Below are 72,089 nucleotides of genomic sequence, written 5' to 3'. Positions count from 1 at the left end.
TCAAGACAGTTCTTCCCTTCAGGGCAACATGAACAACTAACAATGACATTGATCCAGTAGAGATGTCTTCCAATTACTTTTCATAAACAATTGCACCTAGACAAGGAAGTCCACCCAGAGAAAACTCGATGAGTATAATGATAATCAGTGTCACTACCTCATTTTCTATATACACATAAATGATGCATCTCCAACATAACCAACCATATGCAGTACGTGTAATCTATGCTTCATCTTTTTATTCAAACTAGAAATGTCTGGTAAGTGTGAATTCATTATTATGCCCAATGTTGACCTGTGAAATAAGCAAGAAGCAGTTTTCAATTCAATGTAAATACTAAATATCAATGAGAATGGAAAAAATAAAATTTATCATCACAAAGACCTTGATGATCATCGTTTCCCAAAACCAACAGTGACCTTTCTCCTCCTGCGGTTTTCTATCTTTTCAGGGCTTAGGAGTCTAGTCATTCCCTTATACTTTGTTTCTCGGGCCTGTAATAATTTTACCAAAACATTTATTAACATTCTTTCTCCAGAATTCAATTCCTGTGTACTCAATGTAGACATGATAGATCTCCATTTTGTCCGACAGATGAAATAAACAATTAGAAATGTGATAAATCGTTTTGAATGATTAGTTTGTGTCACTCTTACAACAATATAAGTTTTGAGTAAACACCAATTTTTGTTCTCCAAAAATAAAGTATCATCTGTTTGATCCAACAATTGAGCTCAGAATCAGATCCTAGTCTATTCAGGTAAATATTTATTCGAACAATGCTTTTGTTGGAATTTTCAGAGAGTGTTGTGTTTGCCATATGTATTATATTTGGATTAGTTTTTGGTTGTGTTGCTCTACTGGTTTTGGTTGAAGGAATGAAGCCAACTTTTTGTTGTTATGTGTGCAATTCAGCCATACTTTGGTGCATCTGGCTGGAGTATAATTCCTGCATCATTAAGGAAATTTCTTTGGATGAGCAAGTTCTTTAGGATAAGTCATACGATTACATATTTTGCTCTTGATTGGTGAAAACTCGTGAACTTTAGAGTTTTCTCTTTCAAATATGTTGAGGCATTGAGTAGCTATGCTTCATGGATGTTATACACATGGGTTAATTTTTGAAAAAAATAATAATACTTTTTTAAAAAAAAGTAATGAAAGATTTTGTATATAAATTAAAATATAAATTACTAATGAAAAAATATATTTAATTAAAAAATAACAAAGGATGTGTTTATTTAAACGTAATAAAAATACCTACTCAATAACTTCTTATCACATGAGTCCTTATTCATTGGCTTGGTTGTGAAGCTTTACCAAAAATAAGCTAAAAAGAGTTTATTTTGTACACTTTTCCGATAAGTTTATTGAAATAAACTCAAAGTAATTTATAGAAAGGTATAAGTCACTTCCATGAACCCAAATAAGCTCTTCCCAATTTAGAAAGGATAATTAAAAGGCAATGAATGCAAAGGAGTGAAAATAAAAGATTAAGTTAAGCTAAATTATTTTCTTTATCCCTTGTCTTTATTTAAATTCCTAGTCTACTCCTATATCCTTTTCTCTCACTAGTTCTTTATCTCTTTTTATTTATTCAATTTGGTCCTTGATGTCGATACAGCTTTTTATCATTGAAAATGAGGTAATTTTGGTCAACTTTGACAATTTTTTTTAATTGTGGAAATTTTTTATTTCACTAAAACCAAAGGACCAAATAGAAACTAAAAGAAGAGATAAAGGAACAAATTGAGAAAAGATAAAAATAAAGGACTAAACTTAGATAGAAGTTGAAAAATACACTTAACAAAAGTGCGAGAAATGTTAAAAATTTGCCTATGCAATTGTTGAAATGGCAATTTCAAAACTCACTAAGGAAATTGCAAACATGAAAAAGTAAGCAAACACTGTTCTTCCAAGTTCCAAGTGGAGTATTTATTCCTAATTTATGACAATAAACTTTTGTAACCAACAAGAATTTGCCACAATGCTTTCCGAAAAAAGATAAGCCTAGCACATGAGCCTCCCACCTAGCGGGTGTAGAAGCAAAGCTTCATGATGAATCAAGATTGATTCAAAGATGTTTTGATGATAACAAAGATGATAACAAAAGGTGATGACAAAAATCTCAAAGGTCAATCCAAGAATGAGTTCAAGATGTTCAAGATAGAATCAAGAACACTTCAAGATTCAAGAGGAAAGTTGAAGAACACTTCAAGATTCAAGAGGAAAGTTGAATTCAAGAATCAAGAATCAAGATTCAAGGATCAAGCTTCAAGAATCAAAATCAAGATTCAAGAATCAAGAGAAGACTTAATCAAGATAAGTATGAAAAGGTTTTTTCAAAAACTTAGTAGCACATGGATTTTTCTCAAAACATGTTTACCAAAGAGTTTTTACCCTCTGGTAATTGATAACCAAATTGTTGTAATCGATTACCAATAGCAAAATGAATTTGAAAAAGTTTTCAAATGAATTTACAACGTTCCAATTGATTTCAAAAAAACTGTAATCGATTACAATGTTTTGGTAATCGATTACGAGTGCCTTTGAACGTTGAAATTCAAATTCAAATGTGATGCAATCCTACCCCGCAAGGGCATTGGATAGAAAACTCCAAGTAGATTGGGCCAGAGATGCAAGAGAAGGCCCTAGGGTTCTTATGAGCCTTAGGGTAGATTTCGGGCCCATGGGCTAAGTACGAGCCCACTTATCTTTGTAAATATTAGATTAAGGTTTCATTATTTTTGGGCCTTGTATTTAGGGCTCCATAATGTAGGTAGGGTACCTTAGAAATATAGGATTTTTCAGCCCTTGTATTTTAGGGCACCTAGACTAGTTTTTGTATTAGGGGTAGTTTTGTAATTTCACATGCACTAAGTGGATATTTGATGTGTGTGGTTGGAAATAAATTTAATTGAATTGGTAGAAGCCCAATCCAATTAAATTTTAGAGGGGGAGGTGAGCATTTGCATACTACACCCCATTGCCACATCCTATAGTCACACTTTGTGCATGTCCTTCATGCTTTTCATGCCTCATGACACCTAAGCATACTTAGTGGAGAATCTTGGAATTGATCTTGGATTAGTGGGCTGAACCATAACTAAAATTCACTAATCATAATTAGTGAAATTTTGGCTCCAAAGTTTGGCTCCACAAATTCAATTTCAAATTCAAGTGAAATTTAAATTTCCATCCAATTTTGTATGACACTTAGGCTATAAATAGAGGTCATGTGTGTGCATTTTTTTGAACTTTGATCATTTGAATATTAAACTTCAGATTTCAAAGCTCATTTGGAGCACAAAATTTCGTGCTCTTCTCTCCCTCTCCCTTCATTCATCCCCTTCTTCCTCCAAGCTCTTATCCATGGCCTCCTATGGTGGTGAGCTTCTTCTAGACTCATCTTCTCCTTGAAGTGGCGTCTCCTCTCTCTCTTCCTTCTCCATTCCGCTGCCATTCATCTTCCAAGGAGCAAAGGAATCCATTGATGAAGAAGATCCTAGGCCTACAAGCTCCAATGGAGCTTGCATCAAAATGTGAAGAGTCACATCCTTTCACATAGAAGCTTTGTGTAATCGATTACACTGATTTGGTAATCGATTACCAGTGATTGTTTCTGAATAAATCAAAAGATGTAACTCTTCAAATGGTTTTTGACTTTTTCAAATTGATTTTAAGTTTTTCTAAAAAGTTATAACTCTTCTAAATGGTCTTCTTGACCAGACATGAAGAGTCTATAAAAGCAAGGCTTTGTTTTGCATTTTAAATCTATATTTTCCTATTCATTCTTTACACAAGCAATTTTTTCCACATTGATTTCTGAGTCTCTTTGAACTTCTTCTTCTTCTTCCTTTTGCCAAAAGCTTTCCAAAGTTTTCTGGTTTTCCAAACCTTGAATACTTGTGCTATTCATTCTTTTCATCTCTTCTCCCTTTGGCAAAAAGAATTCGCCAAGGACTAACCGCCTGAATTCTTTTTGTGTCTCTCTTCTCCCTTTTCCAAAAGAACAAAGGACTAACCGCCTGAATTCTTTTGTGTCTCCCTTCTCCCTTGTCAAAGAATTCAAAACGACACAGTCTGAGAATTCTTTTGATTCTTCCCTTTCCCTAATACAAAAGTGTTCAAAGGACTAACCGCCTGAGAATTCTTTTGTATCCCCATTCACAAAGTATCAAAGGTTTAACCGCCTGAGATCTTTGTCTTAACACATTGGAGGGTACATCCTTTGTGGTACAAGTAGAGAGTACATCTACTTGGGTTTGACTGAGAACAAGAGAGGGTACATCTCTTGTGGATCAGTTCTAGTGGAGGGTACATCCACTAGGGTTTCAAAGAGAACAAGGGAGGGTACATCCCTTGTGGATCTTTGCCTGAAAAAGGATTTTTACAAGGTTGAAAGAAATCTCAAGGACCGCAGGTCGCTTGGGGACTGGATGTAGGCACGGGTTGTTGCCGAACCAGTATAAAAACTCTTGTGTGTTTCTCTCCTTCTTCCCTACTCTTTTAATTTTCGTTGTGCATTTAATTTCTATTTTTACTTTCTGTTAAGTTTCTCTTCTACTCCTCATTCTCTTAACAATTTAGTAAAAGCCTTAGAAGAGTAATTTTTTAATTAGTAAAGGTTTATGAATAATTAATTTAGCCCCCCTTCTTAATTATTCTGAGGCCATTCGATCCAACAACGGGGACTAGGGAGGGTAGATGCATGCAGTCAAGTAAAAATCCTATTTCCAAGATTTGAACCTATGATGACCTGGTCACAAGGTAGTAGCCTAACAGTTTTGCCAAGGCTCACCCTCTACCATGAAGCTTTTTGCAAAATTAAAAAATAAAAAGGTAAATAAACATTGGGTCCCCATAAAATAGGGTGTTTTTTATTTTAGTCCATTAAAGTTTTTTGTTTTTGTTTAAGTCTTTTAAAGATTTAATTTTTTTTGCTTTAGCCTCTGGTGTCAAGTAATAGTGATAATTGATGAGATAAACAGCGACTATAGCATATCATTGACTAGCTACATCACGAAGGAGTTTGGCACCGCAGTCCGACATCATCAATTATTTTGAACAGATGAACATTTACAAACAAAGTTTACTAAAAAATAATTACACATGACTGTCATGATAGACTCCTTGATGACGTGACAAGTCAATAACCTATCACATCATCATTTAACACTGTTATTTGACCAGAGACCAAAAGGTTATTGAAGCAAAAATAATAAAAAGAAAAGGTAACACAGTACCACAAGTAGAAATTAGAATTTTAGTTTTGATTACTGAAGGCTCAGCCACCTCCACCTTATAGTAAGTGTGTGGCATAACATAATTGTAAACCTCATATCAACTCCGCCTAGCTAACTTATGTGATGAAATAAATCTTTTCCTCATGATGTATTTCCCAAGTCAAGGGAAGTACATAAGTGACGGAGTGACAAAACAGCGAGTGTTTTTTCTAACCTGTAAGTGTCCACAAATACTATCAAGAACTTCTTCAGTCATTCTCTCAAAGAAAAGAATTCCCTTCAGACACAACAATTTTATTTAAGCATATGGGCAATTACCATCAGATCATGAATGAAATTAGTTTAAAAAGTTTGGCTATGAACAAACTTAGCCATACAATCAAGTGAAGAAATCCATAGAAGAGAAGGTGTGGAAGCAATGCCTTCCAGGGTTATTTTTATGATGCCAAAGAATCAAGAGCAAAGCAAAATCCATAGATTCAAGAATCAAGTTTCAAGAATCAAGATTCAAGAATAATCAAGATCAAGATTCAAGACTCAAGATTCAAGAATCAAGAGAAGACTCAATCAAGATAAGTACTAAAAATGTTTTCCAAAACATTGAGTAGCACAAGAAGTTTTCACAAAATCATTACCAAAGAGTTTTACTCTCTGGTAATCGATTACCAGAAGGTAGTAATCGATTACCAGTGTTTTAAAATGTTAGATTTCAAATTTCAAGAGTCACAACTTGTGTTTAAAAAGTTTTAAATCATTTTAAACTCGTGTAATCGATTACACAATACTTATAATCGATTACCAGAGTTCTAAACATTTTGATTTTCAAAATTTAAACATGAAGAGTCACATCTGTCGATGTGTAATCAATTACACCTTGATGGTAATCGATTACCAGTGACTGATTTCGAAAAATAAATTTCCAAAAGTCACAATTCTTCAAGTGACTTGTTTCTGAAGATTTTTTCAAAAGTCACAACTTTTTAAGTGACTAGTTTTCAAAAGAGTCACAATTTTTAAAAGGTGACAAGTTTTAAAGAAATTGCCAAGAGTCACAAACTTTAACTTGAGTCATCAAGTGATTATAAATAAGTGACCATGGCATGAATCTAACAATTATCTTTCATCAATCTTTCATCAATCTTTCGATCAATTCTTCAACATCCTTCAATTAATCTTTCAATCTCTTTCAACGAGTTTCATAACAAGTTCTTTATAGATCTTTCTAATTCATTTCTCTTCATCTTTCTAAAAGTTTTTGTTCAACACTTTCTCTTCCAAGAAAAGTTCTTGGTTCAAAAACTTGTGTTATCCATCTTCTTCATTCTCTTCTCCCTTTGCTAAAAGAACATAAGGACAAATCGCCTGAATTCTTTTGTGTCTCTCTTCTCCCTTACAAAAGATTCAAAGGACTAACCGCCTGAGAATTCTTTTGATTTTTCCCTTCCCCTTAAGCAAAAGATTTCAAAGGACTAACCACCTAAGATATCTTTTGTTTCCCTTTACAAAGATTCAAAGGACTAACCGCCTAAGAATTCTTTGTCCCAACACATTGGAGGGTACATCCTTTGTGGTACAAGTAGAGGGTACATCTACTTGGGGATTGTTATACTGAGAACAAGAGAGGGTACATCTCTTGTGGATTAGTTCAAGTGGAGCATACATCCACTTGGTTTTTCAAAGAGAACAAGGGAGGGTGCATCCCTTGTGGATCTTTAGCTTGTAAAGGATTTTACAAGGTTGAAAGAAATCTCAAGAACCGCAGGTTGCTTGGGAACTGGATGTAGGCGCGATTTGTGGCCAAACTAGTATAAATCTTGTGTTTCTTTTCTTCTTCCCTACACTCTTTAATTTCCGCTGTGTACTTTTAATTATCGCTTTTACTTTTGGTTAAGTTTCTATTTTTGTTCTTTACTTTCTTAACTTAGTAGTAAAAGCCTAATTGAATCTAGTAACATTAAGAAGGATAGATTTTTAATTAGTCAAGACACGTTCATAATTAATTCAATCCCCCCCTTCTTAATTATTCTAAGGCCACTTGATCCAACAAGTGGTATCAGAGCAGGTTTCTTGTAGAAAGTTTAACAACTTCAAGATTCATGGCCTCCTCAAATTCTCTGTTTCCTGAAGGAAACTCCATCCATAGGCCACCTATCTTTAATGGTGAGGGTTACCACTATTGTAAAACCCGAATGCAAATCTTTATTGAAACCATAGATTTAAATATTTGGGAAGCAATAGAAATAGGAACTTACATACCCACCATAGTAGATGCAAGCACTAGCACCACAACACAAAAACCTAGAGATAAGTGGACTGAAGAGGATAAAAGAAGAATCCAATATAATCTTAAAGCCAAAAACATTATCACTTCTGCCCTAGGAATAGATTAATATTTTAGAGTGTCAAACTGTTCAAATGCAAAGGAGATGTGGGATACTTTCCAACTTACACATGAAGGCACCACTGATGTGAAAAGATCTAGAGTCAATACCCTTACACATGAATATGAATTATTTAGGATGAACCCTAATGAGAACATCCAAAGTATGCAGAAAAGATTCACACACATAGTCAACTATTTTGCCTCCTTAGGAAAAATCTTCCCTAATGAAGATTTAATTAATAAAGTTTTAAGATGTTTAAGTAGGGAATGGCAACCCAAGGTAACTGTCATTTCTGAAAGTAAAGACCTTTCCTCTATGTCTCCTGCCACTTTGTTTGGCAAATTGCAGGAACATGAAATGGAACTCCAACGTCTCAACCAAAATGAAGAGACTGACAAAAGGAAAAGAAGCATAGCACTCAAAGTCTCCTCCTCAATGCAAGAAGAAGAAGAAGAAGAAGAAGAATCTGATGATGAAGAGGACTTCTCACTCTTTGTGAAGAAGTTTCATAAATTCGTCAAAAATAGATGAATGGAGAGAAGCCATAACTTCAACAATGGGAAGAGATCCCAAGAAGTTTCTCCTACACTTAAATGCTACAAGTGTAATCAACCCGGTCACATAAAGGCAAACTTCCCCTCAAATGAGTCATGGCCCGAGAAGAATGAGAAGAAAAGCTATAAAGAAAGAAGATCGAAGAAGGCATATAATGTTTGGGATGACAATGACTCATCTGATGGTTCAGAGAAGGAGATCAACCTTCTATTCAAGGACTATGAAAGTGATGAAAACATCTCCCAAGAAGTTTAAGTAAGAAAAAAAAAAGGCTGACTTCCATCTTCAAAGATCTAGGCACTTGAACCATGAAAAAGGTAACATCAAAACCATTCTCTTTTAAATTTAGTTGATTGAAATTTTTCTTTCAATTAACTTGTTTATATGATGACTAACAATTTTTTTTTTGTCTTGATTGATTGCTATGTGCTTATATGTTTGATTGAGTTATTTTCTTGAAGCATGAAGTTTATTATTAAAACAAATAGTTGATAGTACATACGATTCTTGCATGATTTTTTGTATGATATGTGAATTACCTGCTTAAAAGTCATTCACAAAGTTTTTTTTAATCTATTATGTTATATATATTTATTTTCATATAATAGTTTTTAGATATAAAATATTTTGACCCCTTTTCAAATCCTTTCACGCTAAGAATGCATTCAACACTTAGTTTTCCTGAAAAGCTCTCTAGTAATCGATTACTACAATACTGTAATCGATTACAACAAGTCAGGAAGAGTGTAATCGATTACCAAATGTTGTAATTGATTGCAACGCGTCCGTGCTCCTATAAATTCATATTTCAAAATCAGAAATCAGAAACCTTCATTTCTCTCACGAAACCCTCGTTCCCAATTCGTATTTCTGCCATAACTCACTCATTTCTTATCCAAATCACTTCCCACAAAGCCCAAAATTCATATTTTTTCATTCTCTTTCATTTCAACCGATTGAAATTTCAAAAAAGTCTCTCAAATGGCGGAACCATCAAAGAAGCTCAAAGGTTCTTCAAGTAGAAGTCAACGGCATTCCGAGGTTCAGGATACTCCAATTCATTCCTCCATTTCCTCCTCCTCATTGTTCTCATTGGAAGAACAACGTATACGATACACAAACCTCTTCTCCTCTCGTTCTATCATAGACCCTAAGTTCATAGATATGGATTTCTTTTCCGATGAGAGTTTCGAATGCATTCAATCATTTCAAAACTCAAATCTCATTCCCTTTATGTCTCTAAAATTGCCTGTGTATTCTGAATTGGTAAAAGCTTTTTATTCTAATCTTGAAATTCAAGAAAGTACCTTGATTTCAGATGTTTATGGGATAAAGATGGTCATTGACCAATCACTTTTCTATGATTTGACTCAATTGACTAGCGAAGGTGTACCATTTGAAGGTACACTAGATGATGATTGGAAATTTGATTTTTCCATGCACGATGCTCGCCGGTTGGTTTGCACCAACCAAGCGGATATGACCGGAAGATTTCGGGCCCATGGGCTAAGTATGAGCCCGCTTATCTATGTAAATATTAGAATAGATTTTTCCTTCTTTTGGGCCTTGTATTTTGGCCATTCTTGTAGTATAGGGTTTTAGCCTTGTATTTGAGGGCATTTTGGGTAGTCTTTGTAGTAGGGACTTTTTTTTGTATTTTCATGTATTTTGTCAAGGAGGTGAGCTTAGTTTTTAGATGGGTGTGTGTAGCTAAGCTCTAGCTTCTCAAGGAAGCTTCTCAAGGAGGTGAGCTTAGTTTTTAGATGGGTGTGTGTAGCTAAGCTCTAGCTTCTCAAGGAAGTTTTCTCAAAGAAGCTTCTCAAGGAAGTTTTCTTAAGAAAGCTTCTCAAGGAAGCTACCTAGTCTATAAATAGAAGCATGTGTAACACTTGTTATAACTTGGATGAATGAGAGTCTTGTGAGACACAACTCAAAGTTCAACTTCTCTCCCTTTTTCTTCCTTCAATTTCGTGCTCCCCCCTCTCTCTTTCTCTCCCTCTTTCTTTTCCTCCATTGAAGCATCATCTCCAAGCTTCTTATTCAATGCTCATCTTGGTGGTGAAGCTCCTTCTTCCATGGCTTTTTCCTTAATGGATGGCGCCTCCTCTCACCTCTTCTCCTTTGTCTTCCGCTGCATCTCCATGGTGGAAAATCACCATTAAAGGACCTCATTGAAGCTCAAAGATCCAGCCTCCATAGAAGCCCCACAAGCAAGCTTCCATCACATTTTAACGTCCCTCTTGATTCTGAACCATATATTCCAATCAAGAGATCTTTCTTGATCGGTGCTGCTGTGGTTGTGTCATTTGGTTACCGCAAAGAGCATGATGACTCTTGGGTAAAAAAGGGTGCTCAACCAAATGATGATGAAGGAGAATTACCGGTTGAAGGGGACTCTTCTCTCCTTTAGAGTATTTTGGACAGGTTTGATGGACTCCACACCTATGTTGGTGAAAGGTTTGATGCTTTGGAACAACAAGTGGACATGTGATTCAATGCAATGGACTCAAGGATCACAAAGGTTGAAGAAGATATCACCATCATTCGCGACTGCCTTGATTTACCTCCACCCCCACCATTAGTTTAGACTTTATTATTATTATTATATTTTGTTTCTAAAGCCTTGTACTTGGCTATATGCTTATGACATTTGAACACTTAGTATTTTTAATATTTGTTTAGTATGATTGAATATTTATGGATTGTGATATATGACTATGTGGTTTGCATTTTAATTTGGTTTATTCATGTCTTGCTTAATGAATGGTTTAGAATCTTTTATGTTTGTTTTAGAAAATATGCTTTGTGTATGTTTTAAATTATGTACGTTTTACGCACTTTGGCCTTTTTTATGTTGCCAAAGGGGGAGAGAAAAATGGGTATTTTAAGAAATCAAGATATTCTATAATCAAAAATTTAAAATTAAGCATAAATTCAAAAAGAAAGGGCAAGAAAGGGATGAGTGAACGGTAGAACAAAAATTGTATGCATTCTCTTGATTTCAAGATTGTCATCATCAAAAAGGGGAAGATTATGGAAGCAATGCCTTCCAAGGTTATTTTGATGATGCCAAAGAATCAAGAGCTAAGCAAATTCCAAACATTCAAGAATCAAGATTCAAGAATAATCAAGATCAAGATTCAAGACTCAAGAATCAAGAGAAGACTCAATCAAGATAAGTACTAAAAAAGTTTTCCAAAACATTGAGTAGCACAATAAGTTTTCACAAAATCATTACCAAAGAATTTTACTCTCTGGTAATCGATTACCAGAAGGTAGTAATCGATTACCAGTGTTTTAAAACGTTAGATTTCAAATTTCAAGAGTCACAACTTGTGTCTAAAAAGTTTTAAATCATTTTAAACTTGTGTAATCGATTACACAATACTTGTAATCGATTACCAGAGTTCTAAACGTTTTGATTTTCAAAATTTAAACATGAAGAGTCACATCTGTTGATGTGTTATCGATTACACCTTGATGGTAATCGATTACCAATGACTGATTTCGAAAAATAAATTTCCAAAAGTATCAATTCTTCAAGTGACTTGTTTCTGAAGATTTTTTCAAAAGTCACAACTTTTTAAGTGACTAGTTTTCAAAAGAGTCACAATTTTTAAAAGGTGACAAGTTTTAAAAAAATTTCCAAGAGTCACAAACTTTAACTTTAATCGTCAAGTGATTATAAATAAGTGACCATGGCATGAATCTAACGATTATCTTTCATCAATCTTTCATCATCTTTCATCAATCTTTCAATCAATCTTTCGATCAATCCTTCAACATCCTTCGATCAATCTTTCAATCTATTTCAATAAGTTTCATAACAAGTTCTTTACAGATATTTCTAATTCATTTCTCTTCATCTTTCTAAAAGTTTTTGTTCAACACTTTTTCTTCCAAGAAAAGTTCTTTGTTCAAAACTTTGTGTTATTCATCTTCTTCATTTTCTTCTTCCTTTGCCAAAAGAACAGAAGGACTAACCGCCTGAATTATTTTGTGTCTCTCTTCTCCCTTACAAAAGATTCAAAGGACTAACCGCCTGAGAATTCTTTTGATTCTTCCATTCCCCTTAAGCAAAAGATTTCAAAGGACTAACCGCCTGAGATATCTTTTGTTTCCCCTTACAAAGATTCAAGGGACTAACCGCCTGAGAATTATTTGTCTTAACACATTGGAGCATACATCCTTTGTGGTACAAGAAGAGCGTACATCTACTTGGGTTGTTATACTGAGAACAAGAGAGGGTACATCTCTTGTGGATCAGTTCAAGTGGAGCGTACATCCACTTGGTTTTTCAAAGAGAACAAGGGAGGGTACATCCCCTGTGGATCTTTGGCTTATAAAGGATTTTACAAGGTTGAAAGAAATTTCAAGAACCGCAGGTTGCTTGGGGACTGAATGTAGGCACGATTTGTGGCTGAACCAATATAAATCTTGTGTTTGTCTTCTTCTTCCGTACACTTTGTAATTCCCACTATGTACTTTTAATTATTGCTTTTACTTTTGGTTAAGTTTCTATTGTTGTTCTTTACTTTCTTAACTTAGTAGTAAAATCCTAATTGAATCTAGTAACATTAAGAATGATAGATTTTAATTAGTCAAGACACGTTCATAATTAATTCAACCCCCCTTCTTAATTATTCTAAGGCCACTTGATCCAACAGAAGGCAGAGAAAGTTGATGACTAATGGGATGCACTTAGTGTGGTTATGTAATATTTTAGGTTTTGATGATGTCAAAAAGTAAATGACAAAAAGGAGAAAGCAAAATAACATGAAGAATCTTGAACATGAACAAGTCAAGTAATTAGAAGATTCAAGACTGGTTAAATTCTTAAAAAGTTTTTTCAATAAGAATATTTGACCATTTGATTAATTTAAATCAACTCTTCAAGTTTCTTTTAAAACCATTAAAGTTGTCTTTCAACTTTTGGAATTGATGTAATTGATTACCACATTATGTAATCAATTACTAGAAATTTGAAATTAGAAATTACACCAAAAGGTATGTTTTGGAAATATATCCCTATCTGTTTACACGAATTTTGCCTATAAATATTCATCATTTTAACAAGTTTAAAAAATGATAAGAAACTTTTGAAAAGATCTTGTTAACGATCATTCTCATTCATCAAGTTATTGATCAAAAGCATGGCCAAATACTCTTATTATTGAGAAACCTTCTAGTGCTTCAATTTGTAACATTTTCTCTAAATCAAAGAGTGGATTCTTATATTCTTTGTCTAAACTTTTGAAAAGGGTAAGGCATCCCTTGTAATAACAAGAGTGTTGTATCTCTTGATTCTTCAGAGACACAAACACAAAATGCTCTGTTATTGTAAAGGACTTGAAAGATAGTGAAACTCTCAAGCGGGTTGTTTGGGAATTGGACATTGTGACACCCTCTAAATAAATAAAACATATAAAAATACAAATAAACAAATTGACGTGGGTAAAAGGTTCACATTCACTTTACTATTACCAAATAAAATTTATTAAAATCATATTCAACTCAAAACAAGGCCATCAAAGTTTACAAAAGAAATTTTGTTAAATCAGTGAGATAAAATAAAATAAAATAACATCATGCAATTATAATAAAAACTCATCCCCAATGTCACATTCTATCAGAGCATTGTATCCTAACGTCATCTAGCACGATGTTGTTTAAAGTCATCCACCTAGTCATCTGCTCCCACGAACAAAAGGTTCGAAATCATCACAAGATCCAAACACAAATAGCACACAGTGAGTGAGTTATCACATTTCTAAAAAAATACAAATAAACAAAGACATGATCAAAATAAATTATATAAGTATTTATAATATAGCTTAACTTAATACAATCCATATCACTAAACCACTTTATCATTTAAAATTCATTTTTCAATCATCAATCACATTACACATGAATCACACACTCGGGTCAAGACGTAATAACACTAATCAATTTCATAATAAACAATTAGCAAGCGTTATGCAACAATTATACTAAGACTCAAGCCTATATGCAATGTGATACCATGTCAGTGAAAAATCACACTAGGAAGCTTAAGAGTATATAACAAGACACACCACACAATAGGTATGTCAGGTCACTCTGTTTTGCGAGAATGCTCCTATCATATGGGATCAACATAGGCTTGGAGTACTCAAATCGAGTGTCTTTACCCCCAAGGCCTAGACTCCGAAGAATCCATTAGAGTCTCACCTTCGTGATTCAGGTCCAACTTCTAAAATAATTTTTGCATGCAGACACTGCTCGTGAATTATACAATACCCACGATCTCACACTCGTGTTTCAAACACGTTTAACACATTGCGCACATTACGCTACAATTTAACACTTTAGGTTCTTAATTAGGAATCATACATCTTCCCTTTATCACTGTGCATAAATATTTTTCTCAAGATAAATACCCGTCAGGTTATTGTATAATTTACACCTCACAACACAAGTATTGTCACATCAAGTGTTAACCACTCACTTATTCACAACAAAATTTTATGTCCACAATTTCAACATCTCTCAATGTCACAATCCATCATCACATGTTTACGTGTATCTCGCTAATTAACACGTTCAACTTTGCACTTATACTCAATCTCAATAACAATGTTATAATCTCAAAGCAACATGTTATCTCACAATTCATCACATATTCAATTTATCATTTATACACAATTTCAATCACAATTTCATGATTCCAATATAACTATTTATCACACTAATCTTATCCAAAACATAAACAAGTTATACAAAAATGTTTCTCACAACACGGAGAGTAAAACCCTTCAAACAATTTCACATAATCATATTGGAAGAATTACAATACAATAAACATCTTAAAATAAACCCCGATTTGATCATCTAAGGACCCATACACGTGTTCATTCTAACCTCGATTGCGATAAATTCATCTCTTGCCTCTAAGCAGACTCACAGGTGTAGTTCGATAATGATAGCAGCATCTCTAGTGGTTCAGTGAGACTCCTCAAATTTTTCCTCTAATTGTTCTATTAGGATTTCCAAGCGTTACAGAGAAGAAGAAGAGATTTTAGTCTTTATTTCACTGTCAACGTGCGAGACTAATTTCTCTCTGCAAAAACATTATTTCACAAATCCCTACACTGAGAATGTGTGCAAATGAGTTCTGAAGTTGGTGTCCAAATTTCACAATGATCCACCAACTATTAACGAGTCTAAGATATTAGTTTTACTGGGACAAGTTTGGATGCATGCGGGAAAAAGAGAGAGAGCTCTATGCAAGGGACATTTCTCGCACCACAGACATTATTTTTCAAATTCCAACAGTGAGGACGTGTGAAAATAAGTTGCGAATCTAGTGTTTAAATTTCACAACAATCCAACGGTTAACGAGTTTGTGATCATAGTTTTACTTAGATAGGTTTGAGTGTATACGAGAAAAAGATAGAATATTGGGAAAGGGAGAAAAGAAAACAAATTTGAGAGGAAAAGAGAGCATAGAGACGTGTCATAAATATAAAAACTAACGTAGTATGTTTATTATAAAAATATTTCAGCCTATTATTTACTCTATTTTATTTATTTATTTATTTATTTTATAAAAAAGAACTCTATTTTATTCCATACCAAATGAATCAATAAAACATTCTTTTTATTTTCCTTCAAATCATTATTTTAATTAATAAAATTATTTCTCCTTATTTATTTAATTATAAAAATTTCATTATTTTTTTAAAACTCTATTTATTTTTAGATAAAACACCTTTAAATTTATTTTACAAAAAACAGAGTGTTAAAGACGTAGGCACAAAAAGTAACCAACCAGTATAAATCGAGTTTTCAATTCTCTCTTCCCTTATTTCTTTACCTTTATTATAAATTTACTATATTCATTTATATTGGTAGAAATCTTAATTGCTTGTTTTTTCTCTTTTTAATCAAGGTTTTGATGTATTATCATATAAGAAGAATTAGAGTGTATTGTTTTTTCTCTTTTTAATCAAGGTTTTGATACATTATCATATAAAAAGGAATTAGAGTGTATTAACAAAGAAAAACTTTATAAACTCGATTCAACCCCCCATCCCTCCTCTTGAGTTCATTGAGTCCCCTTGGATAACACTTAGTGAATCCCAAATGTGTATTTGAAGAAGAAAAAGCTAGAGACAAGAAAATTAGACAAGAATCAGAGACTTGGGAATTTTATGTAACACTTAGCCATACAATCAAGCAAAGAAAAAGCTAAAAAGATTCAAATCATAAATAAAGGAATCCATTTTTGATAAAAGATTTCTCACAAGGAATCGACTTCCATTTGGGAGGAATCAATTCCCAACGGATATCAGCAAATTTTGAAATTAAGATTGGAAAAATCTTTTTCTGATTATCTTTTTATCAAAATCTCACATCCTATGGGCCTGATAAAATCATTTCCGTTGTACAAGAAGGTCACCATCGACCTGGTTATCCCAACGACCACCTCGGTTTGAGATAGGACCGCCAGCACCAGAAGCATTTCACACACTACTCACTCAACTAGCAAAAATATTCTCTCTCAACTAGCAAAAATTGTTTGTGTTGGAAGCTCATTAGTTGAATTATCCCCAGGTTGTCAATCCCGTTTAATACTTCCTGTAATATGGAGTTCTGCTGTAGCATCTTCTCCATCAGCGAATCAATTGAGCATTGAAACTCCCCCATTTAGCAACCGCATTTGCAATTTGAGATTCCAACACGTCAACTCAATTGGACATTTGACATTGATCCCTCACATCCACTTTCCCCCACAACATTTATCAGGCAGGTTGGACCAAATGTTATAACAAGAAGTAAGAAAAAACCAAATATGACAAAAGAAGGCAGGCTACTCAGTGTATTGAATTCTACTGAAAACAGAAACATCTGTTGGTTATACAACAGTGATACAGAGAACAACCTTATATGAATAACTAAGGAAGATGCCCTCATAGGGCTCAGTCCCTTACAAAAGAGTCTCTTAGTTTTTCGAAAACAACTCACAAAATGCATGATGCCTTTCCAAAACCAACTAAAATGTAACTCAACAGACAGAAATAGAGGAACCAACAGCACACTCACCCAACCTTCTGATGCTGCAGTAGCATTGAACCAGATGAAGAAAGAGCATTGCCACATTAGAGAAGACAGGCAACACCAGAACAGATGGGAAATACAAGCGCAGAAGAAGGATGGCAGAGAACATGTTTTGTTCATAGGGAAATGCAGAAAACAGGGTTGGAAGAGCCGAAGATGGATTTTGGGTTCCATTGGTTTTTTGGTCAGGCTTAGGGAATCAAATGATACCACCATTTTTATTTGTAATCATGCCAATCCTAGACTACCTCACCAAATGTTCCAGAACATGATCAGGATCTTTCATTCAAACCATTAAAAATGGCAGAATCGTGCAATCTTACAAAATAACATGATTGTATGAAACAAGGAACTCAACATTCAGCAAGAACCAAATAGGTGGAAGAAAAACAATCAATCTTTAGCAAAACTTGAAGTATGATTATGCTAAAAAGGCTGGTCAAGGGATTTGTGTGTTTGGTACCTTTACGCCAGCATTAATTACAGGGAAAGATAGGCAACCTTCATTAAATAGTGTCAGATTCTTTGTGTATTGGCTAACTCTTGGGTTTACCAGAACAATTTCCTCTTCTTCACCACGCTCGCCTACTGGATTGAACACCATAAGTTGAATATTAATTCCTAATTGGGGTGCTGAGAGACCAATACCATCTGTTCTGTGGAAAATGAACCCAACCAATATTGTTAACATTTCAGTAAATTGCAAAGATGTTATTTGAATTACAATATTGATAATATTAATGCATCCATTCACATAACTTATTTTATATTCAATATAATTTAAAATATATTGCATGCCTACTTCTAATTCAAACTGTCTTTTCTATGATCTTACTGTGGGGTTGTTTTAGTCAAATGTCCTAAAACAAAATACATTGTTTTGAATCAACAAACTGCCCTAGTGTCCTCAAATTTCAAATATGGTTGATATTGCTTCCAAAAAAACCACTCTTGTATTGTAAGAAAACATTTATTGAAAAATGCATATATTCGGTTTATGATCAGTTTTTATTTGTATTAGCTTACACTGTAGGGTTGTTTTAGCCAAAAGTCCTGAAACAAAATAGTGTTTTGAATCAGCAAACTGCCCTAATGCCCTCAAATTTCAAATATGGTTGGTATTGCTTACATAAAGACCACTCTTGTATTGTAAGAAAACATTTATTGAAATATACTTATATTTTGGTTTAGGATAAATTTTAATTTGGATTAGCTCATGCCGTATTCAAAAATCAAAATAGCTTACATAATCTGAATCAAAATATTCACAACTGAGAAAGGAGCAAGCTTTCTTCGAAATAAACTAAATCAAAATTCAAACAAGCACTAAAATGCACTAAAACCCAAACATTCAACAAATGACATGATCTCACTAGGAGTCAGAACCAATAAAAACAGATAGGTGAACCAACTATGTGTTCTAGCACAAAAACTGTCTATGCCACATTTCATTAATAATTCAATGGAAATGCAAATTAAAAAAGGAAAAAAAAAAAGCACAACAAAAGTTCACAATAATTCTACTTGATTGAAGCAAACATATAGATAACACTTCAACACAGAGAAAGCTTAATTGTACATTACATCAAACATTTCGTGGACAAACAATCATCGAAGGCAACTATGCGCTTATTCCTGGCCCTCAATCTCGGGTTCGGATACTCCACAATTTCAAGAGGCGGCACAAATTCAAAATCGCCAGCTTCAAACACACACACAGAGACAGACACAGAGAGAGATTAGGGTTGGAGGTTTGAGGGTGGGTTGGGCGGAGGCACGTGAGTGAAGCCATGGCCACAAAGTGAGGAGGGTCACTCTGCTTATTTTATGGAGATTAGTTTGTCCGGTCAAGACTTTGAACTTGATGATATTTTTATATACTAACTTCACGTTGGAAAATATTTTTTATTATTTAAAATTTAAAGTAAATTTCTTTTTTCAAATCAGCTTTCTTTAAGAGATATTTTCCTCACCGTATATTTTCTAATCTGACTTGTGCTTAAGTTTTTTAATTTGTTAACGTTGGAAGCTTTCCTCAACACCGGAGATATTTTTTATCTTCAGTTTTTGTTTTCTCCTATTTTTACACGTTGTGCACTTTTAGCCGTGTGAATTATCGATTTCAATATTAAAATTTTTGGATATATAAAAAAAAAATACAGATCATCTCATCATGTATAATTGAGAAATCCCAATCCTATTATTCAATTTGAACCTATCACCAATAGAATACCTAGATTATAAATATGAAAAAATATTTTTGGTAAAAGTAATTATTAATAATTTATCTACTATATTATAAAAGAGAACTTCAGGAAAATTACTGGTGTGCCCCTTCTTAGAAAATTGGCACATGTTCCTTTTGCTGGGTTTATGGTCATTTTATGGTCATTTTGGTCTTGCTTCATTTGTTGGCACGTGTATTTTTTCCTTCTTCATTTGTTGACACCTGCGATTTGCCCTTCTTCATTTGTTGATGCATAGGTTGAGGGAGCTGGTGTTGGAGCAAGCAAAAAGCCGTTCCTCAATTACATGCCACAAAGTTTCCCTGTATTGTTCAAATTCATGTTTTTCCTTTCTTCTTCTTCTCATTCCCAATTCAATTTTCTTTCTTTCTGAAATTCATTCGGTTTATGCCCCTTCAGCTTTGCCTTGGTTTTGTGCCATGTTTTATGCCACGTTGAGTGTTTAGCTTTGGCCATTCTGTTGGTGATGCACGTGGCTTCTTCTCCAGCGTTTCCGATCATTTCCCTACCAACTTCAAACCTGCTTCCTTCATTTGTGTCATTTGCCCACCAATTTGTTTCCTCTGTTTCCATTCTTTCTTCTTCATTTTGGTGTCTTCTTCAGTTCCACTTTTTTCTTTTGTTTTCGGTTGAGTTTTAGAGCTGCTGAGGGCTTCCATCTTCATTGTATTTTATGCGATTTTGGTTTGGGTTCTTTTTCTTTGATTGGTCTGATTTTTTGTGGTTTTATTTTTGGAACAGGTTACAGTAACAACGGTGGCTTTGGCAAAGAAGTTGTGGGAGAAGTTAAGAAGAAGATAGAGGTTCTTCTATTTTGATTTTATTAAAACTGTGTTTATGTTTTTTTTTTGTCTGATTTTTTGTGGTTTTTTTTGGATGCTTCGTTGCTATTTTTTCCTTGAAAGCCTATTGCAGATTATTTTGGTATCGCAGGAAATGGTCGCAAAGTAATAATTTCCCCTCTCTTTTTATTTTATTTTTGTGGTTGAGTCACGAGATTCTTCTCCTGTTAAAGCTGTTCACGCAATTTATAACAATATATATGAGTGTGATTTTCAATTTCTTGAATCTGAAATCTAATTACATGCATGTTTTCTGTATAGGCTCTTCAAACTATTGGAGATTCTCTGTAACTTCAATCCAAGCAAGGTGTCAGCTCCATCTTTTTCTTTAATGATACCACATATAATTAGTTTAGTGTTCGTTAAAAAAAAAAATTTGATCCTTATTTATTATGTGTTTGTCTATTGAAATTTTGTTTTATCCCAAAGTTCATTATCTCAATCCTAAAATTCTGATTATTTTTGGAAATTGATAACAGTTGACGCTATCCAACAGATCAAAGATTTCTATAAGATCTCCAGAATCAAGTGACAAGGAGATTCATGCATGCGAAACAAATCCAAAAAGAAACACAAATTGTGACATCCTCTACCCTTCACATATATACTAATAAAGGAATAAAAATCCAAATATTAATTGATAGTATTTTTTTTTTACATTTGTAAATACAAGTTTTTCAAAGGGATAAAAGGCTCACATTCACTTTCTTCTACAACATATTCAAACTTGTCCAAATAAATAATAAAGTTATCTCGGTTTAAGCAAGACCGTCTAAGACTTCATACAATTAATATAAAACCCTATATCCCAATGTCACATCCTATCAGAGTGTTGTGTCTCGACGTCCTTCAAAACAAGGTTCCTTAAATCAATTCACCTAGTCATCTGCTCCCCCGAACACAAAGTTCAAGATCATCACAGGATCCAAACACAAACAACACACGGGGAGTGAGTTATCACATTCCTAATTAATGGAGAAACAAGACAACTAGATATACATATCATATAAACTAAATAAAATTTACTTACACGTAATTCACGTAATTCCACCACTTTGTCATTCAAAGTTCACTTTTCATCCATCAATCACACTTTTCAATCATCAATCACATTACACAAAAATCACATTCTCTGATCAAGACATAATAACACATTAATTTCATAATAAACAATTAGCAAGTGCATGAGACAGTTATGCTAAGACTCAAGCCTATATACAATGTGGTACCATGTCAATGAAAAAACCACCCTGGGGCGCTTAGGAGTACATAACAAGACACAACACACAATGGGTTTGCCAGGTCACTCTCACTAAGTAAGATCATAGGGAGACCAGTCAGGGTCACAATGTTTTGCGAGAATGCTCCAACCATATGGGATCAGCATAGGCTTAAAGGAGCACTCAAACCCGGTGACCCCCAAGGCCTACACTCCGAAGAGTCCATCAGGGCCTCTCCCTCCTGATTCAGGTCCAACCCCTAAAATCATTTTAGCACACAGACATTGCTAGTGAATTATACAATACCTACGACCTCACACTCGTGTCTTAAGCACGTACAACATATTGCGCTACAATTTAACACTGGTTCCTAAATAGGAACCTACACTTTCTCTTTAACACTGGTTCCTAAATAGGAAACCTACATTTTCTCTTTAACACTGCGCATTTACACTTTTATCAAGATAACACTGGTCGGGTTATTGTACAATTCACAGCTTACAACACAAATAATGTCACATCAAGAGTTAATCACACACTTATTCACAACCAAAACTCATTCACAATTTCACATCTCATAATGTCACAATCCATCATCACATGTTTTCACATATCTCACAATTCAACACCTGTTCTACTTTACACTTTTACTCAATCTCAATAACAATATTATAATCTCAAGGCAACATATCATTCCACAATTCATCACATATTTCATTTATAAGCACTGCTCATGAATTATACAATACCACGACCTCACACTCATGTTTCAAACATGTTTAACATAATTGCGCTACAATTTAACACTGGTTCCTAACTAGGAACCTACACTTTCTCTTTAACACTGCACAAAAACACTAGTCGGGTTATTGTATAATTCATAGCTCACGATATAATTAATGTAACATCAAATGTTAACACATCCACTTATTCACAATCGAATATCATGTCCATACTTTAACATCTCATAACATCACATCAACCATCTCATAACATTCCCAATGATATTCATAAGGTACAACATACACATGTTCATAAAATTTAACCATAATATTCTCAAACTCCAACACTTAATAATTTTTGGAATCATACGATAACACTCTACAATATTATTTACATAAATTATTAATATAAATAACTACCTCTATATATATAAACTAGCATACATCATATTAAATCACAAATTTCAAAGTAAGCTTTCAATGCACAAATTCTAAATAATTATATGAACACTTTGGTCAGTTTCAATTATGATATTAATTTTTTAAATTATATATAAAAACCTAAACAGCAAGAAAAAGAGAAAATACCAAATCAATATCTCTCTCTAAATTTCTCCTTACTTTATTTAATCAATTCATATTAATTAGAAAAAGTACTCAATTTATAGGGTTCACGCTCAACACAATAGCATATCAATTTCACAACAATTGGTTTGTCAAACATATATAATTTACTGTAATAATTATAAGGATAAAATGAAATTGCAAAAACACCCAAAAACTCATTCCAATTGATATCTCTAAGGATCCCTACACATGTTCTCACTAGTTCCCAATTGTGAATAACTCATCCCTTACCTCTAAGCGGACTCACGTGTCTTCCGACAATGATAGCGGCATCTATAGAGGTTCCCTGAGATTCCTCAAGTTTTTCCTCCGACTGCTTCAATAGAATTCTCGAACGTCAGAGAAACAGAGAAGAGATTGAAGCCTCCGCTTGTACTGTCTTCATGCGATTCCTTTTTCTCCCACCAAGAATAATATCTCAAAATTCCCAACGGTGAGAGTGTGCTAAATTGAATTTTGAGCAACATATCCAAATTTCATAAAAATCCAACGGTTAAAGAAACCGGGATCGTAGTTTTACAGAGACAGTTCTGGGTTTCTGCGGGAAAATAAAAAGCTACGATGCGAAGGGTTTTCCTCTAAGCTCAGACATGCTTTTACAATTTCCAACGGTGAGAATGCTCAAAATTGGGTTGTGAACGTGGTTCTCAAATTTCACGATGATCCAACGATGAATGAGACCGAGATCATCATTTTTCTGAGAGATTTTATGGGCTGTGGGAAAAAGAAAGGGTTTTGAGAGGAGAAGGGGAAAACCGAAAATGAGAGGCAGAGGAGGCTGAGGAGTCAGTCTGAAAAACCTAGCATGTTGCTATTTATAGCTAGGGGCATTTACGACCTATTATTTACTCTATTTATTTATTTTTATTATTATTACTAAAAAATTCTTAAATTTATTTATGAAAAAAATGGGATGTTACAATTCCACCCCTCTTAAAAGAAGTTTCGTCCCCGAAACTTGCCGAAAGATCGAGAAAAAGATATCTCGCATATGATTCTCAATATCAAGTTGTGTATCTAGTTGAAACACTTTTTCCATTACTCCGATCACAAGACTCCTCTGCACTTAACAACTAAATCCGGTGATCCTCGTTTACTCAATGATGGTATTTCATAAGTCTTCTCACGAGAGTGACATCTCAACTATAATAGAATGTGAAAGACATACTATTTGGATTAGGGTAATATCATAGGAAACACGAAGTTTGGAGTAATTTCATGTGTCCTCCACTTTCGAGTTTGGAGTTGTGTTTCATGATTGCCTAAGTGCGGACCCTCAAGGCAATCCTCCAAGGCAATCCTCCATTCTCACCCTTTTTCGGAGCCCCATGAATGTTATTGCCTAGCACTGTTCATGTGTCCTCCACTTTCGAGTTTGGAGCTGTGTTTCATGATTGCCTAAGTGCGGACCCTCAAGACAATCCTCCATTCTCACCTTTTTTTTTCGGAGCCCCATGAATGTTATTGCCTAGCGCTGTTCATGTGTCCTCCACTTTCGAGTTTGGAGCTGTGTTTCATGATTGCCTAAGTGCGGACCCTCAAGGCAATCCTCCATTCTCCCCTTTTTCGAAGCCCCATGAATGTTATTGCCTAGTGCTGTTCATGTGTCCTCCACTTTCAAGTTTGGAGCTGTGTTTCATGATTGCGTAAGTGCAGACCCTCAAGGCAATCCTCCATTCTCCACCCTTTTTCGGAGCCCCATGAATGTCATTGCCTAGTGCTGTTCATGTGACCTCCATTATCAAGCGCGAAGCCTCTGGTGACTGGGAAACACGTTCTTCTGTTGTTTTCCGGATCGGTTCCTTCGCCAAATATGTGTATATGTGTATATGTATATTATATTCGTTGTTCTTGTTCTTGTTTGTATTTTTTTTTTGTGCAGAAGAAAAAAGAAGGAGTAGAGACGAGAGTCGTCATCGCGGAAAGGGCAGGACGGACGAAATCAGTGTCCTATCTTTGCTTTCCTCTTATCTCCGATGAGAGGTAAGTAAAGAGGGGCAACTGTCATACCCTAATTTCGTCCGGGGATTATTACTTGATGACATGCAACCTTTGGTTAGCCGCTTTGAGATACTTGGCGTGCTTTGTTGCATAATAAATGAAGTCCCGAGGCGTGTCAGAAATCAAAAGGAAGCAGGCTTGCGCGATCCGTGAAATTCCGTAATGTGGCGGAAATCGAAAAGAGGTGTTGTTGCGCAATTCGTGAGTTTCCGTAACTTCTTCGAAAGCTAAAAAAGAGTAAATACATAATCCGTAAGCATTCGTAACCTTGCGGAAGGAAAATAAGTATCGTTACGAAATTCGTAAAGTTTCGTAACGTTACAGAAAAAGAGTTACCAAAAAATAGAAAGGGGGGTGCATTTAGTAAAAAGGGGGGTACAAATAGCAATCTGGCCCACTTGGGCCTTCCAGATCCTTCCTCCAGAAGGCTGTTGCTTCTGGAGGAAGCAACCTTGCTCGCCTGGGCGAGCTGGGTGGCAAGCTCCTCCCCTATTTTGCTATAAATAGGGGGAGGAGTGAAGAAGAAAAGGGTTCAGCCTTCTTGGCACTTCTCCCTCTCTCGAAATTGCTGAGGAAAATTGTTTCCGTGAAGAAAATCCAAGTCGAGGCGCTTCCGTATCGTTTCCGTGAGTAATTACGCGAAGATTCTCGACCGTTCTTCAAAATTCATCGTTCGTTCTTCGTTTTCTTCAGTCTTCAACGGGTAAGTACCTCAAACCGAGCTTTTCAATTCATTCTATGTACCCGTGGTGGTCCACATTTTGTTTCATGTATTTTTATTCTCGTTTTTATTCGCTTTTTATACCCCCTTTTGACGTGCTTAAGCCATTTATTTAAGTCATTTCTCGCCTAATCTAAAAACAAAATAAATTTCCATCGATCATTTGAATTGTATCATCCGTTAATTTTGGTTAAAATAAATTCCGACCGTTCGGTCGTGCCGTAACCAAGTTGGAAATCAAAAAAGAGGTAAAATAATAATATAATAATAAAAAAAATACCTTTAGTAAAGTAAAGCGAAAAATCAATCGGACGTTTTCTCTTTGGGATTTCTCATTCTTAATTGAATTGAGTAAATAACTAAAGTGAAACTAAGGCTAAAATCAAACTCGCCTAGTCAAGCTCGTCCACAAAAATAGGTTTTTTTTTAAAGTTTATCATTTCAGTTTCTTACTAAGTAAAAAGGATCATTTTTAAGGTCCAACGCCTTAAAATGATCACCCCTCAAGTAAAAGAATCACTTGATTCACGCATAAGAAAGAACTACGTGGGTCTGAATTCCTCTTTGATGGAGGGTACGTAGGAGCAAGAGCCCCGCTTTTGTCGACCTCAAAAAATAAAAAGAAATAAAGTTAAGGTAACACAATTTCCACAATTCTAAAAAATAGGCTGTTGTCCTTCGAAACAAACGTGAGAGGTGCTAATACCTTCCTCAAGCGTAAATATAACTCCCGAACTTAGAATTTTCATTTTGACCGGTTTCCTTCGGTTTTCCCGACGTTTTCCACAAATAAACGTTGGTGGCGACTTCGTGCACCTTTCCTCCTTTGGAAAGCGCACCCGTGAGCCTCGCCCTTGCTCGCCCGCGAAGGGCACGTTGCGACAGTTGGCGACTCCACTGGGGACTATTTTTATGAGTTAGGCCTATTTTAAGGAATTGTGAATTTGTGAAACTTCGTGTGTGCATTTGTTGAACTGTGTAAAATGTAAATAATTGTTGTCTATTTCGCATCCTTTACACTGCATTCTAAGCACCCACGGGTTTGAGTAAAAAAGGGGCCCTACACCCGGGTTCATGGGAATTTAAGGAGTGGAGGTGAATCTATCATCATGCTAGGTCTCCGACTTGCTTGATAATAGTGAAACCTCGTCTAGAGCTTTCTCTCTTTATAAGGTGTTGTCACTGGTATTCCATACCGCCACAATATTATTATCTTGAGTGATGATACCTCTAGAAAACAGCCGTGTGAGTTATAAATTGTTGGGGGGTAGTTATTAGAGACCCCTAGATATTGTCCTATTAGGTTCCCAAATAGGGGCAAAGAGCAAACACGCTCCTATGCCATTCGTTCTCATGCATTTTTGGTTTATAGTTTTTGCTAGTGATGTTTGGTTTCTTTAGAGTAATACGTAACCTTTTTAATGCTACGTTGAGGCGTCATCATGCCCAAAACATAGCATTAAAATTGGGTCTCTGCGGTCTCGTATGTAGGAATTACCCTTTTTTCTTGTTTTCTTTCCATTTCATGCATACGCATCGCATCATTCATGTCGGAGTCTTGATCCACCCCTTTTTTAGGTAAATGATGGGGACAAATCAAAACGGCAAAAGGTTTTATCAAGTCAAGGTTAAAAGTCTAGATGTCACTAGCCTAAAGGAATTGGGACGATTGATGGGACCTATCCAAAGGCAAGCCTTCCGCAAAGTGTACGGGAAGATTCTAGATTTGACCGCAACGGAGGTATTTACGGAAGCTGTCGTATCCCTCGCCCAATACTATGACCAGCCATTGAGGTGTTTCACGTTTGGGGACTTCCAAATGGTGCCAACTATTGAAGAGTTTGAGGAAATATTAGGATGCCCTCTTGGGGGGAGAAAACCGTATCTTTTCTCCGGCTTTCTTCCTTCCTTGAGCAAGATTGCAGTTGTGGTTGGAGATTCAGCAAAAGAGTTGGATCGCATGAAGCAAACTCGGAATGGCGTAGTGGGCCTGCCTCGGAAATACTTGGAAGGCAAGGCAAGGGATATGGCGAGCCAAGAGAAGTGGGGCCCGTTTACGGATATTTTAGCTTTGCTGATTTTTGGGGTTGTCCTCTTTCCGAACGTTGACGATTTGGTAGACTTAGCCGCCATTGATGCTTTCCTTGCATATCACCATAGCAAGGAAAGTCTAGTGGTGGCTATCTTGGCAGATTTGTTTGACACCTTTGACCGGAGGTGTGAGAAAAACAGTGCACGGATTGTCTGTTGTTTACCCGCTCTCTATGTGTGGTTGATTTCACACCTATTCCGACAAGACACGAGACACCCGTGTCCGCTTCAAAGCTATCGCTCATGCGCCGAAAAAGGAAGAGTCGATTGGGACCAACATTTGGCTGGGATAGGGGGCAGCGCGATCAATTGGTTTCCTCGTTGGAAGGAAGGCAAGGAAGGAGTTCTTTTCTCGTGTGGGGACTACCCTAATGTTCCATTGATAGGGACTAGGGGTTGTATTAATTATAATCCCGCACTCGCCATAAGACAGCTAGGGTATCCCATGAGGGGAGCGCCAACCGAAGGAAGTCTCTCGCCTTTCCTTGTGAGCAAAGCATGCTAGCTATCATAGGGCAATACAAGGAAGAATTGAACCAATCCATGGCCCATGAACAAAAGCTAGTGGAAGATTTTGCACAAGTATACGCCGAAAAAGAAACAAGAGGGAGGGTGATTGATGCATTGCATGAAAAAGCGACTATGTGGATGGATAGGTTCGCCTTGACCTTGAATGGAATTCAAGACCTCCCGCGTCTATTAGCCAAAGCGAAAGCCATGGCCGAAGTGTGTACGGCCCCCGAGGAGATTCATGGGCTAATCAATTACTGTCAACACATGATAGATTTGATGGCCCATATAATTAGGAATCGTTAGGTTCTCTTGTAACACCTTTGTATAATCTTGGCTAGATGAAAGCTTTGTTCTTTTTATAAAATGAGAAGTGCTGGACTCATTACATTATCTAAAAACCTTGGGGTGGATCCAAGTGCTCCGATCATCCATTTGCATACTCATGTTTTGGTGGCATACTCACCGTTGTTTATTTCTTTAGGAATTTCATCATAACTAAGAAAACACCAAGGCACCCCTATAACACTCGATCCAGAAAAATGGATAATGAAGAGGGCATGCAGGAACAGATGAAGGCCGATCTATCGGCCTTAAAAGATCAAATGGCTTCCATCTCGGAGGTCATGTTAAAACTCCAGAAAACCATAGAGGATAAAGCCACGGCAACCGCCTCCAGTACGGTTAGGGAAGCGGAGCCGGTGCTGCAGCCCGCCTTGAATCCGGGCCTAGACAGAAACACGGCCGTGTTCGGTCGAAGGTATAGTCCGCAAGCTTATCCTTATGGCCTGCCTCCGGACTTCACCCCCCGTGCCACCCCGGAAGATTTAAGCCAAGCCCCTACTTTCGCGGGGCAACTCCCACCTTATGAAGACTATCCCGGGCAAGACGATGGGGAAGAAGATACCCATCTTGGCCCCCTGCTCCACCTCAAAGATCCGTCCCCACATGAACTACCCCAACCGAACATAGTCCGCCATATCCCGGCCTCACCCACACCCGTAAAAGAATCTGTTCCCTTCGCAGAAGATAAGGGAAAGATTGAGGCGCTTGAAGAGAGGTTAAGAGCAGTCGAGGGCCTTGGCAATTACCCATTCTCAGACTTAGCGGATCTATGTCTCGTACTCAATATCGTCATTCCTCCCAAGTTCAAAGTACCAGACTTTGATAAGTACAAAGGGACGACATGTCCAAAAGGGCATCTTCGGATGTATTGCCGAAAGATGGGGGCATATTCTGCGGACGAAAAATTGTTGGTCCATTTCTTTCAAGACAGCTTGGCTGGGGCAGCTGTAGCATGGTATACCAACCTGGAAGCTTCCCAGATCCGATCATGGAAGTACTTGGCAATTACTTTCATTAGGCAATACCAGTACAATACAGACATGGATCCCGATCGGAACCAGCTTCAGGGTATGACTAAACGAGAGCATGAGTCCATTAAGGAATATGCCCAAAGATGGAGAGATCTCGCAGCCCAAGTCGTACCGCCCATGACGGAAAGGGAGATGATCGCAATTATGGTAGATACGTTACCCACGTTCTACTATGAAAAGCTGATAGGCTACATGCCAGCTAACTTTGCGGATCTCGTCTTCGCCGGAGAAAGGATTGAATCTGGACTACGGAAAGGCAAGTTCGAATATGCTGCCAATATGGCCCCCAACAACAACAGAAGAGCCCCAGTAGTGGGCGCGAGGAAAAAGGAAGGAGATGCCCACGCGGTCACCACCGCCCCAACATGGATGAAAGCACCCCAAAATATCCAAAGCTCATACCAGCCCAATCCCCCAAATTTTTTAATCCGAGCCGGGAATTCCCTCCCGACTCAAGTAAAAGGACCACCCGCAGTAGAAAGAGCGTCGGCCCAACTCACAGCTCCAGCCGCACCCTGGCCAGTTAATAATACAGCCCCCGGCGCGACCTATAAATATGCACAGCACCCGCCCCCGAGAGACAACTTCCCTACTATTCCCATGGCATACTCCGAGTTATGGCCTTCATTATTGGAGAATCATTTGGTGGTGGCCATACCCGGGAAGGTTCTCCAGCCACCCTACCCCAAGTGGTATGACCTGGGTGCCAAGTGTGTGTACCATAGTGGAGTTCCCGGACACAATATTGACTCCTGCATCCCGTTCAAGTATAAGGTGCAGCACCTGATTAGTGCCGGCTGGCTATCATTTCAGGAGGAAGGCCCAAATGTTAAAACCAACCCGCTAGCTAGTCATGGAGGGGCTAGCGTGAACGCCGTCAAAGAGGATGGGCCATCGCGGGCAAAGAGGTTAGGAGAGGTGGTTACTTCTAGACGCTTCATCTATCAATCACTGCAAGCGGCGTGCATGGTCTCCCGAGGTGGAGACGAAAGGGATGAATGTTTGTTTCACATCGGGGAGTCGCATGACATGGAAACCTATCCCGTGGTGGAAGAATTGCTTCAGCGGCTCATGGATTACGGGCAGCTTAAAGTGTCCATAGGAGGGAGGGAAGAACCACAGATTTGCATGCAGTCGGAGGAGAAGAAGGTTCCTCTAACCCCTAAGGCCCAAGTGATATGTTTTACTAGGAAAGGGACCGGCTCCACACCCATATACCCCCGGACGGCACCTAAGCCAACACCATTTGCATATCAAAGTAATAAGGCCGTTCCGTGGAAGTATACCTCTCCCGCGTCCAGCGAAAGAATTACAACCGAAGTTGACTCCCTATCAGCTAAGGTAACCAACATCACCGGCCTCAGTGGCGTAACCCGCAGTGATCGGGTGTTCGCTTCCCCTCACCCGGCAGAATTGCCCTCTAAAGGGAAAGCGCCCATGGTCCAAGAGCCCACAGATATAGTCACCCCCTCGAAAGAAGTAGATCCTCCAGTGGTAAGAGGGGCCGAAAAGAAAGAGGGACTTCAAGGAAAAACAGTGACTTTGAAAGAGGCCCATGAGTTCCTCCGCCTCATCCAACAAAGCGAGTTTAAGGTAGTCGAGCAACTGAATAAAACTCCAGCAAGGATCTCTTTGCTTGAACTACTCATAAACTCCGAGCCTCATCGTGCGCTGTTGATGAAGGTCCTTAACGATGCCCATGTGGCGCATGATATCTCAGTGGAGGGTTTCGAAGGCATCGTTAATCATATAACCACCAACAATTATATCGCGTTTGCGGAAGAAGAGATTCCCGTTGAGGGGAGAGGACACAACAAGGCTCTACATGTGTCGTTGAGATGTATGGACCACGTTGTCGCAAAGGTACTTATCGACAATGGATCGAGCTTAAATGTGATGCCGAAGACCACTTTGGAAAAGCTTCCTTTTAGTGCGTCACGTTTAAAACCAAGCTCGATGGTGGTGCGAGCCTTTGATGGTACTCGGCGGGAAGTGATGGGAGAAATCGACATTCCCATTCAGATAGGCCCCCACACTTGCAACATGGTGTTTCAAGTAATGGATATAAATCCCGCCTATAGCTGCCTCTTGGGAAGACCGTGGATTCATGCCCTGGGAGTGGTCCCTTCAACGCTTCACCAGAAATTGAAGTTCGCAGTGGGTGGACTTTTAGTGATAGTGTCGGGTGAAGAGGACATGTTAGTGAGCTGCCCCTCCTCCGCACCATACTTAGAAGCGGCGGAAGAATCATTGGAAACGGCTTTCCAATCCTTTGAGGTGGTGAGCTGCGCCTCTGTGTAACCAAGTCCGTTGCTACCTTCTCTCTCCAAAGCGGCCATAATGGTGGCGCGTGTTATGCTCAGGAACGGATTTGAGCCCGGAATGGGTCTAGGCAAGGACTGCCTCGGGAATGCCGACGTGGTCCATATCAAGGGAAATCCATACAAGTATGGATTAGGGTACGAACCCGGGATGCCGGGGAGGAGGAACGTATCGTCAAGATTTCGGGCGGATAGGGTATGGCCCGGCCGTATTAGCCAGTGTTTCACCAGTGCTGGAATGGTGTCCGAGGAGGAGGTGGCAGCAATAGAAGAGGAGTTCCCTCAAGACCCACCAAGTTTTGTGCAACCATGCCACCCCGATTCCCAAGTAGGGAACTGGCGCGTGATAAGCCAGTCAGAAGTCTATACCGCTGATTCAATGTAATTAGAGCCTATAGATTTTCGTTCTCTTTTGTTTTGTGAAACCTACCTTATTAAATAAACAAAGAGATCTTGTTTCATCTGTTCTTGCGGTCCCACCCTTTCTCATATCATTTTGCTTGTTTTTTGTTTCTTTTGTCTTGTTTGGTATAGATATGAGGGTCAACTCTTTGAGGATCCTAACAATGAGGGTTTGACAATCGATTTCGATCGAGATATAAGCCAAACAATAAACGAGGAAGAGGAAGAGGACGTCCTGTCACCAGAGTTGGAGAGGTTGGTCGCTCAGGAAGAACGTGAAATGAAGCCTCACCAAGAAGAAACCGAATTGGTAAACTTGGGGACCATGGAGGAAAAGAAAGAAGTAAAGGTAGGAACCGGTATGACCGCGCCTATCCGTCAAGGCTTGATAACCCTTCTTCAAGAGTATCAAGATGTCTTTGCGTGGTCATATCAAGACATGGCCGGTCTCGATTCCGACATTGTGCAGCATAAGTTGCCTTTGAATCCTGGGTCTTCTCCGGTTAAGCAAAGTTACGAAGAATGAAACCCGAGATGTCTTTAAAAATTAAAGAAGAAGTAAGGAAGCAGTTTGATGCAGGATTCTTAGCTGTGGCACGGTACCCGGAGTGGGTGGCCAACATTGTCCCAGTCCCGAAGAAGGAAGGCAAGGTTCGAATGTGTGTAGACTACCGGGACTTGAACCGAGCCAGTCCTAAAGACAATTTTCCCCTGCCACACATTGATATATTGGTAGATAATACAGCCAAATTCGCCCTTTTCTCATTTATGGATGGTTTCTCGGGGTATAATCAAATAAAGATGGCACCCGAAGATGTAGAGAAGACCACTTTCGTCACCCTATGGGGGACATTCTGCTATAAAGTGATGGCCTTCGGGCTGAAAAATGCTGGGGCAACCTATCAGCGTGCCATGGTGGCGTTGTTACATGATATGATGCATAAGGAAATAGAGGTCTACGTAGATGAAATGATTGCCAAGTCTCGGACTGAGGACGAACACCTTGTCAATCTGCGTAAGCTGTTTGGAAGGTTGCGGAAATACCAATTAAAACTGAACCCAACCAAGTGCACCTTTGGGGTGAAGTCGGGGAAGCTGCTAGGATTTATCGTAAGTCAGAAAGGGATAGAGATAGATCCCAAGAAAGTGAGGGCCATCCTTGAAATGCCGGAACCACGCACGGAGAAGCAGGTTCGGGGGTTTTTGGGCAGGTTGAATTATATCGCGAGATTTATCTCGCAACTCACCCCTACCTGTGAGCCCATTTTTAAGCTTTTACGTAAGAACCAAGCGGTCCTATGGAATAGTGACTGCCAAGAGGCCTTCGAGAAGATCAAACAGAATCTCGCGAATCCCCCGGTGCTCATGCCACCTGTAACAGGAAGACCTCTTTTCCTGTACATGACCGTGTTGGACGAGTCTATGGGGTGCGTGTTGGGTCAGCATGATGATTCTGGGAAAAAGGAGCAAGCCATCTACTATCAAAGCAAGAAGTTTACTGCATGTGAGATGAATTACTCAATGCTGGAAAGGACGTGTTGTGCTCTGGTATGGGCATCGCATCGGCTTAGGCAGTACATGCTCAGCCATACCACGTGGCTTATTTCCAAAATGGATCCCGTGAAATACATCTTTGAAAAACCGGCCCTCACGGGACGAATCGCTAGGTGGCAGGTACTATTATCTGAATTCGATATCGTTTACGTCACCCAAAAGGCGGTAAAGGGGAGTGCCTTAGCGGATTATTTGGCCGAGCAACCCCTCCAGGATTATCGGCCGATGCACCCCGAGTTCCCAGATGAAGATATCATGGCCCTGTTTGAAGAGAAGCGGACGCACGAGGACATAGACAAATGGATTGTTTGCTTCAATGGGGCATCCAATGCTTTGGGCCACAGAGTAGGGGCAGTCCTTGTATCCCCGGATGATCAGTGTATTCCTTTCACGGCTAGGCTAGGTTTTGATTGTACCAACAATATGGCTGAGTACGAGGCATGCGCCCTCGGGTTCAGGCGGCCATTGATTTTGATGTAAAACTACTCAAGGTGTATGGAGACTCAGCTTTGGTCATACGCCAGTTGAAAGGAGAATGGGAAACTAGGGATTCGAAGTTGATACCCTATCAAACTCACATCTTGAGGTTAGCCAAGTACATTGACGACATTTCCTTCCACCACATACCTCGGGAAGAGAATCAAATGGCTGATGCACTAGCCACCCTGGCATCCATGTTTCAACTTGCCCCACACGGGGATCTACCGTACATCGAATTCAAATCTCAAGGAAGGCCGGCATATTGTTATGCAATAGAGGAAGAGCGGGATGGGAAACCGTGATATTTTGACATCAAGCAGTATGTCGAGAACAAGGAATACCCACCAAGGATTTCTGATAATGACAAAAGGACGTTGAGGAGATTGGCTACTGGTTTCTTTATAAGTGGTACCATCCTGTACAAACGAAGCCACGACATGACTCTCCTACGATGCGTAGATGCCAGAGAGGCGAACTTCATGATTGAGGAGATCCACGAGGGTTCCTTTGGGACACATGCCAATGGGCATGCTATGGCTAGAAAAATTCTTAGGGCCGGTTATTATTGGCTCACCATGGAAAGCGATTGCTGCGCTCATGTCAGGAAATGTCATAAATGTCAGGCATACGCGGACAATGTCAATGTTCCTCCACATCCTCTGAATGTTATGTCCGCCCCTTGGCCTTTTTCTATGTGGGGAATAGATGTCATTGGGGCCATCGAACCCAAAGCGTCGAATGGTCACCGCTTCATTCTTATGGCGATAGATTACTTCACCAAATGGGTCGCAGCAGCTTCTTATACTAATGTCACAAGGAATGTGGTAGTTAGATTCATAAAGAAGGAGTTGATTTGTCGATACGGACTCCCCAGGAAGATCATTACTGACAATGGCACCAATCTGAACAACAAGATGATGCAGGAAATGTGCGAGGACTTCAAGATCCAGCATCATAACTCTACCCCTTATCGGCCAAAGATGAACGGGGTTGTAGAGGTTGCAAATAAGAATATTAAGAAGATTGTTCAAAAGATGACAGTGTCATACAAAGATTGGCATGAGATGTTGCCTTTCGCCCTACACGGATACAGAACCTCGGTACGAACTTCTACTAGGGCAACACCGTATTCCTTGGTTAATGGGATGGAAGCAGTGCTCCCATTTGAGGTAGAGGTTCCTTCTCAGAGGATAATGGCGGAGTCAGGCCTAGAAGAGTCAGAATGGGCTCAAGCACGCTACGACCAACTTAACCTTATTGAAGGTAAGCGTTTGGCCGCCATGAGCCATGGGCGTTTGTATCAACAAAGGATAAAGAACGCATTCGACAAGAAGGTACGCCCGCGCAAGTTCAACGAGGGGGACCTCGTGCTGAAGAAGATGTCCCACGCTGTTAAAGATAATCGAGGCAGGTGGGCCCTGAATTATGAAGGACCGTTCGTGGTGAAAAGAGCTTTTTCTGGGGGTGCTCTGATACTCACCCACATGGATGGCGAGGAGTTGCCCTCGCCCGTGAACTCCGATGTAGTTAAACGATATTACGCTTGAAGTCTGGGGCGATCGAGAGGACCGTTGCATGTCCTTTTAATTCTGAGTTTTTGTTCTTCTTGGTTTCCTCCAGGGTTTCCCTTCCTCTGTATTTTTCTCGTTCCTTTAAAAGAAGAAAAGATAGGCGAGGTTTTAGTCCTCCCTTTGGTTTCAAACTTTGTGTTTTAGATTTGTTATAGCTTGAGCCCTCTTCGCTCGGTGTATGGGGTGCCCCAAACGCTTATTTAAAATTGAATCTAACCAGCCTTCACTAAAATAAAATCATCGCATTAGAAACATTCATACATGCACATGCACATGCACATGCACATGCATATCTTGTGATAGCAAGGAGCAGAATCGTCTCAGGCCACGGTCAGAAGTCAAGACAAGTCAATGGCAGAAATCAGCCAAGGTAAGACGATGACCGGTCACGATTGGTCGCATATCATTTGGCTCTTACTTGCAGGTACTTAGGGATGGAAGCGAATGGAGGATAGGATCGCGACCGACCAAGCGCCACCCCTTCCCGGCGCTAAACAAGCAGAGAACGTCGCTGCAGGGGCAGCCCAGTATCCTTTGCGTTCGCAGTTTCTTTTGCTATTGTTTGTTTTAAATAAGTAATCGACACCTAATTCTAATTTAAGTAGGTTCAAGTGGGCAAACGCTAACCCATGAGGAAGGAGGGGACATGGTTAATGTTCCCCTAAAAAAAAAATGGCAGGTTAGCTCGCTTGGGCGAGCAACCCCTGCATTCAAAATATAAAAATGAGGGAGGGGAACGTTTTTGCATCCAAAAACTTCCCCCCCCCCCCCCCCTCATTCAAAAGAGAGGAACACGAAGGCTTGCGGTTCTTGCTCCCTCAAGCCACTTTTGGTTGTCTTTTGCTTTCATTTTTGGTGTTATTATTCACTCCATCAAGTAAGTATTCAATCCTTAATATTTTTAGCTTCCCATTGGCATATTTTCTTCATCTTTTGGTGCTCCAATTTGTGAGAATGTGCTTGTATTTGTGGGGCAGTTTTGGTTTGTTTTTATGCTTGTTTTCTTGAATTGAGGATTTGAATGAGAAGGCCTTAGGCCTATGCTGTATTCTGAAGCAATGGGGCATGCCACATTGTCCCCATCCTCTTGCAATTTATGTCCAAGCATGCGCTCACCAAGTGCTCGGTGAAATGCCCCAATGGTGTAGAAATATGATTTTGTAAGATTGGGAGAGTGGGACTGTTTCTTATATGTAGGTACAGCATAGGAGATTCAAAATAGGTGCCCAGATGCAATTCCAAGCTTAGGAACCCAAACTTGTAGCTTCAATGCAAGGAAACATGCTTATGGCTAGGAATCCAAAATTTGGTTTTAGAATTAGAAAAACATGGAAATTAGGACTTGCTTGTGAGAGTTTTTGCTTGAGTTTGGGCTGCCCCATGTTTGATACTTTACATAGAGGTAGCGTGGAAAAAGCCTTGCAATAGTATGTATACATAGGTAAATATAAGGAGCATAAAATTCCTAGCAAAGTGTGAATGATTTTCTTCCTAAATGACTGTATGATAGTATGGAATGCCCTTTTGGATGCAAATGTGTGCAGGATGTAATTAGCTTTCCAATGTGCATATAAATAAATATGAGAGAAACAACAAAAATTTGTATGGTGTACTTCAAATGTATGTAGGTAGTTTGTGATAGCAAAATGTTTAGGATATAAATTAGGTGTAAAGTTTGACGCAACACTTTGAGTATGAAAGTGTGTTTTTCTTTTTCAGAATGTATATAGGTGTATGGCAATTAGAATATGTTGGATGTTCTTGTATGTTGACATGAGTAATAGGATATTTTCTACACATGCGCGTGTGCATGAATGGATCATATGAGTTTGGTCTAAATCAGAGGGATTGGCATGACATTTTTGTGTTAAGATAAGCATTATCTTGTAAAACTAACTTCCAAATGTTTGTTCTCGCAGGAAATGGCCCCGAGGAAACTTGCCTCAAAGAGATCCAGGAAGGATAAAGCGGCCGAAGGAACTAGTTCCGCTCCCGAGTATGATAGTCACCGCTTTAGGAGCGCTGAACACCAGCAGCGCTTCGAGGCCATCAAGGGATGGTCATTTCTCCGGGAGTGACGCGTCCAGCTCAGGGACGATGAGTATACCGATTTCCAGGAGGAGATAGTTCGCCGGCGGTGGGCATCACTGGTTACCCCAATGGCCAAATTTGATTCAGACATAGTCCTCGAATTTTATGCCAATGCTTGGCCTACGGAGGAAGGCGTGCGAGATATGAGGTCATGGGTAAGGGGTCAGTGGATCCCGTTTGATGCAGATGCTATCGGCCAGCTCCTGGGATATCCTTTAGTGCTGGAAGAGGGTCAGGAGTGCGAGTATGGCCAGAGGAGGAACCGGTCCGATGGGTTCGATGAGGAGGCCATCGCCCAGTTGCTATGTATATCGGGGCAAGATTTTGCCTGGACTGCTGCCGGGAGACGGGTGCGGATCATGCGCACCAACATGACCACCCTGACTCAGATTTGGATGACTTTGCTGCTCAGCAACATCCAGCCCAGCGACCATAATTTCGACCTCCCCCTGCCGAAGTGTCAGCTGGTGTACGCCATCCTGACGCGGATGAGCATTCACGTGGCTCAGTTAATCGCTGATGCCATCTATATATTTGCAGGTATGGCGCCTACCAGGCACCCTCTGGACCCGGATAAGTCCAACAGGGCCCTGGGATTTCCTGCCTTGATCACAGGACTCTGCCAGTCGTTCGGCGTCCCCGTCGCACCTAGCAAGGTGATTCGGCCGCCCATCACCCGAGCTTTTATTGAGAAGTATTGCACACAGAGACAGGCCCAGGGGAATGCTCCGCAGGCCACAGACGCGCCGCCACCTCATCAAGCTAGACCAGCCATATCGTTTGATACGGAGCAGTATTTGCGGCATTTGGTTCGCCAGCAGGCGGCCAACCACCGGGCACATGTACAGACCCATGATTGTCTTTATCAGATGAGTCTTAGCCTACAGAGCCAGGGCTTTACTTCTTTTCCGTGCCCTACTCCGGACCAGTTCAGGGCAGAGGTCGCATGGCCTGGAGATTGGCCTGAGGCCCAGGCAGGAGAGGCACTGGCAGAGGCACCAGCAGAGGCTCCCGACGAGGCAGATGAGGCCCGCGAGGACGAGGAGATGACCGATTTACTTGATTTCTTAGGAGGAAGCGGGGCCACATGATTGGGAGATCCCTTGATCCATGTTTCTTTTTGTTTCCATTTGTTTTTTTTCTGTTACATATCATCTTATTTTTGTTTGACTAAGGGACTAACGTTTGTTTCATGTTTTGACTTTTGTTTTGTACATACATATCATTTGAGTTGTTACGTCGGTACTTGTTTCGTTGTTGTCAATAGTGTTTGTCGGAATTCTGGAACCGTGTAGAGTTTTTCATTTAGGAACGTCGTTCTAAAAAATAAAATGAACCAAAATCCTAATAAAAAGAAAGAAGCGTTGTGAATAAAAGTCATGTTCATAAAGAAAAGAAAAAGGTTTTTATCTATACATGTATGTAAAAGGAAAATGTGTATAGAAGGATTCTTGTGTGTAAATGATGCGTGGAAAGGAATTCTTGTGTGTGTGAGCAACGAGTGTATATGAAGAAACTTTTGTGTGAACCATAAGTGTGTGTTGGGAAAAATGAAAAATCTTTGAATGTAAATAGGGTTTGTATATAGACCGTGTGACGTAAAGAGAAGAGTTCTAATGCGTGTACAGAAAAAGTTTGTCATGTATAAAAATATAGATGTACAAAGAAAGGTTTTCCTCATAAAGGACCACAGGTGTATAGTTTTAGTGAACATATATAAAAATAAAACAAAAAGTAAAGAGAAAGAAAGACCGCGAAGGTCGACATGTTATAGTTAAGAAGTATAAATCATTCGTAAAGAGCAAACGTATCTTATGGAAACAAGGGACTGATGCTAAGAGTTTATTTTCCGGAATGAACCGAGATAAGGATGGATGAATTCATTGAACTGATGAAAGAACATAACTTGGAAACGTTGGGTCTGTCTGTGTAAATTCCCAACCGTAGTATCACAATGCCATAGACAGGATGCTTGAGTGCCCACCTGGCTGTAGCCATGACTAATTTTGCACGTTTGTTTTCAAATCATCATTGTCACGCGTGCCTTATGGAACAATATGGAAGCTCGGCCCGAAATCGACACCTTGACACCCAAATTTGTTTCACCCCAGATATCAAGATTGGGTTCCCACAATAAAAGACCCCATTGAAACACAACCTTGGACTTTTTGAACCTTGGCCTATCAAAAGAATCCTCCTCCTTTCCCCCGAAGCAAAGGACAGTGGAATCTCCTCAAGGGAGAGCAAATAGAATGCTAAACCCGATTTCCCAAAGAAAGGGATGGGGAAGGAAAAGTGAAAAGAAAGAGAAGGAAGAAATGAAAAAAAGAAAGAAAGAAAGAAAAATGAAAATAAAGAAAAGAACAGAAGAAAGGAAAGAAGGATTCCCGATCAAAGATCAAAAAGAAGTGAAAAGGGAAAAGAAGCAATTCTCGATCAATGAAAGAAAGAGGACAGAAATTCTTCAAAGCCAGATTGCCACTCAGAATCATTCTTGACTGGCAATATCCCACCCCACATAAACAAGGAGGAAAAGACCGAAACACCCAGCTTCCTCTCCAAAAAACACCACCCTCGAGAAAATCCTATTGGTCCGTGATCGTACGTTTGATCTTTGATTCGATAGGAAGTCGTGTGCAAAATAAAGTCATGGTGCAGTTATGGTTTGGGAATAGGATAAAACACTTGCCTTGTGAGTTTTATACACTATGAGTGATTTATTTTCAGCTTAGCCCGATGTTTCCCCTGCATGTTCATTTGAAAGCTAAAAGTTGACGTCCTGCCCTTCATTCTCGGTTACAAGGAAGATTACCCTTGGCACAAGTATATTGTTTCTCTAAGATATGGTGCTCTCGCGAATGATTTATTTTTCTTTACAAAAAGCATGTTTGCCTTTCAGGTGGAAGAACCCGGTAGACCGTTTGGTCCTACCAACCTCACCCTTTTTCGGAGCCCCATGAATGTTATTGCCTAGCGTTGTTCATGTGTCCTCCATTTTTGAGTTTGGAGCTGTAATTCATGATTGCCTAAGTGCGGACCCTCAAGGCAATCCTCCATTCTCACCCTTTTTCGGAGCCCCATGAATGTTATTGCCTAGGGCTGTTCATGTATCCTCCACTTTCGAGTTTGGAGCTGTGTTTCATGATTGCCTAAGTGCGGACCCTCAAGGCAATCCTCCATTCTCACCCTTTTTCGGAGCCCCATGAATGTTATTGCCTAGGGCTGTTCATGTGTCCTCCACTTTCGAGTTTGGAGCTGTGTTTCATGATTGCCTAAGTGCGGACCCTCAAGGCAATCCTCCATTCTCACCCTTTTTCGGAGCCCCATGAATGTTATTGCCTAGCGTTGTTCATGTGTCCTCCACTTTCGAGTTTGGAGCTGTGTTTCAGGATTGCCTAAGTGCGGACCCTCAAGGCAATCCTTCATTCTCACCTTTTTTTTTCGGAGCCCCATGATTGTTATTGCCAAGCGTTGTTCATGTGTCCTCCACTTTCGAGTTTGGAGCTGTGTTTCATAATTGCCTAAGTGCGGACCCTCAAGGCAATCCTCCATTCTCCCCTTTTTCAGAGCCCCATGAATGTTATTGCCTAGCGCTGTTCATGTGTCCTCCACTTTCGAGTTTGGAGCTGTGTTTCATGATTGCCTAAGTGCGGACCCTCAAGGCAATCCTCCATTCTCCACCCTTTTTCGGAGCCCCATGAATGTCATTGCCTAGCGCTGTTCATGTGTCCTCCATTATCAAGCGCGAAGCCTCTGGTGACTGGGAAACACGTTCTTTTGTTGTTTTCCGGATCGGTTCCTTCGCCAAATATGTGTATATGTGTATATGTATATTATATTCGTTGTTCTTGTTGTTGTTTGTATTTTGTTTTGTGCAGAAGAAAAAAGAAGGAGTAGAGACGAGAGTCGTCATCGCGGAAAGGGCAGGACGGACGAAATCAGTGTCCTATCTTTGCTTTCCTCTTATCTCCGATGAGAGGTAAGTAAAGAGGGGCAACTGTCATACCCTAATTTCGTCCGGGGATTATTACTTGATGACATGCAACCTTTGGTTAGCCACTTTGAGATACTTGGCGTCCTTTGTTGCACAATAAATGAAGTCCCGAGGCGTGTCAGAAATCAAAAGGAAGCAGGCTTGTGCGATCCGTGAAATTCCGTAATGTGGCGGAAATCGAAAAGAGGTGTTTTTGCGCAATTCGTGAGTTTCCGTAACTTCTTCGAAAGCTAAAAAAGAGTAAATACATAATCCGTAAGGATTCATAACCTTGCGGAAGGAAATAAGTATCGTTACGAAATTCGTAAAGTTTCGTAACGTTACGGAAAAGAGTTACCAAAAAATAGAAAGGGGGTGCATTTAGTAAAAAGGGGGGTACAAATAGCAATTTGGCCCACTTGGGCCTTCCAGATCCTTCCTCCAGAAGGCTGTTGCTTCTGGAGGAAGCAACCTTGCTCGCCTGGGCGAGCTGAGCTCGCTTGGGCGAGCTGGGTGGCAAGCTCCTCCCCTATTTTGCTATAAATAGGGGGAGGAGTGAAGAAGAAAAGGGTTCAGCCTTCTTGGCACTTCTCCCTCTCTCGAAATTGCTGAGGAAAATTGTTTCCGTGAAGAAAATCCAAGCCGAGGCGCTTCCGTAACGTTTCCGTAATGTTTCCGTGAGTAATTACGCGAAGATTCTCGACCGTTCTTCAAGATTCATCGTTCGTTCTTCGTTTTCTTCAGTCTTCAACGGGTAAGTACCTCAAACCGAGCTTTTCAATTCATTCTATGTACCCGTGGTGGTCCACATTTTGTTTCATGTATTTTTATTCTCGTTTTCATTCGCTTTTTATACCCCCTTTTGACGTGCTTAAGCCATTTATTTAAGTCATTTCTCGCCTAATCTAAAAACAAAATAAATTTCCACCGATCACTTGAATTGTATCATCCGTTAATTTTGGTTAAAATAAATTCCGACCGTTCGGTCGTGCCGTAACCAAGTTGGAAATAAAAAAAGAGGTAAAATAATAATATAATAATAAAAAAATACCTTTAGTAAAGTAAATTGAAAAATAAATTGGACGTTTTCTCTTTGGGATTTCTCATTCTTAATTGAATTGACTAAATAACTAAAGTGAAACTAAGGCTAAAATCAAACTCGCCTAGTCAAGCTCGTCCACAAAAATAGGTTTTTTTGAAAGTTTATCATTTCAGTTTCTTACTAAGTAAAAATGATCATTTTTAAGGTCCAACGCCTTAAAATGATCACCCCTCAGGTAAAAGAATCACTTGATTCATGCATAAGAAAGAACTACGTGGGTCTGAATTCCTCTTTGATGGAGGGTACGTAGGAGCAAGAGCCCCGCTTTTGTTGACCTCAAAAAATAAAAAGAAATAAAGTTAAGGTAACACAATTTCCACAATTCTAAAAAATAGGTTGTTGTCCTTCGAAACAAACGTGAGAGGTGCTAATACCTTCCTCAAGCGTAAATATAACTCCCGAACTTAGAATTTTCATTTTGACCGGTTTCCTTCGGTTTTCCCGACGTTTTCCACAAATAAATGTTGGTGGCGACTCCGCGCACCTTTCCTCCTTTGGAAAGCGCACCCGTGAGCCTCGCCCTCGCTCGCCCGCGAAGGGCACGTTGCGACAAGGTAAAAAGAACTAATATTTATCTTGCTAATCATACAACTATCATCAATAATCTTTTAGGTCACCTACCTTACGCAAGAACACTCACTCTTGAATCCTTCTATGCTTAACAATTAATGTCTTACTAACTACCTTACTCTCTTCTTAAGGTTCCACATTAAACCTCTTAACTATACTTCATAACTTTTCCAACTACACTATGTTCTCCAACAACTCTACACTAGATATTTCCCACGAACTACGGTTACAAGTTTCTATGGGTACTATACTTATAAGATTCTCAATCTTGCACTCAGGTGGTAACTAAACATATCCTCAAGGAACACAGGTACACGTCTTACTAAGTTTGACTTTCGTCTATAGGTAACAATGATCATGTCTACTCAAGTATTTCCTTTCAAAACATCTTAACGTGATTGTCAAAGGCGAAGTCTCTCTTTATTCGTATTAGAAGTAACAACAAGAAAGATTATCAAGCATTTTAACTAGACATGATTGGAAGATGAGCAGCCAATAATAAGATGAACACTCGATTGATTAGGAGACAATAATTTTAAATCAAGAAGGATCACTCATCTAGAATCAACAGTAGATACTCCAAATGAATTTTAGAAACGAAAACATAATCACAGTGTACGCACATATGGAGACATCAACTATCACTTGATTGTGACAAAAACATCAATAATCCAATTGTTTGATGTAGGCTCATAGCACAAACAATGAATTATACTCAAGCTTGCAAGTGAAATCGAATTACTCAACTTAAGTACGCAACACAAAGAATAGTTTACACTAGAATCAGAAGGTATGGTCAAAAGAGTATTCTATATGAAATATATCTCGATACGAGTCCTCGAACTATAGAGTATCAACATTGCTAAGAACAAGAAATCACAAACAACCATACTATCTATGCAATTAAGGCAAAACACCATACTACTAACATACCCAGAATTATAAGGTTCTTATAATATGTATACAACGTACATATAAGAAGTAAGAATTTAATAGTTAATAAGGATGTATTAAAGAATCACAAACTTCAACTACTACATTCACGACTACACACAAAATAAAGTGAGTTAAGTAGTCATGCGTTTACACATCAAGAAAGAGATACTCATCCAAGACATATATATGGTTCAAAATGTTTTCACAACACTAATCCACACATCAAGATAGAAATAAGTTTATTAACAACATACACGCAAGAAGGTAAGGGCTCATTAAAGCATTATCCATCAGTATCAAGGCTTCTTGCATCACCTAACGGATTGCCATAATGTCGAACCGCACTTCACAAATTATAGAGATGGCCAGTCTCATAACTCATGACTCAACAGTGGATTTATGGTATAGCAAACATTAAGGATGCAAGGCATATACAACTATTTTTTTTTAAGTCTCATTCGATCATGAAAAGGAAAATAAATTAATAATTCAAGCATGTTCATCAAAACTAGTCACAAGTAACCATACAGAGTGCACATCAGAATATGGTAAGCACATAACACACTGGCCAAAAGGTTCAACCTGGCTCTGATACCACTGAATGTGACACCCTCTACCCTTCACATATATACTGATAAAGGAATAAAAATTCAAATATTAATTAATAGTATTTTTTTACATTTGTAAATACAAGTTTTTCAAAGGGATAAAAGGCTCACATTCACTTTCTTCTACAACATATTCAAACTTGTCCAAATAAATAATAAAGTTATCTCGGTTTAAGCAAGACCGTCTAAGACTTCATACAATTAATATAAAACCTTATACCCCAATGCCACATCCTATCAAAGTGTTGTGTCTCGACGTCCTTCAAAACAAGGTTCCTTAAATCAATTCACCTAGTCATCTGCTCTCCCGAACACAAAGTTCAAGATCATCACAGGATCCAAACACAAACAACACACGGGGAGTGAGTTATCACATTCCTAATTAATGGAGAAACAAGACAACTAGATATACATATCATATAAACTAAATAAAATTTACTTACACGTAATTCACGTAATTCCACCACTTTGTCATTCAAAGTTCACTTTTCATCCATCAATCACACTTTTCAATCATCAATCACATTACACAAAAATCACATTCTCTGATCAAGACATAATAACACATCAATTTCATAATAAACAATTAGCAAGCGCATGAGACAGTTATGCTAAGACTCAAGCCTATATGCAATGTGGTACCATGTCAGTGAAAAACCACCTTGGGGCGCTTAGGAGTACATAACAAGACACACCACACAATGGGTTTGCCAGGTCACTCTTGTGAATGTATGTATACATGATTTTGATGATGTCAAAAGAAGAATCAAACAAGGCTCATTTTGCTTCAAGATTAATACAAGATTGTTTCAACAAACAAAGCCTTGATTCAAGATTTCTTCAAGATCAAGCCTTGCCTCACAATGAAAGGTTTCAAGTCATTCAAGGCACATGTAATCGATTACCAATACATGTAATCGATTACCAATGGTTTGAAAGTGTGTAATCGATTACACATCATATGTAATCGATAACCAGAGACTCTGAATGTTGGGAATTCAAATTTTAAATGAAGGGTCACAACTGTTCAAGAAAAACAACTATGTAATCGATTACACTAATTCTGTAATCGATTACCAGAGAGGATTTTCAAGGAATATCGCCAACAGTCACATCTTATCATTTGAATTTTGAATGGCCATCAAAGGCCTATATATATGTGTGACTTGGGACGAAATTGAAGAGAGAGTTTTTTTTTTACAAAAGTGTTTTATCCTCTCAAAAGACAATGAGAGAGATTCCAAAAGAACTTCATTGTCAAATGCTCTCTCAAAAGAAATCCTTGGCCAAACACTTGCAAAATCTATAAGGATTCCTACATGATCTTTATTGTAATATTCTTCTCTTGAAGAGAGAATTCTTCTTCCATTCTTCTTATTCAATGAGATTGGTTAAGAGACTGTGAGTCTCTTGTTGTAAAGGATTCCTGAACACAAGGGATGGGTTGTCCCTGTGTGGTTCAGACTTTGTAATGGATTTTACAAAGATAGTGGAAATCTCAAGTGGGTTGCTTGAGTACTGGACGTAGGCACGGGTTGTGGCCGAACCAGTATAAAACTGCGTTTGCATTCTCTCTTCCCTTATCTCATTTATGTTATTGCAATCAATTTTTCCTTGTATGTTTATAGAACATTATTAAATTGATTGTTGTTGCTTCTTCTGCATTCTAAGCCTATCCCTCTTAAGATTATTGAGGCCACAAGGTCCAACAAATGGTATCAGAGCGGGATTCTTGTATAAAGTTTAAAAACTTCAAGAATAGATATGGCCTCATCCAAATTTCCATTTTTTGAGGAAAATTCTATCAATAGGCTCTTATGTTCAATGGTGAGGGTTATCATTATTGGAAAACCCAAATGCAGATCATTATAGAAGCCATAGATATAAAGATATGGGAAGCCATTGAATTTGATTCATTTATTCCTACAATGGTAGAGAGAAATGCAACTACATAAAAAAAAACTAGAGAAGAAAGAAGATGATGATGAAAGAAGAAAGAAGAAGGTTCCTCTTTAGCCCCAAAATGCTGAGTGTGATCAACTTGGGCACATGAGATTCAATTGTCCTATGTTTAAAAGAAGAATGGAAAAATCCGACAAGATGAATTTCAAAGAGAAGAAAGAAAAGAAAGGATATATCACTTGGGAAGATAATGTCATAAATTATTCAAGTGATTCAGAGAAGAAAATCATAAGTCTGGGTATCATGATGAAAGACTATGAAAATGGAGAAGAGCAAAGTCGATACATTGATAGCAATTTCTCCAAACACGCTGCATCAAAGTTTATTCATATTTCTCTCCAAGATAAATGAATATGTGATTTATGGAGACAACAAACGAAGGCCACATTTCTCCCCAATAAAAGTGAATATGATATATGGAGACAACAAACAAAGGCCACTTGATCAACAACCCCAACAAGTAATATCAAATGATACCAATAGGTCACTTGTCTTTGATTGATTACTTTTGATGCTTGTTTTCTACTTGAGTTTAGACTGTTCTTGATGATTGTGATTGAATTTGATTGACTGTGTTTGATGATTGATTGATTGTATCTTTGATTGTGTGTTTGATTGTATTGTCTTTGATGTTTGTTCCTGATTGAGTTTTTGATTGTTTTTAAAGAATCTATTAAACTTTTCAAATAAGTTTCATGTTTTAAGAAAACTATTTCAAATTTAGAAAAGGAAATTTTGAAATTGAAATTTGAAATTTGAAATTGAAAATTGAAATTTGAAAAGTTAAATTTGAAAATTGAAAATTAAAATTTGAAATTTGAAATTCAAATTTGGAAGTTGGAAGTTGGAAGTAGTTATTGGAAGTTGAAAGTTAAAAATGGAAGTTGGAAGTGGAAGTTACTGGAAGTTGGAAATGAAAGTTATTGGAAGTTGAAAGTTGAAAATGGAGGTTGGAAGTTGGAAGGTGAAGTTACTAAAATTTGAAGTTGGAAGTTGGAATTTGAAATTTAAAATTTAAAATTTAAAATTTAAAATTTGAATTTTTTTAATAGAAATTATTATGTATAGTTAGTTGATTGTTAATTTTTAATTTAATTAATTTGATTTGAAATATTTGATGATTGATTGTATTTGATTGTGTTTGATTGATGTGTCGTTGTAATTGTTTTTGCTTGATTAATATTGAATGATTGTTTTAATGCCTTTTGGTATCACTTGATTATCATACATTGCAACAAGTGGTAACATCTTTCTCCTCTCTATTCATGATTTGTTTTTGATGTTGACAAAGGGGGAGAGAAAGATAAAAGATAAAATAGTAAGAAAAATTATCTATTGTTTATGAGACAATTTGTTAACATATGAAAAATATGAAATCTTCAACTGTCTCATATAAGCAATCATTGCAAAACCAAGGGGGAGTAAACTATATGCAAATAGATATTTTTTCTTTGTTGTTGCTCCTAACCTACAGGTGGTTGTCATCATCAAAAAGGGGGGAATGTAAATCATGAAAATTTTGATGATGTCAAGAAGAATTAAGAATTTGCTCGAGAAAGGGGGAAAATGTAAATCATGCAAGCTTTGATGGTGTCAAGATCATCACTTTCCTAATTAATGGAGAAACAAGACAACTAGATATACATATCATGTAAACTAAATAAAATTTACTTACACGTAATTCACGTAATTCCACCACTTTGTCATTCAAAGTTCACTTTTCATCCATCAATCACACTTTTCAATCATCAATCACATTACACAAAAATCACATTCTCTGATCAAGACATAATAACACATCAATTTCATAATAAACAATTAGCAAGTGCATGAGACAGTTATGCTAAGACTCAAGCCTATATGCAATGTGGTACCATGTCAATAAAAAAACCACCCTGGGGCGCTTAGGAGTACATAACAAGACACACCACATAATGGGTTTGCCAGGTCACTCTCACTAAGTAAGATCATAGGGAGACCAGTCAGGGTCACGATGTTTTGCGAGAATGCTCCAACCATATGGGATCAGAATAGGCTTAAAGGAGCACTCAAATCCGGTGACCCCCAAGGCCTACACTCCGAAGAGTCTGTCAGGGCCTCTCCCTCCTGATTCAGGTCCAACCCCTAAAATCATTTTAGCACACAGACACTGCTAGTGAATTATACAATACCCACGACCTCACACTCGTGTCTTAAGCACGTACAACATATTGCGCTACAATTTAACACTGGTTCCTAAATAGGAACCTACACTTTCTTTTTAACACTGGTTCCTAAATAGGAAACCTGCATTTTCTCTTTAACACTGCGCATTTACACTTTTCTCAAGATAACACTGGTCGGTTATTGTACAATTCACAGCTTACAACACAAATAATGTCACATCAAGAGTTAATCACACACTTATTCACAACCAAAACTCATTCACAATTTCACATCTCATAATGTCACAATCCATCATCACATGTTTTCACATATCTCACAATTCAACACCTGTTCTACTTTACACTTTTACTCAATCTCAATAACAATATTATAATCTCAAGGCAACATATCATTCCACAATTCATCACATATTTCATTTATAAGCACTGCTCATGAATTATACAATACCACGACCTCACACTCATGTTTCAAACATGTTTAACATAATTGCGCTACAATTTAACACTGGTTCCTAACTAGGAACCTACACTTTCTCTTTAACACTGCGCAAAAACACTGGTCGGGTTATTATATAATTCATAGCTCACGATATAATTAATGTAACATCAAATGTTAACACATCCACTTATTCACAATTGAATATCATGTCCATACTTTAACATCTCATAACATCACATCAACCATCTCATAACATTCCCAATGATATTCATAAGGTACAACATACACATGTTCATAAAATTTAACCATAATATTCTCAAACTCCAACACTTAATAATTTTTGGAATCATACGATAACACTACAATATTATTTACATAAATTATTAATATAAATAACTACCTCTATATATATAAACTAGCATACATCATATTAAATCACAAATTTCAAAGTAAGCTTTCAATGCACAAATTCTAAATAATTATATGAACACTTTGGTCAGTTTCAATTATGATATTAATTTTTTAAATTATATATAAAAACCTAAACAGCAAGAAAAAGAGAAAATACCAAATCAATATCTCTCTCTAAATTTCTCCTTACTTTATTTTATCAATTCATATTAATTAGAAAAAGTACTCAATTTATAGGGTTCATGCTCAACACAATAGCATATCAATTCCGGCTTGATGGGCATGCAAGGCACACTGTGTGATGTCATTAATGTAATGTCATTATTGATAATGTAATGTCACTTCCACTCCCTATCGCTGCAATTTGTAACTTTTCTAACTGTATTGTAATTTCATTCTTACGATTCTCGCTAAATGTTATTGTCTCCTATACACTGAATTCGTGAGTTGTGTAGGATTCAATTTAATAATTATGCTTTTTGTTATTGTGTTGTATATATTTTATTTTTTATTTCAATGTGATTATCTTGCAAAAAATTTCATGGACCAATAGAATATTGTATGTTTGGTATGTTAAGCTAATAACAGATTTGGTAGATTTGCTCCAGCTGATATTGCTTAATTTGTTGAGTAGGGGATACCAAAGATACCACTAGATCATTAGAGAAAAATTCAATTGAAAAAGAGATTGAAACTTAAACTACTGAATCGCAAACGTAAGTTTATTATGCATATAATTTTAGTACCATTTTTGTTATATGATTTTGGTTCTTGGGTATGGCAGATTTTTTAGCAAAAAATGGGGAAGAATGCACACATCTTGGTTTGATCCGTGCCTTAGCTGTATGGACAATGGGCTGCATTCGTGTTGATAAAATTATTGAATATCTGTGTGATCCCCTTCAAAGATGCCTAAAGGTACTTACATGGCACCGTTACAACTTACATATATCTATTATTAAATTAAATTTGAAATTCCTCTGGTTGACCACAATGCCAAAGTTTGTTTTTCTTTTCTTGCCCTGTTTGTAACTCTTATTCGTATATGGTATTTTTTGATAGGATGATGATCCATATGTTCGTCAAACAACAGCTATTTGTGTTTCCAAACTTTATGACATAAGTGCAGAGTTAGTTGAGGACATGAGATTTTTGGAATCCCTGAAGGATTTTATAAGGTGAGGGAATAAAGGTCAGAGGTTTGGTTCCCATCTTCACCAAAAAAAAAAGGCAAACATGCCATTCATATATTATAGACCAAAGAAATAAGGCAACCAAGGATGAAGAAAACTAAATTGCTTAAACAAACTGAGGCCTTCAAACAAGGACACAACAATAGTAAGGTAAGAACTATTTTGACAACTTCAGGTATTTTATCAGGAACACAATTGTAGTGTGTAGATTAAGAACTAAATATATCATTAACATTGAACTTCAGGTATTTTATCAGGAACACAGTTTTAGTCTGTAGATTTCCAGTTATATATCAACAGTAATGTACCAAGGGTAGCCTAACTCTTTTCCTTTTAGGCCAGCATGTACTTACAAGGGAAATGAGTGGCCACTACCCACCAACCCAATAAAAAGATGGTCTCTATAAACATCTGGGAAATATTGTGTTATTTTACCAGAAAAGGTAATGTTTTGCATAGGAAAATCTATGAGACATTCAACTATATAAGGTTTAATTGCAAACAGTATAGATTTTCGTTTTCTGAAATGGAGTCAAATTTCATTAGACATTAAAATTTGCTAATTTAATTTGGGGTTTGGTTTGTTTCCACCTCAACCCTTCAGGTAGGTTTGTGATTGGAGGTCATCCTCTCGATCTAGCTGAAATATTTCCGTGCCATCATTTCGTTTGATTTGGTTCTTTCTATTTTATCTTAAGAATTTTCTTTGTACCTGAAACATGTTAGGTGGTCGTTCTTCCCCTCCCAAATGGTCAGCTGAATTCTGTGGCTGTGGAGAAGACCCGAACACATGTAAAATCCCAGCTGAGTACCTTGATGACAATACCATCTTCCACCTCAACCCTTCAGGTAGGTTTGTGATTGGAGGACATCCTCTAGATCTAGCTGAAACATTTCCGTGCCATCATTTCATTTGATTTGGTTCTTTCAATTTTATCTTAAGAATTTTCTTTGTACCTGAAACATGTTAGGTGGCCGTTCTTCCCCTCCCAAATGCTCGGCTGAATTCTGTGGCTGTGGAGAGGACCCCAAGACATGTAAAATCTATATCTATATCTATTTATATGATCGATATAATATAATATATGTAGCTCCGAGACATTGACGAAATAGAAACATCATCTCTCGCTTCTAAGTTGTACATTTTTTTTGCTGCATAATTAGTACGATATAATTCAATAAAAAAATTAAAATTGATTTCTTACATGATTCAATGATTAATTCGTAATTATCAACAATGCAGGTTTGATAACTTGCTATCTACCGTGCGTCACCTTTGGCCAAATTGCAGAAATTGTGGATGAAGGGTGTAGTAATAAGATCAACGAAATAAGAAATAAAAAAAATATTACATATAATTGTTATTTTACAATATATGTTGTATTGATCATATATAAGTTAGTTTGACCTGTGAGAGTGAAAAAGAGTTTCATATTGCAATGTAGTTTTCCCTTTTCCGGATGAAAATGAACTCATCAAGAGGGTGTCTATGTCAGTTGATTACAATACTTAATGAGTTATAATTAAATTGAAAACCCATGTTTTGTTAAACTGGATGTATAAAATAGGATATGTCAAGTAGTTTTCCTTTTTCTGGTGGGGTTTGAAAATTTTTATATAAAAAGAATAAAGGGTTAGTCACCTTTTTCTTTTTCAGTTAATTAATAATGTTTCTATTTTTATCTTGCTGATTGCTTCCTGCATTTTTATTTACATAATATATTTTTGATTTTCTATGTATTTTAGTTATTTCTCTTTATATTTATGGGTGAATACAAATTATACTATGAATTTCTTATTTATTGTAATTGAAAATACTCTACCAACTTTAATGCTGAGATTCACAGGAAAACAAATCAGGTCCGTAGTGCAATGAAAATTAAAAATTTTCCTTACTTTCTCTTTTTGTATTTAATTAATTAATTAATTTTGTTATTATTATTATTATTATTATTATTATTATTATTATTATTATTATTATTATTATTATTATTATTATTATTATTATTATTATTATTATTATTATTATTATGTGTTATTGATTTAACTTTAGCAAGTGTGTTTATTTTTTATCTTATTAACTTTTCAATTTATTATATATCCTTTTTTATGTTTTATTTTTTAAATCACCGTTTTGTTTTTCAGTTAATTAATAATGTTTCTATTTTTATCTTCTTGATTGCTTCCTACATTTCTATTTACATAATATATTTCTGATTTTCTGTGTATTTTAGTTATTTCTATTTATATTTATGGGTGAAAACAAATTATACTCTGAAATTTCTTATTTATTATAATTGAAAATACTCTACCAACTTTAATGCTGCGATTCACACGAGAGACAAATCACGTCGCTAGTACAATGAAAATTAGAAATTTTTCTTATTTTCTCTTTTTGTATTTAATTAATTAATTAATTTATTTTTTTGTTATTATTATTATATTATTATTATTATTATTATTGTTATTATTATTATTATTATTATTATTATTATTATTATTATGTGTTTTTGATTTAACTTTAGCAAGTGTGTTTATTTTTTATCTTATTAACTTTTTCATTTATTATATATCCTTTTTGATGTTTTAATTTTTAAATCATCTTTTTCTTTTTCAGTTAATTAATAATGTTTTTATTTTTATCTTACTTAGTGCTTCCTGCATTATTATTTACATAATATATTATTGATTTTTTGTGTATTTTAGTTATTTCTCTTTATATTTAAGGGTGAAAATAACTTATACTCTGAATTTCTTATTTATTGTAATTAAAAATGTTCTACCAACTTTAATGCTGAGATTCACACGGGAGACAAATCATGTCGGTAGTGCAATGAAAATTAGAAATTTTCCTTACTTTCTCTTTTTTGTATTTAATTAATTAATTAATTAATTTTATTATTATTATTATTATTATTATTATTATTATTATTATTATTATTATGTGTTATTGATTTAACTTTACAAGTGTGTTTATTTTTTATCTTATTAACTTTTCAACTTATTATATATCCTTTTTATGTTTTATTTTTTAAATCACCTTTTTATTTTTCAGTTAATTAATAATGTTTCTATTTTTATATTACTGATTGCTTCCTGCATTTTTATTCACATAATATATTTCTAATTTTATGTGTATTTTCGTTATTTCTCTTTATATTTATGGGTGAAAAAAATTATACTCTAAATTTCTTATTTATTGTAATTGAGAATAGTCTACCAACTTTAATGCTGAGATTCACACGGGAGACAAATCACGTCGTTTCTGCAATGAAAATTGGAAATTTGTCTTACTTTCTCTGGTTGTATTTAATTAATTAATTAATTAACTTTGTCGTTGTTATTATTATTATTATTATTATTATTATTATTATTATTATTATTATTATTATTATTATTGTTGTTGTTGTTGTTGTTGTTGTTGTTATTATTATTATTATTATTATTATTATTATTATTATGTGTTGTTGATTTAACTTTAGCAAGTGTGTTTATTTTTTATCTTATGAACTTTTCAATTTTTTATATATCCCTTTTTATGTTTTATTTTTTAAATCACCTTTTTCTTTATCAGTTATAATGTTTCTATTTTTATCTTGCTGATTGTTTCTTGCATTTTTATTTACATAATATATTTTTTATTTTCTTTGTATTTTAGTTATTTCTCTTTATATTTATGGGTGAAAACAAATTATACTTTGAATTTCTTATTTATTGTAGTTGAAAATACTCTACCAACTTTAATGCTAAGATTCACACGGGAGAAAAAGCACGTCGGTAGTGCAATGAAAATTAGAAATTTTTCTTACTTGCTCTTTTTGTATTTAATTAATTAATTAATTTATTTTATTATTATTATTATTATTATTATTATTATTATTATTATTATTATTATTATTATTATTATTATTATTATTATGAGTTGTTGATTTAACTTTAGCAAGTGTGTTTATTTTTTATCTTATTAACTTTTCAACTTATTATATATCATATTTGATGTTTTATTTTTTAAATCACCTTTTTCTTTTTCAGTTAATTAATAATGTTTCTATTTTTATCTTACTGATTGCTTCTGACATTTTTATTTACATAATATATTTCTCATTTTCTGTGCATTTTAGTTATTTCTCTTTATATTTATGGATGAAAACAAATTATACTCTGAATTTATTATTTATTGTAATTAAAAATACTCTAACAACTTTAATGCTGAGATTCACATGGGAGAAAAATCACGTCGGTAGTGCAATGAAAATTAGAAAGTTTCCTTACTTTCTCTTTTTGTATTTAATTAATTAATTAATTAATTATGTTATTATTATTATTATTATTATTATTATTATTATTATTATTATTATTATGTGTTGTTGATTTAATTTTAGCAAGTGCGTTTATTTTTTATCTTATTAACTTTTCATCTTATTATATATCCTTTGTGATGTTTTATTTTTTAAATCAGACATATACAATAGTGAGTAAATATATAAAAAAATTATCTATTTGGCACTTTAAAAATTAATAGTGAGTAATTTTAAATTTGTGGCACTTTAAAAATTATTTATTTTTCACATGGGATATATTTTCATTTCAGCATTTAAATTGATTTGTATTTAGAATTGTTTATTTATATGTGTATAGTTTCTTTTTTAAATAAAACTAATATTCGAGCACTATGAATTTATATATGAAATCCTCTTTTGACATGTCTCTTCCCATTGTCTGCATGATTATTTTTGGTGCTCACAATTATGATCATGTTCATTAGGACATTTATTGGTTTCAAGTTATGCATTTTCTTATCATCTTCATTGGAACATTTATTGGTTGCAGGTTATGTGTTTGATCAAATATCAAGATGATATTTTTGGGTATATTTTCATATTTCTTATTTTAATTCTAAATTTGTGTCACTTTTAAAATTATTTATTTTTCACATGGGATATATTTTTATTCCAGCATTTTAATAGATTTGTATTTAGAATTGTACAAAAGATGAGTCTGGATTTATGTTTACTATTTTCGAAAAGGCAGGAAGAGCAGTGAGCATAAGATATTGTTTTCTAGGTAGAGAATCTCATATTCTTATAGTCTATGTTTCTATTATGTTTTTGTTTTGTTTGGTGTGTTTAAAATAATAGCAGGAAAGATCTCCCCATACGAACAAACAAAGAAAAGGGGCGGTGGAAAGATTACCAAAGGAAAATAAAATTCTCTTTTGACATGCCTCTTAAGACTGAGCTTACCAAAGACAAACACCACAACACACATCTAGCCTATTACAATTTGCAGTCATCAAAGTGACTATGTGGGCTTCATCCAAACTCACAAAGCTACATATATTAAAAGTATTTGATTGCTAACATTTATTATTGTGGTCCCTCAGCCCATAATTGATGTTTCCTATACCAACTTTAATGCTGAGATTCACACGGGAGACAAATCACGGTACGCAACCATGGTACGATTTTCTTGAAGAAATGAATTTTGATGATGGAGATGAAATCTCTATTTACTATAGATATTATGAAAAAATTTGGGATATCATAATTAGGAGGTAGGAGGATTGGGAGGATAGTGACAACAACTAGACTGTCTTTAGTTCCAACAAACAATGTTAATGTTTAGTCATGCTATCTTGCTGTTAACATGTTGCTGTTAATCTCCATTTGCCTGTTAATCCACTTTATCATTTTGTTGTCCATGAACATGTAGAAAACGCTTACCAAACAACCTGTGCATATGCACGGGTTGCAAACTAGTTTGTAATAAAAGACTAGACTCTTACTACAAATCCATTTTTGAAACTTATCTTATATATCTCCTCACAAAACTTTCATTTTTTAGAAACTTAGTATGAAAAGAAACAAAATGTATTGTAATATAAGAGAATCTATTCTCTTTCTTTGTCATTTTTTAATTATCTTGAAGATTTTATAATGCTTATTCTAAAACTATTTGTTTACAGGTGATATTTTTCGTTTCTCTTTTCATTTTCGAATTCCTATCTAACGATCTAGGAGTAATCCAGGCGTGAAGAATAAGATAGCTAGTTGAGGAGGAAAAAAAAAAGAAAGAAAGAAAGTGCACGTACGTGAAAAATAAAAATTCAGTCAATCTTCCAAATTGTTTTTTAAGAATCCTTTTACTTCAATAAAAATTCTTTTGGAGCATTGATGTTATTTGGTTGACGTATATTTAGAGAGAAAGGTATTATAATTTACTATTAGTGTAATGTAACGTTTTCTCTTTAAAGATAAGATAAGAATACCGCATTTCAACCAAACTTTTTTAAACTTTTCTATATTATATTTATTCTTTAAATTAATGGTTTGTAAAAGCACTTTATATGTTCAGACTCAGTCAATTATTCCAGTGTTATATTTGTTAATTTTAGCTTCTGAACTTTTTATCTAACAATCTTAGACAGAAAAACATTTTCATGCTATTTGTGTGTTTTAACTTTTGCGAGAATCAGTACATCGTAAAATTTCTCGACATAGTGTTTTGCTTTCCTTTGCACATGAAACATACCAGTCGGAGGTAGCTAAGACCTGCATTTTAATTATATTAATATATATATTAAAAAAATTGTGTGGCTATAATTGTTTGAATTTTGATCAAAGGCTTTTAATAGGAAGGACATATATATTTTACGTGGTAGTTTGTATGCCAAGATTTAAAATTGAATCTTTCATTCTTTAATCTCATTGTTTATCATAATGAATCCTTTGTGCCTAGTGTTTCATAATCATATATATGATTTTGATTATGTGATATTGCTTTAAGTTGATTTGAAGTTTGATTGATTTTATTTGGTGGAAAATGTTCTCCAATTTAATCAGTGCTATCTATTTTAAATTTGTACTCGAAGCTACATGGAACTCCATGATATATATTTTCCTCTATGATGTATAATAATTGCTTATTTATTGTATTTGCAAAAAGACTTGCAATTGGGTATATGTGTGCCTTGAAAAGTTTACTTAGACTTATGACTCCTCTACTTGTGGATGCATGCATAAGTTATAATTTTGTGTTGATATTGATATGTATTGTATGTTTGACTAAAGTGGTGTTACACTTTTAGTCTATTATTGGTAGCGTTTTTTAGTTGTAATATCTTTAAATGTGGTAGTATGTTAAGCTTTTAAGAAAGTGGTTCTCTGGCAAGTTTATTTAAATTAAAATAATCGTTTTCTTGCATTCCCCGAGTTTGTGACATTAAAATACCATGTGTGGATATTTATTATGTGATTAAGATCCATTGATATTGTTGTATGAAAAGAAAAAAAAAATATCAGCATGTATTTATTTTTTTGGGAGAACCAAATATTGCAATATAATGTTTCCTACATGTGTATTCAACTATTAGTCCATTTGAAGCAATCATAGATGATATTTTTTTTATTTAGTGTGTGATTATAGTTATTATTAGGTTTATGTATGCTTATATTTTTAATTGTTATTGCTTGATGGATAAAAAAAAAATGCTTTGTTTCGCTGTTTTCTTGGCTACCATCTTTTGCATATATACCTTAACTATGGCTAACCTTGTTAGTGATAATTACTAGCGTTAATTAATGATGCGTTAATTTATTTATTTATTTTGCTTACTCTTTATCCATCATAGTAACACTTGTGGTAATTCTTTTGTGCCTATTTTACTTGCAGCAGCCTGTCACAAATTTGAAAATTTAGTTCTATATATCTATATTGATTAGTTACACGGTTACCCTTAACTTTACAATGTATTGTTGTTTTATGTAACAACGTGTCAAGTTACACTTTTGAAGTATTGGGGATTCAATCTTATGCTCCTATTCTGCATGTTATATTTGCTCTTGGAAACTTAAGAGTTATTTTAGACTACAAGGACTTTGTGGAATTTCTATATGACCTGCTGGAGGAATTTGTTGTTGTTATAACTATTGGCCATCTTTATCATTCTAGAAATAAGTTTGGAACAAGGGTGCATGTTTTCTTTGCAGAAACAAATTGATCACAAGATTGACTTTGAAGTACCTAAAACACACTAAAGGGGGGATTGAATAGTGTGAATGATAAAAATTTGTCTTTCGAAAACTATTTAAAGTTTTTCTTAAACATATTTCAATGGATGAAGGGTTTTTGTGTTTGAAATTACTTTGTACTTAGAAAACCAATTCACAAAACTTGGTTATGATAGAATAGAAGTGACTTAAAGAAAAGAACAAGTTATATAGAAGTAATAATGAAAACACAACGATTTTATATTGGCTCACCTCAATTCTTGGGTTATGTCCAGTTCTCCTTCAAACCTTGAAGGGTTCCACTAATCAAATCTTTTATTACAACCAAGTATTATCTATGTCACTTTTGGCTACAACGAGTACTCTCTAGGCCACACTTGACACTATACTTAATCTCCCCCTAAGATTAAGACCCAAGTATTCTTTGTCACTAAGTCTCTACAGGCTTTCACAAACAATATATGTTTGAAAGAAAATGTATTCTAATCACTCAAAAGAATGTTTACACAGTAAGCTCAAATACAATGAAACTCGCTAACTTAGCAAAGTTATGATTCACTCAATTCGCTCAAGTTTCTTTCGTTCAATAGACTGACAGTGTTACAACACTTGTAAGTTTTGTCTCAGAATATTCTCTTGTGATTCAACTCTTTTAACATGAACATCTTCAAGCTTTATATAGACTTCGAAGCTTTGATCCATTGAGAAATCCTAGCTAGTCATTGTCTAATAACTTTGACATTTGTCACAAGGTCGCTCTTGTGTAGAGAGAATGGGGGCCACAAACACTTTTTGCAGTATATCTTCAAAGAACAGTTTTCCAATGCCACCTAGTGCATAGAGCTTACTTTCATCGTATGAATCGAAGAAAACATTAACAACATAAGATAAAAGGAATTAAGAAAGTCAAGACAAGACAACTTAAATCTTCCTATTTGTGCGCTATGGCACGAGTCTCTTACTGAGCCTATGGACGATACTTTCTTATGATTGTTTTCAGTTCTTGAGCATTGAATAATCATTCCATTGCTTTTGTATTGAGAACCAAGTGCAAAAGCACTTGTCTTCTCAGGGCTAGACGCAGAAGTAGTATTGTCCAGTGACTGATACTTTATTTATCATTTAGAGCCTTTTTGTTCATGCTTTTCTGCTTGTATCTCATAGAGATAAATATGAACATGTAGCTTAAGAATGAAAGGTTAATACATAAAATTTATACTTTCTTAACATCAAAACCTTAGGGATTTAATTGTTTGGTACAATCCAATTTGACTTGGACGTAGCCAGACTTAACAGACTTCATCAAAGTGGAACTGCAACATTTTGAGATTTCTATATTATTGGTTGGACACTCTATTTGGTTCATACATATCTATTTGGTTCAAAGCAGGTTCTCAATGTAGCCATATTGTTGAATAGGAAACCACATTCATGGTTTCTATTGTACTGTGATCAACTCACTATGAGTGGCTCAGTATGTGGCAAAAATTTGATAAAATCTTATGGATCCACTACTTACAAAGGAATTGACATGTTAATACATATTTAAGACACTGCGGGGAATGAGACTAAAACTCATCAATTAGTTTCAACAATGGACACCCGTCTCCATGTAATTGACAATTCCATGAGTGGAGTTCAACAGCAAACAACGAAGTTGTTTGTGACTAAAGTACACCAAAATTATTATTTTTGTGGAATTGTTTTGATTCCCATTCCTATGACAAGTTATATTGTAAATTGTGATGATTATAAAGTAGATGCATACATTTAATATACTAAAAAGATCATAGATCATTTTAAATACCTCTTAATGAACCCACGATAGTTGATTGTGGGGGTGGTAGTCATAGATCACTCTTTGAGGGTTCACCTACTAAGTGTGGTGGTGGGGCCACCACTGTGACATATGAGCTAATCTCTAAGTGACACTCATGAAACAAGATACATGCACAAGGTCGTGTAACGCGTAATCACTCATAAGAACACAAATGAACACTTGCATTGTATTGTGTTGGGCTCAAAGCTTGATTAAAAGAGATATAGTTCAAGACAATCAAGTCACTGCATTTTTCTTAGGTGAAAGTTCATATGCACTAACCTGTGAAATAACAACAATCACAATAGAAGGGAAGTTGAATAGTGTATTAATCAAAGCTAATAACTTTTTAAAACTTTTAACTTAGATATAGAAAAATATGTATATGTATAGTAAGTCATCCACTGAAGAGAAAACAGATTTTAATAAAGCCAAGCTTTATTGTCCAGTGACTAAATAAGATAGAGTCTTTTAAATAGTTTTTCAAGCAAATACTTGGTATGAAAATAATGACAGAAAGTGCTAAGAGAATACTTAATAAACCATTAAGGAGAGAAGTAGAAACACTTGGTTTATACTGGTTCACTCAACCTGAGCTACGTCCAATTCTCCTTTACACAACAATAAAGGGTTCCACTAATTAAAACTTGATTACAAAACAAATATTCTGACTTGCCACTCCTAGCTATACAAGTATTCTGATAAGCGTCAAATTTATTGGATTTGCATTTTATGATGTTTATTTAACATTTTAGTTGATTTTAGGCCGGCTTTATTTTGAATCAAATTAGCTTTAAATTAGATTTTTACTTTGTCTTAGGTAAAATTTTATGTTTTAGCTATTTTTAATGAATTTTTGATAGTTTTTAAGCAAAAACAGGTCATTCTGGCAAGAACTCCAGAGGCCCAAAATCAGCATAAAGTTCTAGAAGGAGAAATTGCAAAAATTGAAGATAAAAGTTAGGAAAATCAAGAGCAAAATATTTTTCAAGGATAAATCAACTGAAAAAGAAGATAATTATTTGAATTAATTAGAAATATTATTTGTTTGTAATTTCTTGTGATTATCTCCTTAATTAAACCCAACTGCAATTCTATAAATAGGAGGCTAGACATTCATTATAATAGTGTAGAAATCCCGAGTAGTTCTTAGAATTATATTTTAGACTTCCACCTACTAGACGCCTTCATTATTTCATTAGACACTCTAGATTTCATTGTATTATTTTTGTGAGTGCAATTCCTTCCACCTAGGAGAGGAAATGATGAACCTTGTTTTGCTTCAATTCTATCAATTCAATACTTCATCTTGAGATCTTTGTTTGTTTCTGTACTTAATACTTTTACTTGATTGACAATCTTATAGATGAATTCAGGAATTGACTTGCGCTTTGGTGAGCCTGGTTGAAACCCGGACATGAATCAAGTACTTAATTGGGATTATCTATAGGGATAAAATAGTTTTGGTAAAGCCTCGCTAATTCTCGACCATTAATGTTGATTACGTGTGTCAGTATGTCCAAGGGGTTGGTATCAAGCAAGTAGTTTAGAATTTGCAACCATGTGGGAGCTGGGTAGAATACATTATTGAATTGGGGATGAACAAGAGAGATGAGTAGAGAATTGTGAAGTTACAGTGGATCAAGCGAATTCCAAGTTCAAACCCAAACATTCATTCATCAAGATCAACATCACCATTCAAGTCCAGTATTTCTATCTTTATTTAATTATTTTATTGTCATTTAATTTTTATTGCAATTTATTTTATGTTATTTATTTTGTGACAATCACAAAACAAAAATACAAAATCCTAGTTCTTAGTTAAATACATTACACGAAATCCCTCATTTATTCCTTAGGGAGACGACCTAGATGATAGTTCAATTACTACATCATGATTGGGTTACACTTGGCCTATAAGTTGAATCTAATGTGAAATAAAACCCTAACATATTCTTAATACCACTTTCTGACACTGCCTTAGACTCCCCCTAAATCTAAGAAACCCAAGTATCGTTTAACACTAAGCCACTTCTAGCTTTCACAAATAGTAGTTTGAATGAATACAAGTATTCAATACACTTAATGAGTGAATAAAAGATAAAGCTCAAATACAAGATAAATTTGCTTAGCAAAGGATAAACAAATGATAGCTTAAATTATTCGTCCAAGGATTTCAGTAGAGTTTTGCTTTAGAGATATTCTCATTTTCTTGTGATGATTTCATCTTCCTTCTTTTGAGTAGAGACTGCCTTTTATAGATGTTGGATTTCCCCTGCAATTACATTTTGGTCCACTTTTTCTTTATGCAAATATGTTCAAGGGAAATTCGGTTTCCCAGAAAGCGCACCGGATTGTCAAGTATTTAAAATTAAAACGGATGAATCCGAGTATCGAACTCAGGGAACTAGTCTAAGATAGGGTTAAATTCATAAATAAGGCATTGTTGAACGAAACATTGATAATTGATGATTTAAAATAGGATTACACTAAGTCTAGGCTAAAAACAGTAAAAAATGCAAGTAAAATTGACAGCAGTAGGTAGAAGTGTTGGGTCTTTCTAACAGACCAGCTGATGCTTATAAAGATATTTCTCTAATCAATCATGCTTTTGTGTTCTAAGTTATAGCCTAAGTTACTAAACCTCGATCCCTAGTTAGACTGAATCAACCCAAGCTTCGTCCTTAGATCTCTCTTGTTGGACTAGACTTAGCTTACAAGATTTTAGACTAATTTAGCCTAAGCTTTGTCCTCAGATCCCTCTTGTTGGACTAGATTTAGACCAAACAACATTATTGTAACAACATACTTAAAACCAAAACTTAATCCGCAGATCCCTCTTGTAAGGCTAAGTTTCAATTCTGCTTCATTCAAGTTCAAAGGCAACAATACATTTCTCAATGCTAAAGTCACCTAACTAGGCACACAAATGGTTGATCAGACCAAGAGCATACAGAATTTAAGCACTAAAAGAAGCATTGAACACAAGAAACACAATCAATTAGATATTAAAATAATTACATCAGTTGTTCATTAGAAATCCCCAACAAGGGTGTTTAGCAAGCCATTATAGAAAAACCCCTAATAATAATAATTAGATTACAAAACCTAGGTATCTCTGCAAAAGCTGCTCTGAATAGGTTCTAAATTATGTGCCTTGGGTATTATAAAAGTTGTGTACCCTAATTCTGCACAAGACAGGCTTTAAATAGGCTCTAAATTCGCAACGTTGCGCTTAGCGCCACTCTCGCGCTTAGCGCGACTAAGTGGATTTGAGCTTAGTGCCAGCTGTGCGCTGAGCTTGGCTGAAGACAACTACCACGCTTAGCGCACTGATCTCGTGCTTAGCGCGCGGACTTGAAATTGATGCTCTGCCAAATTCTTCTGTTGTGCTAAGCGCGCTAAAGCTGCGCTTAGCGGTGGATGCACGCTTAGCCCACTGATGAGCTAAGCTCAACTGTCACTTTTAGCACTTCATGACTTAGCCTCTTTTTCACTTGAAATTGTACAGGTTTCATCATTAAATCCAATGGAAATATTCTAGAGACAGCTTTAACCATGAAACAAGATTTATTTACAAAATAACCATAAATTGGGGAACTATACAAGTTTTGGAAAATGTTTTCTATACAAAAGTTAGTCGTATAAGACGACTAACAATAGACTTTAGTGAAAGATCCATTACGGGATCAATGTCAATTCCTTGAAAAGACCATTGTTTCACACAAAGAGATAATGATGCAATCCTACCCCCCAAGGGCATTGGATAAAAGACTCCAAGAAGATTGAGTCAGAGATACAAGAGAAAGCCCTAGGGTTCTCATGAGCCTTAGGATAGATTTTGGGCCCGTGGGCTATGTATGAGCCCATTTATCTTTATACATATTAGATTAGGATTTCATTATTTTTGGGCCTTGTATTTAGGACTCCATAGTGTAGGGAGGGTACCCTAGTAATGTAAGATTTTTTAACCCTTGTATTTTAGGGCACCTAGACTAGTTTTTGTATTAGGGGTAGTTTTGTAATTTCACATGAATTAAGTGTGCTATTTGATGTGTGTGTTGGGAGAGAAATTTAATTGAATTGGGTGAAGCTCAATCCAATTAAATTTTGGACCAGCCTAAGGGGGAGGTGAGCATTTGCTTTCTACACCCCATTGTCACATCATATAGTTACACTTTGTGCATGTCATTCATGTTTTACATGCCTCATGACACCTAAACACACTTAGTGGAGAATCTTAGACTCGATCTTGGATTAGCGGGCTAAACCATAGCCAAAATTTATAGCCTAGCACATAGGAAGCTTCCTTGAGAAGCAAGGAAGGTAGCTTCCTTGAGAAGTCGGAGGAAGAAAGCTTCCTTGAGAAGTTAGAAGGGCTCACACCCTTCCAATAGCTAAGTTCACCACATGCCAAAATACATGAAAATACAATGGGAAGATTCCTTGAGAAGCAAGGAAGGTAGCTTCCTTGGGAAGCAAGTAAGAAAGCAAGAAAGTTTCCTTGAGAAGCTAGAGGAGGGCTACTCACACCCCTCCAATAGCTAAGCTCACCCCCATGCCAAAATAAATGAAAATACAAAAAAGTTCCTACTACAAAGACTACTTAAAATGACATGAAATACAAGGCTAACACCCTATAGTACTAGGGTATCCTTAACTTGTACCCTTAATTTGTAGGGTACCCTACAAACCTAAAATGGCCAAAATACAAGGCCCAAAAGAAGGAAAACATATTCTAATATTTACAAAGAAAAGTGGACCCAACCTTGGCCCATGGGCTCAGAAATCTACCCTGAGGTTCATGAGAACCCTAGGGCTTTCTTCAGCAACTTTAGCCTAATCCTCTTGGAGCCTCTTGCTCATGTCTTTGGTGACTGGTCCCTTCCTAGGGAGGATTGCATCATCCCCTCCCCCTTGAAGAGGATTTGACCTCAAATCTGTTGGTTCCTCCTCCTCAGTATCAACTCCACGTGCAAAAGAAATTAAATCAGAAATGTTAAAAGCGGTGTTGACTCCATACTCTTCTGGTAGGTCTAACCTATAGGCATTGTTATTGATCCTCTCCAAGACCTGAAAAGGTCCATCACCTCTAGGACTAAGCTTGGATTTCCTCTTAGTAGAGAATTTATCCTTCCTAAGAGAGCCAAACCTAGTCCCCCTTATTAAGAACTAGATCCTTTCTTCCTCTATTGCCTTTAGTTGCATACACCTTTGTTTGGTTCTCTGACCTAGATTCCCCTTCTTTATGTATAAAAGAAGTCTTAAGTGGGAGGGGAATTAGGTCTAAGGGTGTTAAAGGATTGAACCAATAGAAAAACTCAAAAGGGGATTGCTTGGTGGTTCTATGAACCCCCCTGTTGTAGGAAACTTCTACATGAGGAAGATACTCATCCCAAGACTTATGGTTGCCTTTTAGAAGAACCCTTAAAAGGGTGGATAGAGACCTATTCACTACCTCTATTTGCCCATCAGTTTATGGATGGCAAGTGGTAGAGAAAAGAAGTTTAGTTCCTAGCTTAGTCCATAAGGTTTTCCAGAAGTGGCCAAGGAACTTAGCATCTCTATCTGATAAAATGGTTTTAGGCAAACCATGGAGTCTCACAACTTCCCTGAAGAAGAGTTTTGAGATGTGAGAAGCATCATCTACCTTGTGGCATGGTATAAAGTATGCCATCTAGCTAAACCTATCCACCACCACAAAGATAGAGTCTACACCTCTTTGGGTTCTAGGAAGCCCAAGGACAAAGTCCATACTAATGTCTACCCAGGGTGCAGATGGGATGGGTAAGGGTGTGTATAGCCCATGAGGCATCACCCTAGACTTGGCTTATAAACAAGCCACACACCTAGTGTAATGCTTATGGACATCTTTCTTCATATGAGGCCAACAAAACCTTTCTTTGAGTAAGACAAGGGTCTTGTCTATCCCAAAGTGGCCCATAAGCCTTATGGCTCTCTTTCACAAGTAATTTCCTTATGGATCCTTGGGGTATGCAAAGCTTTCATTCTCTAAACAAATACCCCTCAGCCAAATAGAATCCATCTTAGGCCTTTTGCCCAAAACTCTCATAAATGGGAGAGAAGTGTGCATCTAAAGCATACAATTCACTAATGTTATCAAATCCTAAAATTTGAGCTCCTAGGGACCAAAACCATGTGTGCCTCCTAGAGAGGGCATCGGCTACCACGTTTGTTTTTCCCTTTTTGTATTTGATAACATATGGAAATTTTTCTAGGTACTCTACCCATTTTGCATGCCTTTTGTTTAACTTGCTTTGCCCTCTAATGTACTTAAGTGATTCATGATCACTATGAATGACAAATTCCTTGGAAACAAGGTAATGTTCCCAAGTTTGGAGGGCTCTTATTAAGGCATAAAGCTCTTTTATCATAGGTAGGGTAGTTGATGGTGGTAGCATGAAGCTTTTCACCAAAATAAGCTATAGGGTGCCCACCTTGCAACAATATATCTCCCACACCCACTCCAGAGGCATCACATTCTAGCTCAAAAGTTTTAGAAAAGTCAGGAAGAGCTAGAACAAGTTTCTTGGTGAGCTTTTCTTTGAGCAAAGCAAAGGCTTGTTCTTGTCTTTCACCCCAAGTGAATGTCGCATTCTTCTTCACCAACTCATTGAGAGGTGAGGCAAGTGTAAAGAAATTAGGAACAAACCTTCTATAGAAGCTGACTAACCCATGGAAGCTCCAAATATCTCCTACACTTTTTGGGGTGGGCCATTCTTGGATGGCCTTGATTTTCTCAGGGTCCACTTGGACCCCATTTCTACTAACTACAAATCCTAAGAAAACTATATTATCTACACGAAAGGTACACTTCTCTATATTGGCACAGAGAGTTTTTTTCCTAAGAACTGAAAGAACTTGCCTTAGATGTCCTAAGTGATCATCTAGGCTCCTACTGTACACTAAAATATCATGAAAATAAACAACTACAAATCTACCTATGAAATCCCTTAAGACATGATGCATAAGCATCATAAAGGTGCTTGGTGCATTAGTGAGCCCAAAAGGCATCACTAGCCATTCATACAAACCAAACTTGGTCTTGAAAGCAGTTTTCTACTCATCACCCTCTTTCATCCTAATTTGGTGATAACCACTTTTAAGATCAATTTTTGAAAAGATATTGGCACCATGCAACTCATCAAGAAAATCATCAAGTCTAGGAATTGGGTGTCTATACTTTACAGTAATGTTGTTGATGGCCCTGCAATCTGTACACAGTCTCCACTTACCATCTTTTTTGTGCACCAACAACACTGGCACCACACAAGGGCTTAGGCTCTCTTGGAATCAACCCTTCTTCAACAATTCCTTAACCTGAGACTCTATCTCCTTAGTCTCCTAAGGGTTAGTCTTATAGGTAGGCGGAAGGCTTGCTCCTAGGAATAAGTCTATTCAGCATTCTATTCCCCTAAGAGGAGGTAGCCCAGGGGGTATCTCTTTGGGAAATATGCCACCAAATTCATGTAAGAGTTTGTGGACCTTTGGGGGTAAGGTCTCAAATGTAGGAATTATGGCAGTGCTAAGGGAGGTTTCCCTTGATAGGAGAAAGTAGAAGGATTTTTTAAGAATGAGTGCTCTTTTAATATCACCCTTTATTGCAAAATGATTTTCCTTCTTATCAATCTTCTTGAAGGAATCCTTTTCCTTTTTTTCCTTCCCCTTGGCCTTTGAGGACAAGGCCTTACTATCCTTCTTTTTATTTTGTTTTTCTAGTTTTTCTTCCTCACCCCTCTTATCTTTCATAGTTAGTTGATCTTTGGCCACCTGTGAAGGTGTTTGAGGATGCAACACAAAATTTGTTCCAAAGTGGGTGAGGGTTATCTCATTAGTTAGGCCATTATAGATGATATTCCTATCATATTGCCATGGCCTACCTAAGAGAAGGTGTCCTACCTCCATAGGAACTACATCACAAATCACTTCATCCTTATATGTTCCAATGGAGAAGGACACTTTCACTTGTTGATTGACTATCATCTCCCCTTGCTCATTGAGTCATTGAAGTTTGTAAGGCTTTGGATGGGGAGTGATAGCAAGGCTTAACTTAGAGACTAATCTTGTGCTGCAACAATTGCAACATGAACCCCTATCTACAATGAGAGAACATGTGTTATAAAAATTTTTACACCTTGTGTGAAAAATATTCTCTCTTTGAGATTGGGTCAAGTCACAAGATTGGCCTCCTAGAAGCCATATGACCATTAAAAGGTCCCCTTCTTCTTGGGGGTAGATTTCTTCACTAGATTCTTCCCCTTTTACTTCTTCACTTTCACTAGAGGAAGGTGAAGTAGTACCCTCATCTTGGCTACTATAAATGTCTTGGTCCCTCATAATCATGGTTTTCTTGGTAGGGCATTGAGAAGCAATGTGTCATTTTCCAAGACATTTAAAGCATTTTATAGAGCTAGTATTCTCTTGCATAGTAGTCTTAGAGGGTTGCTTTTCTATTGTCTTTCCCTTATCATCTTTGGACTTATAAGGTGCAGCCCCTAAAATGCCTTGACCTTGGTCTTTCTTTGGACAAGAGTGAGAGCCATAAGATTTTGAAGTAGGCTTCCTTTTAAGTTGTTTCTCTACCCTTATGCAAAGTTGGACTAGGTTATCTAGGTCCCTATATGGAAGGAGCTCAACCTTGTCCCTCACTTCCATATTAAGTCCACTAAGGAACCTAGCAATACTTGTTATTTCCTCCTCCCTATGCCCAGCTCTCAAAAGGAGTAGTTCCATTTGTTGCCTATACTCTTCAACACTTATACTCCCTTGTCTAAGCCTTTGGAGCTTGTCCATAAGCTCCCTTTCATAGTAGGAGGGGATGTGCCTCTTCCTAAGGGCACTTTTCAAGTCATTCCAATACTCTACTGGAGGATCCCAATGAATCCTTCTTTCCCTAACAAGGGAAGTCAACCAATTTAGGGCTTACCCTTGGAAGCTAAGGGTAGCCAAAGGAAACTTCCTTTCCTCACTTGTATGATGGCAAGCAAATAGTTGCTCAACCTTCATTTCCCAATCTAAATAAGCCTCTACATTGTGGTTCGCATGGAAGCATGGGAGGTTAATGTCAGCCTCTTGAGGCTTTTTTTCCTTTTCTCTCTATGGGAGGGAGGTCTAGGATGTGATCTATGTCTTCCTCCATAATAGTCACTAAATTCTTCACTTAGGCTCTTGCAGGAGTCATGACTACTATAGCAGGCATGTTTTTCTTTTCTTAACTCTTTTAGTATTTTCCTTCTTTCTTCTTCCCTTATTTGTTCCCTCTCATCTTGACTTATTTTTACCCTTTCTTTTCCTTTTTCTTTTCTTTCTAGTTTTTCTTTCAATAACTTGAGGGAACTCAACTCATCTAATATTCTAGATAGAGTTTCCTTATGACTAGTACCCTCGCCATTAACACTACATGAATGATGACTCATGTTGGTTCTGAAGTTGTGGTTCTTTTGTTGTGACTTTGGCAAGTGTACCAAATTGCTCTAAGTAGTAAACCTCGGAAGTCCGAGTATCATTTCCACAGGGATTTTATTGCACTTTACCGAATACTTTTCAATTTGCAAGTAAAGAACAAATAGTAAAAATAGGAATAGTTGCAAAAGCAAATTGCTATTACTAGATCAAATAGTTTTAGAAAGACAATTAATAAAAATGCCAAAACCGGACAAACCCAATTGGCCTACAATGCATGTAAATATGATAATCATTACCAATGCAATTGTATTAGTTCTACCCACATCTATTGATTTTACTTGCCCCTAATGCCCACGATGGCAAGCCTATATTTTAACTACCTATCTCCCAAATGCCTTTGCGAAGATTCAATAATTAAAATGCATTAAGGTTAAGTTCTAGATGTTGCTAAATGCATGGGCATTGAGTTATCATTCTATGCCTAGCAATGCTAACCCGATGATTCTTTTCTTAAGATGTTCTATTAGGTGTTACACTTTCCCAAGCGTATAACCCCTAAAACTGATGCGTGCATTAATTCTTAAACCCTTATTAGGAAATACCCTCTCCCGAGCGAATAAAACCCAAAAGAACTTCAAGAAATAAATGCAAGAATAAAAGAAAAGAATTAGAATAGAAAAACTTGGAATGAATCCTCCTTTGCATTGATAACTCTTGAAGTACACCATACATCGTTGGCTTTTTAGGCCTGCCAGGCTCTAGCTAGGGGATTAGCCACTCATGGCCATTGAGTGCTTTACAACTGGGGGTGAAAGAAAGAATAGGGGTAATAAAAACAAAGAAAATAGAGAGAAAAGGGAAGCTCAGGCTTGGAGTGCTGAGAGAATTGCTTTGAGGCGAGATGTGTTGTTCCCCTTGGACTGGCTCTCTATTTATAGTTGCTGAAGTGGGCTTTAGGCCTTTGTAAGCGCGCTTAGCGCGACACCTCGCGCTTAGCGCGTTTAGATCGCGCACTTAGCGTGAGCTGCAGGCTTAGCGTGTGTTTCTGTTGGATCGCGCGCTTAGCGTGTGGCCCTCGCTTAGCACGCGTAATGGATTCTGCATCTTCAAGCTTAACACCTCGCTTAGCGCCTGTACTGCCTTGCACGCTTAGCGCGTGACGCACGTGTTGGGCTGGGCCTGCTTCAGACTTCTTCTATTTCTTCACTTTTTGTTGCCCTTTTTGCTTAATGTAACTCCAATTTTCGTATCTGCAACCAAAAATTCAATTTAATTAATTTTCTAACTTTTAATCACAAATAACTGCTAAATAATTAATTTCAGGCCGAAATTTGACTAATTCTTTACTATTAATTCACAATTATTTAGCAGTTATCATCTTTCTTGTTGGGGGTTTGCAAAAGATAAAAGCTA

The 72,089-nt window shown here is 36.6% G+C and overlaps 1 long non-coding RNA gene across 3 annotated transcripts; it reads right to left on the bottom strand.

Annotated features, from left to right (window-relative positions):
* Positions 1-13,646: 13,646 nt before the first annotated feature.
* On the bottom strand, positions 13,647-52,543 carry LOC114399796. Of its 3 annotated transcripts, XR_003663829.1 has the most exons (4): positions 52,380-52,543; positions 52,135-52,307; positions 17,752-17,944; positions 13,647-13,877 (listed from the first exon to the last, which is right to left on the bottom strand). It is a non-coding gene; the product is annotated as an uncharacterized LOC114399796 (long non-coding RNA). The 3 variants fall into 3 exon arrangements; XR_003663828.1 differs by lacking the exons at positions 13,647-13,877; positions 17,752-17,944 and adding an exon at positions 45,513-45,551 and having other exon boundaries at positions 52,380-52,537; XR_003663830.1 differs by lacking the exons at positions 13,647-13,877; positions 17,752-17,944 and adding an exon at positions 45,513-45,551 and having other exon boundaries at positions 52,135-52,303; positions 52,380-52,532.
* Positions 52,544-72,089: the final 19,546 nt, after the last annotated feature.

The sequence above is a fragment of the Glycine soja genome, chromosome 19 (assembly GCF_004193775.1).
Source record: "Glycine soja cultivar W05 chromosome 19, ASM419377v2, whole genome shotgun sequence".
Lineage (NCBI taxonomy): Eukaryota > Viridiplantae > Streptophyta > Magnoliopsida > Fabales > Fabaceae > Glycine > Glycine soja.
Note: the sequence above shows the minus strand (reverse complement) of the source record. Positions and strands in the feature narration are given on the sequence as shown.